Source organism: Solea senegalensis, linkage group LG15 (genome assembly GCF_019176455.1).
Source record: "Solea senegalensis isolate Sse05_10M linkage group LG15, IFAPA_SoseM_1, whole genome shotgun sequence".
NCBI classification, from domain to species: domain Eukaryota; kingdom Metazoa; phylum Chordata; class Actinopteri; order Pleuronectiformes; family Soleidae; genus Solea; species Solea senegalensis.
In genome coordinates this window covers 17,444,241-17,505,188 of record NC_058035.1, presented here as the reverse complement: position 1 = coordinate 17,505,188, position 60,948 = coordinate 17,444,241, and the positions used below count along the sequence as shown (strand labels likewise).

Below are 60,948 nucleotides of genomic sequence, written 5' to 3'. Positions count from 1 at the left end.
TATCTCATTACAACAGATGCTGTGCGCTGAACTGCAAGTTGAGGGGCAGACACTTTCAGTATGAATCAAATGAAAAGGAGAAAATGCTATTGTGAAAGACTGTCAGAGATGGGGGTTTTGGTTATTAAGATGATCTAAATCTTTCTTAGTTTTCATGCTGATATAAATGCTGATACCGATTGTGCTGTTGTGTTGTTGTGCTGTTGTTCTTCATTGTCTCAGAATGAGCCTTTTATTTTTATATCAGGACTCCAATCAGCCTTACAGAGGTCATAGGCTCTCTAACACATTTAAAAGGGGAGGGTGAGGTGAGAGATATTCTGCTGCAACATCAAACCAATAAATACTGCTAAAGAAAAAAGAAAAGAGTTTCATTTCTTTGCAGTTGCTTTAGGTTTTGTTCCTCATAAAGTGAACTCTCTCTCTCTCTCTCTCTCTCTCTCTCACACACACACACACACACACTCTCATGGTGTAATTTTTTTTTTAGAGTTTTCAGAAATGAAAAGTCAGGAAATGACTCATCTTTTACCCCGCCCGACCCCTGCAGGTGTGACGTTGGCTCTCACTGCAACATGGTTTAACATTCATTGTTATCACATGTTGTCACAATAAGCATTTTATTTTGTAAACAAAGGGTTTCTGCTGCCATTGCACACATACTCTCTCTCTCTGACACACACACACACCATGTATGTATATATTAGCTGAGTATTTAGCTAACTTTGGCATTTGTAATCAATAATTTACCAGTTTTGACCCTCATGTCAAGCCATTGTGAGATAAACAAGATACTGTAGGTATGTTGTACTTTATCCCAGTGAAGCTGCTTCTATGTTTTGCCAATAAATAAAACCTTTGTACTTCTGTAATAGGGAGAAGAGTATAGTGCTTTAATAATAGTGTGTTGTGTGTGTGCTTTTAAGGACAGTTGAAATGTGTGTGTGTGTGTGTGTGTACCTGGTATTCCACATGTTGTGGGGACCTAAATCTGTTTACACAGTGACATAATGGGGACTTGTCTTCCTTATAGGGACAAAAATCAAGTACCCATAACATAAATTATTACATTTTAAGGTGAAGACATGTTTTAAAGTTAGGCCATGGTCAGGCCTAGGATTAGGCCAGCAGTATGAGTTTGAGTCAATGCAATGTCCTCTGAAGTCATGGCAACCAGTTTGTGTGTGTGTGTGTATTGACATATTGACTGTGGTAACGCACTGGTTTTTGCTTCAGTCTCCCTGGAGGCTGGCAGCTGGGATCATTCATCTCTTCTCAGACGCAGCATTACACTCATGAAATATATAGATGAACAGATGTAACATTTACAGTCTGCTATCACCAGCATTTCCTTGTGAACACCCTATCATGACTTCATTCATGTTTAAGTGTGTGGTTGTGGGTGGTGCCATTTGACATTTGCATAGAGCTTCTAAGTCAAATAGCCTAATTGTGTTTGATAAAGCTGTGTCATTTGGAACTGTTTTTGTTTGGGTGATCTGGGAGGGAACATGTGGCTTTAATATCCTTGTGGCTACTAAAGTAAATTCCATTTCTTACTCACCATGTCATCTATCGCCCTCACAGAGTTATTCCCGTGGTGTAGCTCCTGTGAGCAAAGCCTTTCTGTCAGTTGCTGCTGTGAGCACACCCTGAACACACAAATGAAAGTTGAACTTATCAAAACTGTGAAACCAGTTGTTGTGTATAGAAACACATTGAGTCCTTCACTTTCATGCCCTGTGCCTCATTAGCAGTAGCATGTATTGGTCATAGTTTGATTAAACTGGATGCATGAGCACCTGGGTGGCAACAGTGACTACAAGTGCCAACATGTGCTCCTCAGACACCCTTGGGTGATCACATACTCAGCAGACAATGCCCTGGTGACCACCTGAGACTCAGGGAGATGCATAAAAGCGACATCTGAGTCCTGGCTCTCCTCCATGGTCATCCAATCCTTTCTTGCTAACGTAGTTAGCCAGCAAATGCAGCCTGCCCTCTACTTCAACAACACAGTGATTGGCGGACGGCCTTGAAGTACATGAAGCAATTAACCCAAAGCCACAGCAGAGTGCGGGCCACGTGCATCCTCCATGTGATGTGACAGTAACGTGAGATAATTATAGTCAGGAAAAGTATGAGCTGATGTCAGCAGCTGGAATAATTTTCCATAGAAGAGAATGTCATTTGATTCCACAGCAAAACATCACATGAATCCTTAAAATATTCATACGATTCAGTCAACAGAGATACAGCAGCCATGTGGATTAAAGGCATGACCCTGCTTTTGTTGCCTAACATTTTATTTATGCACTCTGTCTGTATGTGGAAATACATAATGCACATTTGACTAATGTGTAAGTAATGAAAATACATACCTTAATTGACTGTAGAGCTAATTATACATGTCTGTGAATTCAAACAGCGCAGCATCCTGCCAACATGACATTGTTTCGGTCAAGTGTTGCATGACAGGATTGCGTGACGTCATTTACAGCTCTAGAGAATGAAGAGGCTGAGGTGGAAGGTTGGTCTGGGAGACAGCAATGTAAATCTGGTGGAGGCCCAAGCCACTTGTATATTCATATTAGCAGTTATACGTAAGATTTTAAGAAATAAAGGTGATTACCGCTATTCTCTTTATCAGTGGTTGTTCTGCCCTATGGTGTTTGGTGAAAGAAAACCACAAAAACAAACCAATGGAGCTCAATTATGAGTCATTGCTATTTTCTATCTTACATTTCAGCTCATCTTTCAAACTCAGTAGAGAGCACTTTAGTGATAATAAATTACAATAAAATTAAGTATGATGAAATAAATAATACTGAGCAGCGTTTCAAGGTGTAGAAAGTTAAATTAATGACTATCTGCTATGCTAACAACCAGAAGATTAATGTGCAAAGAGACAAAGAGAAAATAAGTGGGTTCACCCGGGTCTTGCATTCCCACTAATGCTCCAAAAAACTGTTTAAACCTGGGATTAAACATGTGTATTACTGAGGATAATGGTGCATCAGAGTTTTGTTCAACATGAACTGATTATCTGCAGGCAACCGTGGAGGCAGAGCGGGAGGTTGTCAGTTCAAACCATGGCTCCTTCAGTCTGTGCATGATGTGTGATATAAAATAGCACTGCAAAATGTACTTTGCAAGAAAGGAACGTTGTACAAACATAACATTTACAATGAGATGTGGAAGAGGCAAGCAAAACTAAATTGGAAGGGAAGAGTTGAATGGCGGCAAGGACAGAGGGAAAGGATGAAGGGGTGAGGGTCAGGGTTGGTGGGTCTAGATATCTGAAATCTAAAAACAGTGTGCTTGGTGTTCGGCCTTGCTCTTAGTGTAATAGTGATTATCTCCTGCAAGACAGTGTGTGGAAATGACTCAAAACAGTGGCTTCATTCAGGTTAATCAAGGAACATGTTCATCTGTTTCGTTGGCCTCCTGAAGGTCTGTGTCCGTGCAGGTGGGTCCAAGCCTGCAGCTGCAGATCAGGTGCTGTATGGTTTGGGGGTCCTCTCCACAACTGCAGGCTGCGCTGGTGGTCCTGGCCACCTTGGCCCTCACCGGGTCAGGGTGGCCCAGTGCCTTCTGATCATGTCGGCCCCTGGGGCCAGAGACTTGTTGGGGGGTGGGAGTGCCCTGTTGTTGTTTGGTTCACTCCCCTCCCACAGCTCAACCTTGAGAGCCTTTGGTGTCCTCCCCTCGAGGCCATGAAGCTGCGACAGGGTCTTAATCGCCAGGGGGCCTCCTGATGTCCGTGTAGTGGGTGAACATGTTCATGTCTGTGAATGTTCAAGGTCATGCACTATTTTATTGTATCAGACTGTTGCTATCCAGACAGTACCCTGGTCAGTGAATTGTTGGTCTAATCTGTGTCCTTTTCATAGAACGTGTTTACAACAAGACAACAAGAGAAATGCTGAATATTACCAAGCAAATCATCTAAGCACTTTGATCATTTCAGCTATTTCATTTGAGCAAATGGCTTTTGCACTGGAATTATAGCTGGAGGAGGATTTGCCTGAAGGAGCTTGTGATGGGATGGGAACAGACAGCACTTTCTGTCTTTGCCCACTGGCACAAGTTCAGTTCCAGAATAAAAACACTTAACTTTTTTCCCTGGAACTGTTACGGGAATATTATCAGCCTCACCCCGCCCTTCCTCTCTCTTTCTTAAAAGCCATCAGCAAACAGACCAGATGTGTCAGTGAGTAAATACAGAATGGAGTTCATCAAAACAGGTTTGATCTTAACTGTGTGAGAAAAGCAAACAAAGTGGATGGGCTCAGAGAGAGGAAAAACAATATAATGTCAAAGAGATAACAGCAAAGACAACGCTGAGTCAGGCTTGTGACGACCAGCATGATCATATGCAAGTGCCGGCTGGTGTCCATTGTCTCCATGGGGTCTCCAGCCCTCCTCACAGCAGACAGCCTTTGTCCTGGCCCACTCATTAGGGTTATACAGAGTATAGACACGGCCCCTCCCTCTATTTGGAGACACCTCATCCTCTCACACACTCACACACTCACACAGACATCTAAATGCCATGTGGGTGCCTCCTGTCTGGTCATGTCAGCAATGTTCACTATCAGTGATAAGAACAAGTGAAACGGTCAGTAAGGGACACAGAGGTGATATTATATCAAAAGCTAAATGAAACCTCACTGCCATTGAAAACACTAGCCCTTGAAACTTAGGGAAATACATAAAACCAAAACAATGCATCATAACAATTAGAAAAATACATTTGTGAGCATTTTATCAGAATGAAATCAACCAGCCTGAATTCAGTATTTCCCTAACACCTATAAATCACTTGGCGTTCGCCTTCTTACAGCTTCTCTTTTCTAATAGCAATGGTGATGGTGCTACTTGCAGCAGATTGTGTGTCAATCCGTACATTTATAAGACGTCATTATTGCGTTATTGACTAAGACTGGACTTTTAAGATACGTGACTCAAGGTCAGACTAAGACACCAAGATAATGCAGTTGGGAGTGCATTTGCTACTGCATGTATACATTGAACTGAACTGAAAACATATTTAGATAGATAAATTAGGCGCTCATGTTTGCACATGTTTCACAATTTCCACTCATTTGGGCTTTGACCTAGAAATAATGTAAGAAAGTGGAACATAGAGGAAGACGTGTGGAAAACATGGCAAAATCCATGCTGGGAGGAGCTCTTTATACTATGCTATAAGCTATAAGCTGTAGGCTATAAACATATCTTGAATTAACTTTGTATGGAAATGTACCAAGTCACTCATCAGTTATCTTTGCGGGACTCAGTACTGAAAAGAACTGCCATTCATTTCCTTTTGTTGGATTCACTTGTCCTGCGCCTCTCCCAAACAGGAGTTATGGAAACTTACCAGCATATTCAAATGACTTAGCAAACTTTTTGTTTCTGCAGAGCAGGAAAATGCTGTGTTATGTCTTTCCAGTTACTCTTCACTTCACACGTGTTTTTTCAACATGCAACTACATACCTATAACTATAACTAAAACTATAACTGTGACCCTGTCCCTGATAGTTTGTCAAGCTTTGCCCGTCTAATCACAAAAAGAAAAAAGAATTTGACTGTTTTGTTAGTCAAATTTTGTTTTTTGTGGAAATTAACAACATTAATTAATAACATTAATAACATTCTGCAGGTATGTCTTTTACATGACAGTCTTTTACATCACAGTAGATGCATTTGTCGCATTTCCAGCGGCTCTACTCGCCTCACCTCGCCTCGCCACGCCACGGTTTAAGTAGCGTTTCCACTAGCATATATTTAGTACCTGCTCCGGCGAGGTTCCACGCGTGTTGTAGTAGGTACTATGCGATGATTGGTCAGACTGCCGGCCGCTGACTGGCCGAACTAACCTAATGGTGCTTTGCCGAGGTGAGGCGAGGTGAGTAGAGCCGGTGGAAATGCGCCATTAGTGTGACCAGTAAGGCACACAGCCTAAAGGCCTGCTATTTGTTTTGTTCCTGTTGACTGCAGTTACTAACCTAATGTTATTTTTTTGTTGGAATTACAATAAAATGTCACAGAATGAGAGACAGAAATGATTGGTAGATTGGTACATGGATGGGAAAGCTATGTCCTAAGAAGAAGTCAGACACACTTTTTGGAGCTATATAGTAGCAGTGGTGGTCCAGGGCTACAACACGTTAACAGGTTTCAACATAATTGTTTGTGCACACAATTTGCATGACAGTAATTGAATGTGTCAACATTTACCCCAAACCCCAACAGCTACTTAGTGTAACAGTATTTGTACAAAGTACAAAATTCACAGTTACAGTTAAAATTCACGCATCTGTACTTTACTTTGTTATATATATTTCTAGCAACTTTTACTTTTACTCCACTACATTTCCTCAAAATTTCTTTGGTACTTGTTACTACCATATCAAATCAGAAGAAGAGTTAGTAATGATCTGTATTTATATAGAGCTTTTCTGGTCTTGATGAGCTGCTTTACTTTACTACAGTTTTGCCATTCATCCATTCACACATCTTTCGTACCCATTCACACTCTTCAACATGAGGTTAAGTGTCTTGCTCAAGGACACACGGAGCCAGGAATTGAACCCACACTCTTCCAGTTGAAAGACAACTCACCCTACCACTGATAATATTTATTATTACCATGGCTCAATCCTTACTCTGCACTTTGTTTTACTTCAAAAACTTAAGTACATTTTATATGAGAAAATCACTTTTGATAATTAAATACAATATATGTCATATACCTTAAGACTTTTACTTAAGTAATATTATAAAAAGTGACTAACCAACTTTTACTCAAGTATCCCTTGTAGGAAGTGCTGTATAAAGTGTATAAAATCTTCATAATCCCAACCTCCTAAAGTGTCAATGTTTATAGCATCAGAGATACGAGCTTATCTGGTGGTGGAAAACCCTTGATTTAAGCATTTACTGGTTATTGTTACATTCATATTGTTAATAAGTTATTTTAACAACATTACAATTGGGCCTTAGTGAGGTACATTGCAAACAAATGATGCACATGAAATCGAAATACGACTTCCACACGTGTGTATGTGTGTGTGTGTGTGTGTGTGGTGGAGTTGCTCCGCCCATAACACACGAGTCCTCCCCTTTGCACGGTGAGTTTCAGTGCGTGTCTCGTTACCTAAACTGGTGTGTCCTCAACCGTCAACGCTGGAGAAACGGAGGCGAACAGGCGACGTTTAACTACCGGAAGTAGGTCGCATGGATTTATTTCGTTTCCCGGTCCACACTGGGACTCTGGGGTAAAGAGTGGAAAAAACCTGAAAGTGAGCTTAGTGTGAGCTGCCCGGAGCTCGAAGGACGTTTTGTGTTAGGAGCAACAGCGTCCATATCAGGAGCGACCATCTAACCGCTGACTGAAGTAACCTTGTGAGTAGCCTCCATTTCTCCATCGCGTGCCAGTTCCCGTCTCAACAGAATGGCTTTAAATTAAGTGTGTGGTTGTTGTACATTTCTTTGTTTACCCTTAGGAAGATTAACAAGAGTTGAAGGGTAAAAGCAGCCCTAAGTTCCGCTACAGCATCTGTCTTGGGGGGGAAAAACGAGTGTAACGAGTGTTTTCTGGGATATGTATCAATCATTTCCTTCCCCAAAAAAACTACAAACGCTCAGATTTTCTCTTCGTTTATTGAAACGTCAAATGTCTACAATAATGAATTGATTAAAAATGGGCAGTTTATGCAAATTGGTAATCTATGAAGTGATTGAGTGTTGGGTTCTCTGAGAATTGCTGTAATTTCAGCCTCTCAGATAAATGCAGTGACATTACACTGAATTTGTAGCTAAACACATTTTTGTACGACTTTATATGGACTAAACATTAACTTAACTGTTTACAATCGTCTCAATGACACTTGTACTTGTTTAGAAAAGCAGTCGATTTCTCTATGTATAGCTGGATTAATATTAGTTGGTGTCCCCGAGGTGAAACAAAATCCTGTTTAAGAAGCCATACAAGACTCAGTCACACAAATAAAACGCCTGATTTCAATCCAGTGTGTGAGGGAGACACATGAGAGTAATTTATTCTCCTACTGCTCTACCTACTTCTCCCTCTCTCCGATGTCATGTTTGCTCTGCATCACCACGATAAAAGTTTTATCCTCATGAGCAACATTTTCCAAGGCTGCAGTTCAGGGGGGTGTGCGTGTGAGTGTCAGCTCAGTGGCTCTGCTATGTTTACACATTAAAGGATGAGTAGCCTCCATCCCCAGAGTTTGCTATATCCAGTCTTGGTGGTTACTATGACTACAACACTTTTCAAACACATGACAACATGAGGAATTACAACTTTCAGATGTATTTCTTTTTTATCAACATGACCATATTTCCCTGCGATGGACTGGCGAACTGTCCAGGGTGTACCCCGCCTATCGCCCGATGTAGCTGAGATTGGCACAGCACCCCCCCGCGACCCTCTGGTGGAGGATAAAGCGGTTAGATGATGACTGACTGACTGACCATATGTCCTTGTTTGGCGCTCTGCTCTTGTATCACACACACCACAGATCGTATCTTTAATTCAAGTACTTGTAATGTTTTTCTGAGTGTCTCATTTTATCGCAGACAATGTCGTTTCTGGTACTTGCGGTCTCTCAATCAAAACAGCAACAGAAGACCTTGTTTGATGACATCGCAAAGAAACGTGGGATACTGTGGGAATATTGGTGTCGGGGGAAGAAGCACAGCAGACGGCAATGAGTACACATGACCCATTAGTCACAAATACACAGTCAAATGTGTAAATAAAAAACACACTTGCTTATTGGTAGTATGGAATGTTTCCTTACTGTGATTTCCCCCCTGATTTTATAGCTGTTGTATACGGTACTGCACAAATGTAGTGGTGCATTTGCTATGGGCTTTACAGTAGACATGTAGGTAACTAGAAGTCATGCAGCGAGAACTGTGAAATACACAGGAGAGAGTCAGAGCAGGCAGGCGAGGTGAGTGTGTGTGTGTGTGTGTGTGTGTATGCTTTACACGTTGCTTGTTCTGGCACTGATTCAATTCAGTAAAAGTTGTGTAAATCATCCATGGTCATTTCACAATAATAGGTGAAGGGAATGATGCAACTACAAAATATAAATACAATAAAAAACTTGTCATTTCCTGTTGTGTGTGTGTGTGTGTGTGTATTCATATATATATTAAGAATCAAGATAAGAATCAAGCTGCTATGGTAGAGATATTGGATATTGATTTAATTAATTCCCATAAGGTCAAAGTACTAACAATGGCAGCAATTAAACTTTATTATTTCTCTTCCAATCTCAGTACATCAACAAACAAACATTACGTAATTAGTAAATTCAGCTCAACAACAGTTGGTGAGCAATAACCTGGTCCACTTCTCTACTAAGATCACATAACCATCAGGCTGTTGACACTTGTTGATTAAATCTAATTGGTGAACTTTTTTCAGAAGCGGGGCCATTTCTTTACCACCTCCTGTAAGAGTGAACGGTGATTATGGTGTGTAGTTTTTTTGTTATTTCATTTTTATGGATGTGTGTGTGTGACTTTGCAGAATGTATATTTTTTCAGCAAATAAATGTACTCCTTTCTAGTGCACTGCACTGCAGAGAAACATAATTATCTTAAGAGCATCCAAGCCGTTACTTGCAAAATAAATTTGGTTTTCTAAAATGTTGAAAGAAAAAACGTGGGTTAATCTCCAACAACTACCAGGGATATCTCTGGGAGGAGCACCATTGTTCGCGAGCGGCATCACAAACCTGCCGCTGTAGTCTGTGGAGTAGGAGACAGTACTCTGGAGACCTGTGAACAGAAATCACAGAACAGTGGCGAATTGTAAATAAGTTAAAACTTCTTAACAATCTTAAAAACGTGGTTCGATCTCCAACAACTACAGAAGTCTGGTGTAAAATCACTAGTCACTCGAAGTCACTGCAGTTTCACGCAGCAATGCATCGATGACTCCGCCCACGTTGAGTAGGTACTCTTTATTGTAGTGGAGATGCAACCTAACCGTGCCAAGGTGAATAGAGCCAGTGGAAATATGCCTTTAGTCTAGTCATGTTGAAGTGCACAGTAGAAGGTGTGGAAATCCTTTGCCAAAATCCTCTTCAGCTCTTGCATGTTTGAACTTCAGCCTTTTGATTGTTTTTGGCTGGATGTGTGGAGCGGGGTGCTCACTCTCTTCATCTTCCTGAAAAATGGGGGAGGGGAGGGTTCCGTTGTCTGAGTGGAGAATCTTGTACTCCTCCGCGCCATCCACGTTGTGAATAGAAAGATAGATGATAGATTGAGGGAAGTGTAATTTTTGTTATGTTGGAGATTATGTTTAGAGATAAGATTCTGTCACACATACTACAAGGTTATATTTGCAGGACATTGTGATCATCTTTATGTTTGATGTTCCAAATGTGTGATCTTATCAGTACATTGAGGAATTGCTAAATGTAATGGCTTTAGGGAATCATTCATGTTTTGTTTTGTTTTGTTTTGATACATTTTAAATCCTCTTACTCGCTATGTGGTATCTGAAAATTAGAATCAATAGCTGTGTGAGAATGTACAGTTATGTGTATGACAATACCTAATTGCTCTGAGGCCATGCACTGTAGGATCTCCAGCAGTTTGTCTGAGAGAAAGAAGGTGTGGTCCACTTGCCTCATGTGGGATGGTCTGGTGTTGGAGCAACCCCTCCAGATCACTGCAGCATATTCCACCGGCTCACTGATGTCTCTGTTCCCCGGGCTTCTCTCTGTTACACTGTGCACAGAATTACACTCCATTTGTGCGTAACCTTCCTTTCTCCAGATATTTCTGTGTCGCTGGCTTCTGCTTTTGGATAGCAAACCTGAAGAGGGCATTGCTTAAGAGCAGGCTTTTGTTTCTGGCTGCCACATCCATCGCTCTCCTGTGATGTTCTCCTCATAATGTGGTGGTGCTTCAAGATAATGTACAATACGTGAAGCAAACTCTTTGGCAAAAAGACCATCTTCACCCTCATGCCACGGGTAATTGGTCACGTCATGCGATTTCATGTCAAAGATGGTAAAGTTATGAACACAGAGCTTGGTTCTGTAGGAGAGGGTGGAGGCTTCAATAGACACTACTGTTTAATCCCCAATGTTGACGGGATCATTCTGCCATCCGCTAATAGAAGGTGACAACAAATGAATGCTGACCTCCTGGACTCACCTGTGTCTGTCCACCGCCACTTCACATCACTAACTTCCACTGAAGACTTTTCCTCTCTTTCCAGTCTAATTTTCTCCCGAAGATCTCCTCAGACTGCAGACTTGCATGGCATCCCTATTTCCTTGCCTCCTTCAACATGTGTTGGGACAACCAAAACCAGTTAATCCTGACATTCCTAGTGTAGAAAGACTGGTTACACCTTGGGCCGGTACAGTTTTCAGCCCGACTATGTTTACTTGGCTGTTTGCCTGAGCTCTTTATTGCCTATGACTGGAAGCAAGCTCACTTAAGAAATGTGCAAACAAAACAAGCACTTTCTGCTCATTGAAAATACAGAAGAGCAGTTAAAAAAAGGTGCATTTCAAAGTGACAAACTTGGCTGCATAACAAACACTTGACATATGTAGCATTTAGTAGTAACAATAGTTAGTCAAACTACAATACACATACACATAAACTTTTTCTCCAGCTTTGTCCCTGTGTTTCCACTGGTTTCAGCTAGAGGAGAAAGTTAATTAAATTCACCTTAATTTAGCTCAGTTTCAGTTTACATCAGTGGGAAATCGCAGAAGAAATCCTGCAATTTTGTTTCGGCCATTCGCTGCTGTCACCACCACTTATCAGCCAGCTAACATATGGACAATTGGCACCTATCCCTGTTTGTTTCTCTTTGGCTTAGCTAACCTCACTCACATTTCAGGTTATTTTATTGGTGTTGTGTCCAGATTTATCTACATTAAAAGATTGATAACAATAGAATTTCCTAATTCAGTGGTGTGATAATGTAACGTATGGTACCAACTGGAATCAGGTAAAAGAAATCATCTGTCAAAACTGCCCTACTTATGCATTGCTTTCACTAGCTGGGAAATCAGTATCTTGTTTTTTAGTTGTTTCCTGTGTGAACTGCTCTACCAAGTGTGTGTTTACACCAAGCACAGCTGCCATTGGTCAAGAAATAATTCCACTGCGTACTAAATGGTACACCATGATACATGTGCAACATTTTATTTATGATGGCTATTTGAGTCACATGAATTCAGCTCAGTTTTCCTCTCTTCAAGTGTTTTTGTGCTGAGCTAGGCTAAACACATCTCCCAGGCACAGAATGCATTAGTAGAAGTACTCTGTATTAACAATCTCATCTGAATACAAACAAGTCAACAAACAAATGCATGTTTCTAAATAACAGTGACTATGTTGGACACAAATAAACTGACTGACTGACCTTATACTGAAGAGCCTCGGTGTCGGACACGGTAAACAACGAGCCGCTGATGTGTTTTAAGTCAAGTTGGAGCCGAAATGTGCGGCTAACCGCTATGTGGCTAACAGCTGATGACGTAATGCCTGTTTGTTGTCGCTAGTTTTTAGCGTCACCAGCTGTTAGCCACTCAGCGGTTAGCCGCACATTTCGGCTCCAAATGGACTTAAAACTTTAAAGCTCAACTTTTATTTTATATGAACAAGCAAGATGGTTAAGAAATAATTATTTTTCTAAGCCACCGTGTCCGCCACATTTTCGCTCAAATGTCTGTTGTGATGCGTAGCATGGGTGGGAGAACAAGGGGCACGTTTGAGCAACTGAGCTAGGCTTGTAGGCTCAGAGAGAAGGGGTCGGCTTTATTAAATAGTGTTCGCAAGGCAACATAAAAATAATATATAGTATGGTGATATTGTCTCAACTCCATATCTCTTTCAAAAATATACCGGCATAACTCTTACTACCGGTATATCGCCCAGCCCTACCCTATGGAGGATAGGAGGAAGTGTTGGACAACAAATTATTTGAAACTTTTAGTTTAACCCCCATACACAGAGCAAGACAATTTGATAACAGCAGTGTTCTAAAAACCCATGATCAAAATACAATATGTGATTTGCCAGAAACAGATGCAGCTGCTGTTATGTAAGTGCTTTGCTACAGTTTTCCAAGATCCATTAAAAACAGCTTACAGGGATATACTGCTGCCTATACACGGCTAATCCATATTGTTACAGCCATTTTACCGACATCAGTATCTCCTGACTCTGATAAATACATCAGTGGGTTTAATACCTTTAATGGCCAAGGGGAAAAATGAACTGACACCAGTGTTGCCTCTGATAGGCAACACACACAAACAGAGCTTTTATTGTATGTAATACCTTGCATGTATGCAGCACTTAGAGCAAATTCTCATGTAAGTACATTTAGACAATACAGGACAGTGTGTGCTTAGTGGCCGTGCTGCTTCTGAAATTAAAGTTGCGCATTGTCAGATGTGACACCAGCAGTAAACTGATGTGTTTAGCCATCCCAAATGGTTGATGTTGATATTGTGCCAGGCCTGTACTGCGGCCATCTGCGGCACCTTTTTCTTTTCAGTCTGGTCTTTGACGAATGACACATACACGTGGTCAGTGCAACTGAGGTCAAATGAGCATTCAAGTGTTGGGGCTTTAAAAATAGACCACTACTTGTCTTGCATTTGTATCAACTTTACTATGTACAATTTAGTAGGCCTTTCACGTTTTACAAAAGTCAAGTTCATACAATTAATATTTGGATGATTTAAGAAGTTAACCCCAGTTTTGCACTTCACCCTCGTGATATTTACTTAAGATGGTTTGATGCACTTCTAGACTGTATATTTTGAACATGAATGGGTTTTTATGGTCTGTGATTTATCATTTACTGCAAGATGTCTCTGTGTTTTTTTAGTTAGTTTCTGAATATTGGTCTAATTAAAAGAAGTGAATACTTCACTGGAACTATTGGAATAATGTAATAGGTATTTTGTTGTAAAAGTGACACAATGTAGGATTTCAAATAATGTCTCCAAGATTATTGTTATGTTACATTAACTTACACTACAACAGGATGAATGGTGATGCAGCCCGAGCAGGTCTATCTAACCTCTGGTTTCGGGTCCATGGCACAAAAAGAGAACTACGATGGCATATGTGAAGCTACCTGAAAATTCGGATAATAATTGCAGCCATAGATGCTTTAATTGAAGATCATTGTTGTGCATTGTCATGAAATTTGAGCACTGTGTATGAACGCATCTATAGATCCATATAACATTTATTCAATTTAAATGCTGGCAATTATTGTAAAATTAAAAACACTTTCACTGTAAGTATAATGTTCAAAAGGAGATTCAACAACAACAAAACCATGTCACTGCTAAATAGATTTTAGTTGTTGCATCATACATTTTAGATGAAGTGGATCATGTATAATTCATCAAAGTTGTATATTAACACCAAAAAGAATCATGTCATTAGTGTGATTCAATGTTGTGCAGTTGTTTTCCAGGAAAGGAAGTGTACTTGGGCATTAGAGTGGCTGGAGGAGGAGGAATTTAATGAGGGGAAATGAGCTAGAGTGGTACATGACCATTAAAACAAGCTATCACTCAGAGCAAACTGGGAGATGATAATGGCTACATCCAAGCATAACTGAGACCGATCTCACAATATTTGCCTGCCAACACTTATCTTCTGCGAGGCCAACAGATTTTCTGCCTTTTCTAATGGTAGGACTTGACATGTGGTCATTGGCACGGACTCTGATTTTGTTTCCATGGTTTTCCAACCACTTGAGTGTGACACGTTCCTGAGATTACATTTCAACAGTGTTTGGGAGGGAGTTCTAAATCCAGTGCCTGTGTACCCTCAGGGTGAGAAGAGTATGATACACTCTTTCTTTTGTAATCATTGCAATTAATACTGCACTTTATGTACTGGCACTGCAAGGGCATGTATTTTAATGTGCAAGCAGCTTTGTGATGTGTGTTTTATTACAACTTCATACGTTTGTAAGTGTGAACTACTGGCTTTAGTGCGACTAGCTTAACTGCATTCCTCAGTAATGTTCAGGAAGTTGTGGTATTTTAGAAATAATCTCGATTCTCATTTAGGTTGCAGTTTTGTGCCATTGATATCATCTCTATTTTACATCAGGAAAAATGAAGAATAACCCCTCAGCTCTAGATCATAACTTTAATATCCCAGAGGGATAGACCAATACACAGCTCTAATTTATATAAAAAAATATTAATAACCAAACAACTTTCCTTTAAAAAGGGTAGCTATGATGCATCTTTGGCTGAAGATTTTTTTTTTTGTCCGTGATGATAAAAACAGCATGAACATGGGAAATAATCATGACAATGTTTGCATTTCTCCTTTCTGTTAACTGTTCGGCAGTGATGACTCATGGGTTTCAGCAGCAGGATGTGAACTTTTGGGGACATGGACGTCACAGTTCCTTTTATGGCAAATATGTTTATGCACAGAAATTAGGTTTTATATTTGACAGAAGTTTGGACACAGTTGACTCTCTGTTAGCAGATTGAAACCTGGTGCACTCTTCCTCCACACCGTCTTCCTGCTGTCACATCCTGAGGATGTGTAACATACTTATTTATCCATTTGTAGTTCATAAGAGGTAATCAGAGGTGATGCCGGATATACCAGTTCCCAACACAGGAAAGAACCACATGACTTCTTCCTTCATAGTCATTTGACAGCGAGTGAGAAAATCCTCAAGACAAAAAAGCTTTGCATCACAGTGGCGTTTGACTGTCGTTTAAGGTGTGTTTTGCTCGGAGGACAGGGTTGAATGCCACCAGAGGCACATATGGAAGGAAAAGGAAGAAACAGAAACACTCGGTCATCAAGGTTAATGTACCCTAAGGAGTGTTCTTGGATTGAGTTTAGATGAAGACACTTCACCTCCTGTAGTCCAGTTAGGGAGGTTGGTCTCTTCAGATAGATATCAAAGGGCAAAAAAAAGTCTAAGGATTATCATATTGCTTTATCTCATTACTCCGCAGTTAATCTGAAAACTTTGTCGAAACTGTACAAAGTATTCTCGTGATTAGAGTTGACTGAACATGGTGTCCACGATCAGTAAGTCACACTGGGAGTCATGGGTTAGGATTACACATGGCATGTGTCATGCATTAATCAAATAGAGCTGCAGCTAACGATTATTTTCATAATCGATTAATCTGTCGAATATTTTCTCGATTAATCGTTTGATCCATAAAATATCAGAAAAACCTTAAAAAATGTTGATCGATGTTTTTCAAACCTGGAAATGATGATGTTCTCAAACGTCTTCTTTTGTCCACAAACCAAAATGATTGACTTTGAATGATTTCTTTGTTCTCTAGAGCAAAGAAATTAAGAAAATATTCATATTTAAGAAGTTTAAACAATTGAAAATCTTGCTTTAATCATGAATAAAGCTTCAAACCGATTCATCGATTATCAAAATAGTCGATTAATTTAGTAATCGATTAATCGTTTCAGCTCTATAATCAAACATTGACTTAGAGAGGGACAACGCTTATCAGTACACATACTGTATACACACTCACTTAAAGCTTAGATTATGTTCTCTGTGAGTGATGTGGATCATGTGCTGTCAGAGTGGAATGTGATGATAAAGGGGAATTCCATTCTAAGTGTGTCTGTGTGTGTGTGTGTGCCTCCAATGGGGTCAAACTTTCAAAATGATGAAACCAACAAGATAATCAGGGATGATGCTTAATGGTTCTTTGAATGTTATGTAACAAATCAAGACCTTAATTGTGTCAAACTGAAATACAACCAAACATCACCAAACTGTTCTTTTTAATTGAACAAGAAAACCGCTGCAAGGACCAACTTAAAAAAACAGGGAAATCATCAGTCAAGCCGATGTGTCTGTGACTATCTCCACCACCTCCAGTGGGACCTTTAGGCCTTTGTGAATACCAGTGATGACTGTTGATATTTGGTGGGCAGGCTCCAGTTCAGGAAACACCTTCCTCCGTTGCTGCCCTTGGGCTATTTATGGTGCGCTTCTTTTCACACCATGTCGCCACTAGGCCCGTATTCCCTCGTGCCGAAACATCCTCTTATACACTGCTGCCCTTGGTCGAGTTGTGTTCGGACATGGCTGTTTGGTTGCTTTTACATGCTGCAGTGCAACCTATTTGCATCGTACAGTTTATACAGACAGACTGTTGATGGTGCGTTGCGTAACGCATGAACGACATTCAAGTTGAAATGGAAATGGGTGTAACATGTTGCAACGCAATGGGCAGCTACACCGGGAAAATGGATTGTCAATTGTGAGACGTTTGTGTAGCCAAAGATGTTTTACTGATGGCACATCTCTGGGAAATGCATATGCTAAGTCTGTGACAATATTCCAAGCAGAGGCAGTTTTAGCTGGAGCGCATGGCAAGAGGCTCCTGTGCTGAATATTTCTCTCTGTGGACCCAAAACTGAACCAGCCTGTGGATTTTGAGATGTGGAGCAAGAGAGAAGCATGTCAAATTAAGTAGGGCTGCCTGACCTAAATGCTGATGATTAAACTATAATTGCTTGTTTTCAATCAAGAAACCCTCGAAGCTAATCATATTAATGAATTCATTATTAATTTGTTTTTGTGACACCGATGTTCATAAGAGAACAACAACATTGGCTAAATGTATTGTGTATATACGTGATGAAATAGCATTTATTTTCTGTATTCATTATTTAGTTGACAAAAGGTTATTGGAAAATGCTCTTGGATTCAAGGAGATGGCGCTAAATGTCTAGTGTTTGAGATATTTGCCTGGAATTTTCTTGATCTCAACTGTCAGTTCATCTTTACTTTTACTGCACACCCCAGTAAAGCCTCACCTGCTGTAGTTCACTGTGACTCACTCTCTCGGCTTTCAGCAGTGTCAGCAAAAACCCGAACCCTCTCCCAATTCTCCCACTGCTTGTTAATACATGTTGCCCGGAGTAAGAGGCCGCAGAGAAATTTAATGCTAAACCCAAATCCAATTTCACTCCATTTCCGTTATGTTCACATTCAAACAGAAGTCGAGTCGAATCGCTGTGTCATCACTCTGTCGCCGTTCTTCCTCCATACTCATTTAAGGACTGAACTTTGTCCAACAGACCTGGCTTCAATGGTCGTCACTTGTCTGCTTTTTGCTTCCTTATCTGCTCTCACATGTGCAAAGCCTGTCGTGTCTGCACTGGTGACCTCTTTCACACTAATGTCTTTGAAAAGGCCTTTATTGCGGCACAGTGTGTGCTAATGTGCTAAACTGATTGCATGATTTATCTTTATTCTAAATAACTTTGAGATTAAATTGTTCAAAGAAATTATCATTATGCAGTTTGAATACTACGAAGGAGGATTAAGGCCACATTGAGGAAAAAAACATTTTCACAGATTTCACAGTTTTAATTTACGAGATTAAAGTCGTGAATTTACGAGAATAAAGTCGTAATATTCTAACCTGTTGTTTTAGAAGAGGAGAGTTGCGGACTTGGAGGAAATCGCTGCTTTTGTGGAGGGGGAAATGGCTGGAACTGGTCGACTGCCGGGTTTTCGGTGGCTGCATCAGTGGGCCATTCAGAGGGGTTTTGTGGTTTCTCTAGTTTATCATATGAATCCATATGCCATAAGGCGTTGGGGCCTCTTTAGGTGCAGGTCTTCTAAAACGACAGGTTGGAATATTACAACTTTATTCTCGTACATTTATGAGAATAAAGACTAAAGTCGTAGAGTTACGACTTTATTCTCGTTCAGAATTCAGATTCTGTTCTCAGAGTTTTTTCTCAATGTGGCCCTAATACTCCGTTGTAGAATACAAACTAGCACTACAGTACTAAACTACTACTTTTTCATAATGATGCACTAATTGTGAGTGCTGGGTTTACACTTAGATGGCACTATTGCAATGACCTTGAACCTGAATATTCACTTCAGTGGCTCTGGGGATTTTAGCCACATGCATTTGTTAAGTAGGTCGGGAATAGGCACACCAAAATGTCTGTGCAAGCCACAAGTGTGATCATTTCAATGATAAACATTTTACAGTTGCAGAAAGCTTTACTTACTGCTATTAAGGCTTATTGCTTCATTTATATTGTCTTATGTCCTGTCCTCTCCTTCAAAAACACAGCTGACCGTTGACTACCATCCACTCGTCTGTTTTTCCTGAGCTGGTTCTTTTGATCGAATCCCTGCAAACATGGTGGAATTCAGGCCATCTTTGGATCCGAATAGGTCCAGTATGCAAGGTGGCAATATGCTGCACTTTCAGCTTGTTTGGCATTGGGTGGTTTCTGGTTTTCTGGTAGCTAATGGCTAGCATGTCGAGTGCCATTCTGAGTCTACCTTTCCATTCATAAACTAAAAATATTCCATGCTTTTAGCTGACAGAGCATCAATTTGGTCTCCCCAGCAGTTCAAAAGTGTAGTGGTCTGGATTGTGTGTGTGTGTGTATTTCTCGTTTTCTTCTGTCTTTTCTTTCTAGGTCAAAACGCAAGGGCAGGAACTGTGGCACATGCACAGAGCACTTAGTCCAGTTTGAGTCCTATTTAACATGCAATTGTAGTTGTACCATCTTGGACTACATGTATTTTAAAAGTCCTGTTTTTGTATCCACAGAACGTCATAGACACAACACTGGCAACTGACTGTTGTGACCATACTTCCTCTGCTCAACAGTTTTGGGTAAATGGTTGTTTTTAAGTGAGTGTTTCAGAGTCTTAGTTCCCCTCAGTGAAAGGTGATATGCCTCATTATCTGCTCACCCATCATATCTAGCCCGGTGGTTTAATGATTAATGAAACTCAATCATGTGTATAAAAGCAAGTTTCCACACAGGGTCTCTATTAAGATCCTTTTCGTTTTTGGGTTGTTTTTTTTGTTCACCAGTAAATGGTGGTGGTTTACTGATCCACCGAAGACAAATAAGGTGCTTGTCTGGTGTTTACTTCACATTGCAAACCCAGTGGTCCTAAAACTGAGAAGAAATAATTACCAAGACACCTGTGGGTGATGGTTATCAGCCAAAGAATTATAATGACAGTTGGTTGACAGTCAGAAAAGTACAGTAGAGCGTTTGGCTGCCTCTAAACGATCTGTACCAAGTAGTGCAGGTATAATGAATTAACACAAAGGCCAGCACATGCCTCTATCTGAAAAATTAAGTTTCTGGTTACCCTTAGCGATAACACTTTGCCCCATGTTTTCCTCACTCAGAGCTCATTTAGAGAAGCTCTAACTTATGAGTCCCAAATCTGAAAATATTGCGTTAGAATTTAATATTAATTTTTGCACATACACCAATTGTGATAGTGAATTTGAGCAGCAGTAAATGGTTAATGTGAAATTAGAAGTAGTCATAAAAGCTTGGTGGTCACTTCGTGGAGTTAAGAATACGTATTGCACTTGGAATGAATGATTTGAGAGCTATCTGCCAGGATACTCCTCAGTTTTTTCCCTGTGCTTCTTTTCCCTGATACCAGGCACTATTTTTAGTACCTGTTCCGGCGAGGTTCCAAAACGTGCTGAGTATGCAATGATTGGTCAGACTGCCGGCCGCTGACTGGCCAGAGGGCCGTCATAGGAAGAGACGTTCCACACACAAATCAAGCCCAACAGTGCCAAACTTAAACCTACTTAACAACCCTAAAATGTGGGTTAATCTCCAACAACTACCAGGGAAATCTCTATATTTAACAGAGGAGTCTGGTGTATTTAGGGACAGCACCGGTGATCACTCAGCCGTGCAGTGATGACCCCGCCCATGTTAAGTAGGTAGGTTTTTTTGTAGTGGAGATTCAACTTAACCGTGACGTGCTGAGGCGAGTGGAGCCGGTGGGAATACGCCACTAATTAGTGGTGCAACGGATCATCAGCGATCTGTTCGGATCAATATCTTCGGTTCAGCACACCCGTGATCCGCGGATTGATTTATAAAAAAAAAAAGTTGTGCGCATGTTCAGTCTACACACAGCGTGGTCATGGTGAGCTTGAACGCCCCGCATCATTTAAATCCCCTGCATGGGAGCATTTTGGCTTCCCTGTCAAATATAATGACGAAGGAAAGAGGTTAGGTCTGAATGGGGCCTAGATTACCCTGGACTGCGTTAACCTGGACTCCTCTTCATTCACCTGCTCATTCACCAAATTTTGTTCCCATTTGTTAGATTTCTAGAGGAAAAGGAAGGAGTTTTGCAGTTCTTATTACAAAGTTCCCCATAGTTGTTGACACGCTGGTTTTTTCATCTGTTTTCAGGTTCAACACACCTCCACTCCTTCACATTTCAAGCTGGCTCCTCTTCCCTAGAGGGCAGAGTTAAGTATGGGGTAAGAGTGAACAGGAGACGCAAAGACAAGTCAAGTTGAGGAGGCCCACTCCCCTGCACAGGTAAGATTACAGTTTGAACTTGCACCTTCACATACAGTCGACCCATCATCAAATATTGCAGTGTACTAAAAGAAACCTGCTGCTATTGTTTTCTGCAGTCTCTCACCCATCACCCACCAACCTCAACTAACTGTACATTTTATCAACGACCGGCTCTAAGATCTAATCATTTTGGTACACCTCTGCTGTCTGTGCTGATTAGTGACTCTGCAAAGAGTCCAAAGATCAAACGGCCTAGAAGATCTACATTTGCATTATATTCTACCAGCCATAAAGCTAAATGAGTTAATATAGGCCAGTTATCCAGCTGGCCCACTAGGGTGGGTAGGTAGAATGTTCCTTATGTTGTCTGTTGATGTCTGCTGTCTTTGTCATCTATGTGGTGTCCTGTAAAAAAAGTGCCCCACAGGGATAATAATGTTATCTACTACTATTACTAAGCTCCAAGATCCACCCTTCTTTCACCTAGGACAATGTGCTTATGTTTTGTAACTATTTATTCAACAAATTTAATGCCATGAAGTCTAATGTGAAATCCTGTTTGGCTTGAGTAGTTTGACAGCTAATTGCAGGCTGTTTACACATCACTGCCTATGTAAACATGGTAAACCACACCGATGGCTAAGCTGATGACTCATTCAGAAGTGGTATTAGCATTCGTCCCGAGTGATCCAATCATGTGCACATCACGCAAAAGTCCAAATCTAAAACGTTCCTCTTTCACCCTGAACGCATCCTCGGACCCAATAGCGTAAAACCAAATTTGGACGTGGTCTGATATTTTCGATGGCTTCTAGACGTCGGTGGACATGAGCAAAATAGGGTGTCTTCTCTTCAGAGGTCCAATTATGTTGCTGCCTTTCATCATTCTGTGTCACCGTCGCAATTCAAGGGAGAGGACAAAACGGCAAGGAAATGGATGAAGAACAGACCGTAAAAGTAGGAGAGGGGAAATGGTGTAAACAAAGGACAGAGAACAAACAGGAGTGCAGCAGTTGCTAGGAGGCTGAGAAAGCAACATGATACAGAGGCAACGATACAGCCAATGGTTGAGAGGAAATAAAAGCAACTAAGTCATTGTATATCAAATTTAACTTGGTCAACTTGACTTTGCGTACATTTTACACCGTTTACACTGTCTTCTTTTCAATCTATATCCTTTTCTCTCCGTGTCTCCAGTTTCAAATGCATAAAACTTTATTCATCCCCGTAGGCAATGCTGGGGATGCAGTAGTTCTGTGTCTTTATAAAAATCTGTCCAATAGCGATCACTCAGCTGGGCCTTAACTGCAACAGTTGGTTGATTAATCAAGTCGATGTTAGAAGGTGAAGTTCATTAATAACATAATAAAAACTCTAGATGTTGTACGGTTCGTGTGGCTGCATCTCTCTCAGAAGGATGTAATGAGATGCCCAGAGGCTGATGGAGGAAAACATTTTTTTTTGTAATCAATGAAAGGTGAGACGCGGGGAAGAGAAGGTTATCAACAACGAGTATGTGTGAGTGTGCCAAAGCAGCAACCTGAGGTTGACTCAAACCTTCTGAAAGACTGTATTGTCTGTTCAAATCTACTCCTCACCGGGATTAAGGTTCTCCATTGCTGTGACAGATTTCTGTCCGCTGCATTCCAACGCGGCCACATACGAGAGTCGTGAAGATGTGAAGGAGAAAAGGCAAAGGGAATCAAACCTTGAGATGTAGAACGTAGGCTATATAGAAAGGCGAACGCTGCCATGTTGGCAAATATTCATATATGCCATGACCATCTTCTCTCTGCTAATTTCACAGCGACTACCCCCATGTAGAAAGTGCATGATGATTATGTCATGATAGCTTGATAGCTTACTGCCATCTTGTTAGTCTGTCATAGGTCATTCCTAGGGGGTTGCAAAAAAAACGTAAAGTTGTGAACTGTACATTACACCTGCGCATCAGTCCTCACTCCACCAACATCCTTACTTTATACTGTAAGTAATACTGTATATTAAATATAGAGACACCTGGACAATGTGTAAATGCACCGCAGTGTTATTAAGTTAGCACCGCTCCGTCATCGGTTTACAGGACACAGCAGTATACCTCAGCTGTAGAGCCAAGAGAGTATCAAAGAGCCTTTTGTTTTTTTCATCTTGCATGACCTCAGGTGATACATTCTGGTTTTATTGTTTTATTGTATCATGTTCGAACGTTAGTGTGTGTGCTGCTTTTAATGATTGCCTCTTCAAGGCACACGTGCCGTCTCATTTCCCATTGGGTCACTTGAACGGTACCTTAAAACACAGAATAGTATAATATATACATATACTGTACATATACATATATATGTACAGTATGTGTATATACATGTATATACGTGTGTGTGTGTGTATATATATATGTGTATATATATATATATATATATATATATATATATATATATATGTATATATATGTATATGTATATATGTATATATTGTGTTTTCTCTCTTGCCTTTCTGACTTGTGTGCATTTGTGTGCTATCTTTCAGTGTCCACCAGTGTTTTGTGTGTGTGTGTTGTATTCCTCTGTGTAAAGCTTTACTAACATGTTTAAAACATCAAGATGGCTTTTTTTGTAAAAGCCAAACAGTCTTTGAATTTAAATATACTTTTTGTGTTGGTTCTACAATCAATCCATGATTTTATATAAATAAGTATCTGTTATAAGCTTCAGGTTTATTTACCTGCCGAGTCTCTGAGTTCAGCTTTAGATTCTCTACAGAAATTAGTAACTGGACTACAGATTTCTGTGCAAGCAGGACAATTTCTTTTTAGTATCCTGTCATTTGGCCATTTCCATTTGCGTCCACGGAAGTTACTTCACTGATAAGTGGTTCTGCATGAAGTCTCTCCGTCTAATTCGACTAATTCCACTTTCAAATTGCAATTAATATTCATTCCAAAGGCCATTGCTTGTTAGATGTTGGTACTATGTTATTGAATTGAAACTGTTGAACCTAAGTGTTTCCTCTTGATAGCGTCTTCATGGTCTTTTTTGTGTGTGTCTACTCAGGTGGTTACGGGTGCAGGGCGTTGTCATGGCGATGGCGCGGAAGAGGATGAAGCTTGCGGTGACAGTGGTGATGGTCAACCTCTTTGTTTTCATCCTCATTTTTCGACACAGCAGTCAAAAGAAAAACGGACGTCACAAGGTGCTAATCCCCACCGCCCCCTTCTGGACCAAATTGGCTCCCGTCGCAGCCTACTGGAACCGCCAGCAGCAGATTGTGGACTTTCACAACAATCCAGTCTTGGCTTTCAACTACAGCACCTCGGACCTGCCCGAGTGGCTGTCTGAGACCGGCTTGTCCAACCCCTGCGAGCCGAATGTCAGGGTTACCACTCAGGTGAAAGACTACAATTCCCTCCCAGACCGCTTCAAGGACTTTCTACTCTACATGCACTGTCGTTCCTATCCAATCGTGCTGGACCAGCCTGATATCTGTAAGGAGCCACCGTTCCTACTCTTAGCTATCAAATCACAGGTTTCGCACTTTGACCGCCGCCAGGCTATCCGTCAGTCGTGGGGCCAGGCCGGTGTTATAGCCAATCAGACGGTAGTTACGGTCTTCCTTCTAGGCAGTGCCACAACCTGGGATTACCACCCAGATCTGTCCGAGAGTCTGCACGATGAGAGCGCCCGCCACCGAGACCTCATCCAGTGGGATTACCGGGATTCGTTCTTCAACTTGACTGTAAAAGAGGTTCTCTTCCTGGATTGGATCCAGAGTCGCTGCCCGGATGCCCACTTCATCTTCAAAGGCGACGACGACGTGTTTGTCAACACCTACCACATCCTGGATTTCCTCAAGGGCCTCTCGGAGCCCAAAGCACGGGACCTGTTTGTCGGTGACGTGATCACGGACGCAGGGCCGCACAGAGACAAGAAGGTCAAGTACTTTATCCCAGAGAGCTTGTACGTCGGGAAGTACCCCCCATACGCAGGAGGCGGAGGGTACCTTTACTCTGGTAACCTGGCAGCTCGTCTGCAGGGTGTGTCACACCGTGTTCCGCTCTACCCAATAGACGATGTATACACAGGTATGTGTCTGAAGAAGCTAGGACTGGGCCCAGAGAAACACAAAGGCTTCAGAACATTTGACATAGAGGAGAAGTACAGGTCCAACCCCTGCGCCTATAAGAGCTTAATTCTTGTGCACTCAAGGAGCCCGCAGCAAATGATCCAGATCTGGTCCTGGCTCAGTAGCGCTGACCTGAACTGCCAGTGACGACTCCACCGCAGCCAGTTTGGCATCAAGTGAAGCGTCCCTTGTTGGGGACATTTAGGGAATGCTCCCAAAATGTCAGTGATGATTTACATAATCTTTCATATGGTGGTTTAAAGGTTGGCAGCTTTAAGTAAAGATATTATTATAAAGGTCACTTGGAGCCGCTGCTTCGTGCACTCGATGCATTATACCTCTAAATATGAGGACCAGTGTAGTGTTGGCTCTGTTTCTTAAAATTGACCACCATAGTATTTTGACTTGATGTCAGACATCCATTCGCGAGCTCATCCTGCTTTTCTGTGTCAAACGAGCTTTACCCAAAGTGACCACGACTTTCTCTGTGTGCACATATTTATATCCCAACTATTTATGGCCTTTATAATGCTTTAACACTGTGTCAGCTCCGGGATGGAGTGTCTAAATGCTGTATTATACGTCTATGAACTGGGATGTGTCCATCTGCGATTCTGCTGTCTGTGTAAGGGAAGAGACACGGTTTCCGCCACCAACTGTCTACAAACATGGAAAAGTGGATATTTGTTCAACGACTGGTTCCCACATACAGCAGATTAGCACGTCTAGCTTCAGGCCAGCTTCCCGGTGAACACATCTTGGTAATAGCTGCTGGAGGCTCTGTTTGTGCTGCTTCCCCCGCCCCCTCCCGTATTCCCAAAAGTATTCATTTGTGACTCAATCCAACTCGGTCTCAAGACTTTTCTCCCTCACAGCTTAAGGAAACGTAACTTTTTAATTCATTTTTTTTATGGTTTGCAGTTTAGTAACTCTCTTAAACAGGTTCATTTTGTTTCTAAAAAAAAAATATATACCAATGCTAGCTTATCTGATTCCTGGTAACTGGTGCTGTCTGAGGTTTTTTCATACTTTAAAGAGTTGGACTAATTTCATGTTTAAACGGGGGAGTTTTGGTGGAGTAAATACACACTTTGTTTTTAGGAAGTACATGGAGTAGGAATCTGTCTCTGAACAGCTCAGCAGGTCTGGGCTTGGCTTGGCGTTTGTGTGGAGAAATCTAAATGCTGTCTTATTCTGCTTCAGGTTATCGGCTTACATACAAACAAGCTCTTTTGAACCCAAAGTGCATTTCTGACACACACACACACACACACACACTCACTTTGAGCTGCCACAGTAGAGTTTCAGTGCAAAGTGTTCACTATAACTTGAACTTGTTGTGATGTGTCTTTACTGTGACGCCAGAGACTCGGGACTTGAGCATGCTTTAAAATGCAGGTGTCTAAACATGTTTAGTGCACTCACTGTTTGACAAAGTGGCTCTGTAATGTTGCCTTATGTAGCCTCGAGGAGGCTTCATTTCATTTGTTCAAGATCACGTTTGCAGGGAAAGAGCTGTCGGCATCTTTAGTCCCTGTGGAATCAACGGCAGATTGTATCCATGTTCATTTCAGGTCTTTTACTAATTCATATCCCGTGTGTTTTAGCTTCCTGACAGGGTTTGCGTTTGTTGGTGAGAGGTTCTAATTGGTCAGGAACTGATTTTGGGATTGATGTCCTCATTTTTTATTTATTTGAAGAAGCTTGGCTTTAGTTCACATGCTGTCTTTACCTGCTGTATGAGAGAAGTGCTGCACATACTGACTTTTCCTCCTGTCTTAATGTTCTTAAACAGCTGTGAGACATCTTTTATGACAATTCCTGTCTCGCAGTAGGAGATGCTCTTTGTTTCTCTCTTGACCCCGGTGCAGGGTCGGCCCATCTCTGATTTATTTCACTTCATGTCAATACAGAAAGTGGATTTCCTTCAGTATTTCTACACAGTGTAACTGGCCTCAGTCCTATCCAGAAAGATATAAAAAGACTCTGTTGACTTCACAAGTCCAAATGAGGGAACATGACTCAGGGAAAAGCAGCTGATGTCACAGGACTGTGTGGAGACTCACAGCCCTTCCTTACAGTGGAGTGTATTGGTTTAAAAAGAGGAGCCTGACCTCTGGTGGTGAAGTCAGAAATCACAGCTCTGTGTTCAGGAATCCCCAGCGCTAAATTCTAGAAAAGTATCAATAACGACTGGGTATCTATCGCAACTTTTAACATTTGTCATCCATAGGTTTTGGACAAGCATCTATTACACCGTCCTTCACTCCTTCACTAGGTGACAGCCAGTTGATACTATAGTGATAGCAGGAAATGTTAGTGTCTGAATGAATGTGTCAGCATGGGTTAAAATGAGCGGAATAAATGTTGGTTTAAGTCGTTTTAAGTTGACGCTTTTCGACGTGAGTGAAGATGCCTCGGTTAGAGCTCCTCCTGCGGGTGAGATGGTGAAGTTCCGCTTGTTTGACTTCCGTTTTCTCGACCCTTGATGTTTCAGACACCTTCAGTTTGAAACACAACAGCTTTACTGTTCGTTAATTATCTATAGCGTCTTCTTATTCGTATCGGAGATATCTGGCCATTAAAAGACAATCACAGGGATTCTAAAAGGTCGTTATTTATTGATTTTTTTTGATTTTTTTAAAAATATGTTTTCATGCGATAACTAAATTACTAGACTTTTTTTTTTTTTTAAATGTCATATATTAGAATCCCGGTCTCTGGAGCTAATTTATTTATTTATTACTATTTTTTCTGTAAGTCAAGTCTCTCTCACCCGTTCACTTCCTCTCTCTCTGGGTCGTGTGTCGCCTTCTCTTGTCGCTCTGCGGTTAACTTCAGTTACATTCATTTGTTTGCTGCATATCATTTGTGGCTACTTGAAAGGTTTACTGTTTATTCAAAGCCATTTAATTGGTACTTTTAGTCTGGTGGTTGTCTGTGGAGGTGTTTATTTTTTCCCCCCCCTCCATTTGTCCAGGCTGATGTGTAACTTTGTTCATTTGTAATCGTCACACGCCGTGTTCTGACGCTCAGTGTTCTCTGGTCTTTATGTGTAGCAGCACCGTTGTTTGTGTAGGAAAACTTCAGGATACTAATACAACACTTAAAGCTGATTAGGAAAAGAGAAGAAGGCAGTCCTGTGATGAAACTGCTGCTGTAAGACACCAAGAACAAACCGTGTGCTGTAAAATCTTTGACCGTTTACTGCATGTATTCAATCACACCACCTTCTGTGACACAAAGAGATTCATTCGCTCTCCGTCGTCCATTCAGTCGAGGTTGAAACTACATGGCTTCATCACTCTCCTACATTCCCCGGACACCAGACAGAGATGGACAAATAGACAAATAAACAAGAATCTGTGCCTGATGTTTACGTACTGTATGTATAAGATTGTCCTTCAGCCATAGTAAGTGTGATTGTGATATTTTATTACCTAGGATGACTTGATTGTTTGAATAAAGTTATGTTTTTCTGTTTTTGTATATACTGTTCTATGCACTCTCACTGTTGTACAAATAAATTGTGTGGCCTAAGCATCGCCGTTCATTTGTTTTGCTTCTCGAGTAGTTTGATTTTAAAGCTGTAGATGAATCTCTGTCGACTCTAAACCACGCATCACGCTGATGAATCCCATCAGCTCTAGAGAAAAAGATGTATTACATCTGTATTTTGACTGAAATTGTGATTGAATGATTCACAATGTCATTTTTACATATTTAAAATGGTTGCTGTGTGATATTTGTGCAGATCTGTGAGAAACAAAGATGTTTTCTTCACTCCGTAGAATAATAATTGTGTTCAGCCCTATCAGCTCTGTGGCTTTTCCTTTTTTTTTTAATATACATGGACGTATTTCACTCACGACTGAGCAGGTGAAGTGCAAGAAACACACCGTGTGAGTAAAGTGTGAGCACTTTGTCCACCGGCGCTATAACACGAAGAACTGCTCATGAGAAGTTTCAAAAGTGCATTTTGCAGCAAACAATAAACTCGAACATTCACTAAGGAGTTCTTAATTGTATTTTAATCCTGATATTCACTTCTCCCAAATCGAATAATCACTTTAAGTGTTGTTGTTTTTATATATATGTAGTTAAAACAAACTTTCTGATTTTTCAGCTGCTAAATCGTGAATATTTTCTAGTTTTTTTTGCAAAGAAATCATTAAAACTGAATAATATTGTTTGTGGATAAAACAAGATATTAGAGAACGTCATTGTTTGGAGTTCGGGGAAACCCTGATCAACATTTTATGGGGGAAAAAAATATTAATTTAGGAAAATCAGGGATATAAAATTTTTACCTACACCTTTTACCTGCTTTATGAAACATATTTACTTTGCTTTTCCAACTTAATGTGCTTAAGTTGTACCTACTCTTTCTTTCTTTCCTCAGCCAGACAGTCTCCAATTTATTTTATTGATTTAATACAGAAAATAGATTTTTCTTCACTATTTATACTTAGTGTAACTGGGCTCAGTCACATGAAAGCAACACTTTCATGAGATAAATGTTCATTTAAGTCAAATGTCAGAGCTCCCCCTGCTGTTGAGGTGGTGATAAGACTCGATGACCCAAAACTGCAGTAAAATAATTAAAATCCATAATTATTGGATAATTATTTCGACTTTAAACTGACTGTTATATTGTTTGTAACAGATATATAACATGTCGTCATTAAAGGGACTTGTGTGTATGACCAGCAGAGGGCAGCAGTGTGTAAAGTCCCTGTTCATTCTGCTCCACTGCTCCATTTCTGTTCAGTCAGTTCAGCTGTGCTTGCAGCCTGAAGGCCTTTTTGTAATGGAAATATAAAAACTGTATCTGTGCGGCTGCAGAACGAGTGAAACTAACCCATCATCTTCTTTGTTCAATGTAGGATTTCTGGGATTATTCGAAGGGCAAAATATCTCGCTCATAGAGAAATGAGTGTAATGTGTTGTTTTCCAATCGGAGCATATTTGTCGCGTTTGAAAATACCACTGGGGATTAAATAATCTGAAACGCTGCCTCTAAAAATACGGCAACGGCGTGCGACTAATTAGGGTCAGACAAACAGATATCAGGAGACAGCAGCTGAACGGTGTGTGGTGTTTTTTTGTTTTTTTTTTCTCACACACAAACTCACTGTCCCTCCATCTCAAGGGTGTTTACTCTCCACACAAGGGTAAGGGATGCATGGGACATGGTTGCCATGGTGACCATATTCCCAAGGTGGAGGCTATCATCCTCTGGGGCAGGATGTAGGTGCACAAATAATAAAAATAAAAAGTGTGCATGAGGGATATGCAGCAGCACCAGTGTGTGTGTGTGTGTGTGGGGACATAAGACTTAAGAAAAGGCCAATAATGCAAAGGCTAATTTAAGATTAAGAGTTTAGGGTTAAGGAAGTTTGCAGGTTAATGAGGATTAGTGAGTGCTTGTGTAATCTCTTTAGATATTAAATATTAAAGCAATGTTTGTTTTACATCCCACAAATCTATCATTAAAACTACAAATGTGTGTTAGGGGGCGGAGCTTTGACGGGAGTGGGTGGGATGTTTTGTAAGTGTAGCTTTCCCCACATGTCCTAGATAAGTAACCAACCAAAAAAACACCTCAGCTGATTGTTTACCATCACACATCAAGGCCTGAATCTTCTTCCTCGGTTCAGTTCAGACTTCAGTGGCGTCCACCTTTGAAAGTGGTTTCCTTTTCCTGTCAGACTTGACAGTTGTTTCCTGTCGACGTTAGATGACCTTGACACTTGACACTGAATAGTTTGTCTCACATCCTGCAATGACATCAACTCAGAAATGGATTCATTTACAGTAACCGAGGCGTTTATGTCACGTATCAGGGCTCACACTGAGTCATCGGCGTCGTCGTGGCAGATGATGACACATGTATATAAGATCTGATTAATCTGATTATGGCCATTTAGGGAGCATCCAAAGGATTATATTTAATACTTTGATATTCAATAAACTAATCCTATTAAAGGGATCTATGTTTGTTTTTTCCGTGACCTAAATATGAACGGTTCAAATGAGCTCATAATATGAAGATTCAGGTCGTGCTCAGTAAACACTGTGAAGACAAAAGTGGAAAAAGAATTCATATTGTGATGAAATATAAATGTAGTGCAGATACTTTCAGGGCTGCTGACGTTCATGCGGTGACGATGTGCTCAGTTTCTCTCCTCTGAAGAAACTGCAGGATGGTCCAGATGAGAAAAGAGCTGGAAAATGAAGCTGATTTTCTGATCCAGGTTTAGACGAGTCTGAATCAGAGAGCGAGCGAAAGCTGAGTCATTCTTGCCACTGAGCACTTTTCCACTCTCTTTCCAAGCACTCTCTTTCACCGCGTTTAACATGCGACTTAATGAAAACAGTTAAAAGGTCAAATTAAATCTGATTATGTCTGATTGGTTGCTGCAAAGTGCATTTTCATTTTGGACCGTCTGAAAACAGAAAGCTCATCTTGGCCCAGACTGAAATCACAACTGAGTGAACTCAAATTTCTCATTTCCCCACTTTCTATTTAATTGAATGTGATTGTTTAAAAACCTTCTGTTACAACAGCACAGGGTGACGATCAAGTGTGAACGGAGGAGCGATGACTACATCCTGACATAATCAGCGTGCTGCCAGGAAGCCGGGATGATAAACTGGATCCTCAGTTCCCAGAAATGAATGGAAGCAGCGATTTTCTGCTTATCATGTGCTCTAAAGAGCTGACGTGTTTCTCCAGGTGTCCCAGCGGGTTTTACTGTCTTCACCTGTCATTCCAATGAATGCACACTTTCACTTGCATACAAATAAGAGTATTGTGCACTGTTGTGTGTTCCTGGTGCTGTGAGGTCAGATTTGAAATGTTTGACATTGGAACATTTTTAGTCTCGTTGCAAAGACCTGTGGAAAGTTCCTTCTTTTTTCCAAACGGATGCCAGCAGCAGCAGCAGCAGCAGAGCAGAGGAAACAGTTGGTCACAGTGAGTGTGGAGCTCTGCTGGGTGAAGGATGTGACACGGAGGGAGTGACTCATCACCCCCCCCCCTCCATCCAAATCTCCCCGCGCTGCAGCTAAAGGAGCGACATGCAGGAAATGGCCTGTTTGCTCGATGTTGAAATGGCATGGCGCACGACGCTCGACAGGTACGGGCTCGTCCGAGGGGGAGCCTGTGTTTAAGGAACACCAGTTCCAATGAATGGATGAAATTAGAGTAGCCTGTCTCTCTGTAAGCAGTGCGTGTTTGTTCATGCCACAGAAACCTTTGCTTTCTTATCAAAGGGGCTTTGGGCCCCCCCCCCCGGGCAAAATGGACCCGTGGGGGCCCCTACAGAACATGACATCGGGACCCCGCTGTATTTAGTGTTTACACACAACTTATTAGGATACAAGCGAAACACTATTGTTTTGCTGTTTCAGAGTGTGTGAACATGCGCAGGATCAAAATAAATATGCATGCAAATACTGACCATGATTCTGGGACACAAGAGCTTGTCCAGTTGGAAAATGTGCTTATTTAAACAATTATTTTAGGTTTCAGTGAGCTGAATAATAGATAATAATGACAAACTCTGCTGTCGCAGGTTTAATGTTCAAACTTGGTGTTTCTAGAATAAATCAAAGGGGTTTTGGTGCTTTTCTCTGCCCACGACTGCTGAGCACCGGTCTTTTCCACAGGACCACAGTGACCGACCAGGGAACACACTGATTACAGTCATAAAAATAACGAACCTGCTTTAACAGGAACCCCTGAGAGGTAGTGTTTACCCAAAAGAGTCGGTACCTGGCACTGAACATCAGCACTCTCTGCACAAAGGAGGAGGAGGAGGAGGAGGAGGAGGAGGCAATGCAGCAGAAAGAGTTACAAGACGAGATGGAGGAACGATGGAGCCTTGGCATGAGACAAAAGAGAAGCAGCGGAGAAAACAAGAGTGAAATAATCTGAATGGAGCCTCTGGAGAATTGGAGCAGATGAAATCATTCAGTGAAAGGAAATATAAAAAATGCAACGCCATGTATGATGTATGCAGGTTTTTTTAATTATGGTGTACGCCCCAGAAACAATATAGAGGTGAAACATTAAAAAAGCACGTGGCCTTTAATGGACCATAAATGTTAAGTATGATGAATTGCCAGGATCCGTCACATCCAAACTTCAGCTCCCTTAAACTGATTTGCATTTGTTCCTTTAAGATACTGATATCTATCTATCTATCTATCTATCTATCTATCTATCTATCTATCCATCCATCCATCCATCCATCTATCCATCTATCTATCTATCTCTATCACAGAGGCAGGTTTGTGTCACAGAGTCGTTAAATCTGTTGAACTGTTAAATTAACTTACAGCGCAGCCGTGTGTTTGTTAAAGTAATGAATTGAATTATTCAGATTGAGTTACTCAGGAGGCTCCTGTTGTTTGATGGACATAATTGAGCCGTTGGGTTGTTTGCACAACATCAAGCACTCCATTCCCGAAGGAGCGCGACCTGAGTTAGAGAAGTCAGCAGCTCGCTGACGGGATTTTTTCATTTTTGTCACGTTGTATATCTCAGGAAGACGCGGATTTTTTCCTTTTCATTTTTCAGTGCAGATACCAGGAAAAACATCAGTGTCTGTAAATGTTATTTTATTTGCAAATATATATAGAATTAAAGGTGAATATCAGCTAATGCTGTAAAGCTAATTAATAAGTGCATCTTTTTTATCAGCAGTGCATATTATTAATATAATGTTATGTCTCGTCAAATATGTTAATCATGTTTCTTTATGTTTAGTTAAAGTCACTCATGTCCAGTCTCGTCGTGCACTTCCTGTTTTATTTTGCACTCATCTTTTCCCTCGCACTTCCTCCCTGTGTGTGGTTTTTCCCTCCAGTGAGATCGCTAACCCCGCCCCTTATTGGTTTCACCTGTGTTCCCCTACCTCAGGTATAAATTGTCCTCGTCGTCCAAGAACCACGTCGTCAAGTGTAAGTACAGGAGTGCATTTATAAAATACAACCTGTTGTCTTCTCATGTGCAGGTTGATGAAAATCCTCACGTGGTCAAAGCACTTCTATGGTAGGAATTCATTAACTCTGGGAACCACATGTGCAATGTGTGCCCACAGTGACCCAAAGTTAAGCACCATCTGGTTTCAATTTCCTTTAGTTCATTTTACAAAAGTTAAGTCATTTATGTTCTTATCTGATTTTAATCCCGTTGTAATTCCCTTTGAATATAACTATGAAGAGCAGAAATGACTATAGAGTATAGAGTTTGAGAGTTAGCTCTTACCATCGTCACATGGAGGAAGTGTTAATTATTACTGGACACGTTCAGCGACAAACAGGGATCCAAATAGACAAGCGCGTGCGTCGCTGAAGTGTTTCAAACTCTTAAATCTGACCTGTGATCTGAGATGAAGGAGGGAATTTCCCCCCACAGACATCAATCAACAAAGAATTTCTAACCAAAGAAAAAAGTCAGTATGAAAACATGAGCTGAGGCTGTGTGTGTGTGTGTGTGTGTGATATCCGTGTCCTTACAACAGCAGAGAGATGGCAACATGAGACACTTTTACTGGCTGACCTGCGTGGACTGCCTCACATTTACAGTGAGCTGCTGTTTTCCAGAGGAGAGGGAAGGGAAGGGTGCAGAAGAATGCACTCACACAGCGCTGCAGCAGCACTCCATGTTATTACACCTGCAAGCAATAAGTGGGCCAACAAGAGGCCTCAACATTAGCCTCCCGCTGCTACAGCTTCACTCTCTTTCTTCTTTCTTTTGCGCGCTGCTCATTTTTAATTTTTCCCCCTTTTTTAATGTTAAACCTCATCAAAGGAAGTTAACGGAGCATGAATTCACAGTTCCTGAATGTGTTATCGCAGGAGTTTGACAATAAAGAAGCCTCCACTTCCAGCATTCCCCACTCCACTTTTTCAACTTTTATTTCCGTACGTATTTTAAGATATTCTCCCCCTTTTTTTTTTTTCTTTGTTATATTTCTTCTTTTTAATCTCTTCCCTTTCATGGATTCCTTTAGTTTTAGCCCATGTGGAAACACTGCGAATGCAATTAAGTCTTATTGGCTTGAATATGTTTGGACAGCCAGGCAGAGAGAGACAAAGTCCTAATAATAAACTCCAGACCAGATCCATTATCCGTGCTTTCACGAGGAGATCAGCAACTTTGAGGTTTTCACACAGCAGAGATGCTGTTTCACACATGAACTGTGTTCACAGAGTTCAGCCACCACTTATTAAACTACAGAAAGCACTCTGAGAGGGCCGACCTCCGCCAGCGCTGCTCAGTTTCATGTCAACACGCTCCACTATCTCGCAAGGTCAACTGTTTTGTTTATTTATTTTTTTAAATCCTGAAACTGGATCTGGATCCAGAGCTCCACTAAAATATAATAATGTGTTCTCTTGGCCAGGACTTCTATTTACATAGAATTTGATCCAAATCCGTTCTTTTTCTCTTGACTGTTTGTGTTGCGCTGCTCACTTTCAGACACATTGTGCAGCAGTGTGTGCACCGAGTATAACAGCACTTATTACTGTTGATTATTACCATCCCATAAGTGGAATTCAACCTTTGCTTATACATTAGAGCCTAAATGTAAATTGTCTCTAAGTATTTTAGTGATCAAACTGGATTCATTAGTAACTATATACAGTATGTGTAATTAATGATAAATGTTCTGCTCTTGAATTGCTGTTGGGTTAGCATGGTGTTGCAGTGATTAGTACTGGTGCCTCACAGCAAGAAGGATCCTGGTTTGAATCCCAGTTTGACAGTGGCTTTACTGTGCAAACTTTGCCACGTTCTCTCCTCATAAGGACAAAGTAACTATATGTTGATATTAGTATCACATACTGAATATAAAACAATCATAGTAAATGTCATTTTCTCCTGTACTTTGGCTTCCTCCCACAGTCCAAAGACTTGCATATTGCAGTGAAGTTAAATGGTATAAATGTGACTGCAAATTGTTGTCTCTGTATGCCAGCCCATAGAATAGAATAGAATAGAATAGAATAGAATAAAATAGAATAGAATAGAATAGAATCCTGCCTCTCTCAGTCAGTCAAAAGACACTGGCATCCCTGAAAAACCTTGTTTTGCCAGACCCACATCTTCACATCTGGATGCAGTTACAGATTAACCCATAATAGCTGATAATGAGGTCAGACATTTGTCCAAATGTCAGTTTGTTCCACCCCAAAATGCTGCCCTGTGCAGGAGGAGAGAATCTGGCCTGTTGCAGATTAACAAACACACTGTCTCACAGACAATAACATCAATATAGGAAAAGAATGAGGGTGGAAAATCCCAGACACAGACGATGTTTAGCAATCTGACTGTTAATCTTGTTTTGAATTAGACATTTTTGAGATTATGGCGTAGCTAAAGGAATGTGACATCCATTTCTCACGGGTTACAGAGAAATCCACTGAGTGGACAAAATAATCTAAGATGTAATGTCTACATAATGTGACCAAAAAGTCTTAATCTCGCTTATTTCAAGTGAGTCCAGAATATCAGGTCTCATCTCCTCACATGAGTGGATGCACACCCTTTCACCACCCAATGCAAATCAGTACATTCAAACCATGGCAGTAATATTTCGGTCTAATCCAGAATTTAGGAGGGTGGAACGAAACAAAATCGCTTTGTCACCGAAGTATTAAATCACCATCCTCAAAATGGTGCTGGTGTGTGCACAACATAATAATCTGTCCAATCACGAGTGAGTCATTTCACCACCAATGTCTGACTCGTGATGATAGAACGACAGTCAGCGTTAGTGTTCATCCTCTGGGGACCTTAAATCACATAGATATTAGAAGTGTTTCCCTCTGGACGACGTGTGTAGAACAACAGAATGACTAACTCTGCTGTAACCTGGTTTAAAACGCCATCACAGAGTAAACAGCAGATCTGCTTCTGTGGACAACATTTAAGGAGCACCAAAGAGAAACAAAGGCTATATTGATTTTTAGCGTATTCAACAAGCCCCTGCAGTGTTGATTAATTACATCCTGCAGTGAACCCTTTAATGACTCTGTCTATGCGGCCACCCTGCAGCGAGTTAACACGCTATTTAGAGAGGAAGGCAGTGGCAAATTTAGACCGGCGGAGGTAGAGCTCACAAAGGAGTCATTCTGCGCTCAGTCTCGGTCTCAGTGAGCTCCCAAAAGCCCCCGAGAAACACTTCCAAGCACTCGTTCAGCCTTTGTTCAGGTCGTGTGAGTGGAAGTGGAGTCTGTCTCTCTGGAAGAGTGACCAGTGAGCTGATAGTGGCTGACGCGTGTTCACTAATGATCTCGCAGCAGTGTGCTGATTCCATCTCTCTGGGTTGTTCCCTTTCTGTCTCGCTCTGAATGAGGCTTTTTGCTGCTGCAGCAAGCACACAATTCTATTTCCCTGACACTCTGTTTCACATCCATGGTTCTTACAGGAAATTATAATTTGTAACTATTTAGTCTGGCTAAAGCTTCTGCTATGTTTGCTGTGTTTCAGCTTCACGTAATAAATAATCCATGTGCCTTCTAACACACCTGTAGACTTGTTCTTGACAGGAGGCACAAACTAAGTTGAAAAAATAAATGCAGGGATTTTAGGGATTAGACTGATGATGAGGTGAAAGTGGAATTTTATGTTACGTATCATATTGGTCTCTGTTTAAACTCATTCAGAATAAAATGCTGCAAAATGGGAGTTTTCATATGAAAATGGAACCTGCAGCGTTTTTAAACTTCTCAAATGTTGAGGAAGGTGTTCAGAGTTCATGCATCATTAAATTAAAATGTTCTAGTTGTCAATATTGTTGTAAAATTTCAAATCTATACCATTTATCTTACAGGGTCACGGGTCACAGTGGGGAACTGAAGCCAATCCCAGGACAGACCACTGGTCCAGGACAAGGCCAACATACAGATAACCAACAACCATTCACACTCACATGAACATCCATGCTCCTCCTACCACTTATCCTGTTCATGGTCAGGGAAGGAGCTGGATCCAATGCCAGCTGACTCAGAGTGAGAGGTGGGATTTGTTCTGGACAGGTTGTCAGCACATCAGGACATTTGCATCCACATCCACAATCTACAGTTGATTAAGGCTACATCCAAATCCTGCTGCCAGCCACATTTTTAGAACCCCAGAACTGAGGACTCCAAGCGCCATCTTGGTTATTTCAGCAGAAATACTTGTACTCGTACTTTCCGATGTTTTTCCTAAGCAGCACTTTCTGAGACAAAGTATTGCAATACAGGGGAGAAAAATAGCTTCCTGTTTACACCGGCACGCCCAGATTATGATATTGGGCTTAAATGCTCGCCATTCTGCAAATGCCATTTTCAAACATAGTAGTATGTACAGTACATATGTTGAGTCTCCAATAAACCTTACCAATAAACCCAGAGGAAACTAGAGCGAACATTAATTATTATATTAATAATTATTACTAATTCAAACTTGCCTATGCATCAATGTGCCTCTAGTGTGGTAAAGATCTTGATTAATGTACATGAGAACACTCACATATTCTTCTTTCAGCAGAGTCATTACAGAAAACTGTGTTGCACCTTCATGGATTTCATCAGTATCATCATCATTCATCTTCCTGATCCACTGAATTCAAACCATGACAGCTCGAGGAGACAATTATTTTGTAACCGCCCCTGCAGATGTGTGTTGCCCTGACCTTGTACTCAGCATCATATGGGAATGTGATGTATTGGCGTTTGCTATCAGCAGCTATAGCAGGCTATAATGTATGTCATCGGCCCCGTGTTTCTCAACAGGCAGGAAAGTGATTCCTCAAACCAAAGGACCCTTGTGCAGTCGGAGCACAATCCGAACTCTCTCGGGTTGAATGTGGGTTTCATTTCACACAGACAGAGATCTGATGACCCGACAGATGAGTGTCTTCCACTGAGTCCCGATTCTTTGGTAGTTGCAAATCAGTTTCATTTCATTCTAATTTCAGCGCATACAGCAGAGCAAGCTGCCGTGACAAAGACTTGTGTAAGAACACTGTGTCTGTTGTAGACGCACCGGCTTCACACTTTAATAGACATTCTGGACATGAAACCACTGGTATCCACTGCTAAGACTGTTGATCTGGGTTTTGTAGCTTGCTGTTTCTCCTGTTTCTCTGCTGGCTCAGTATGGCCACTGGTCCAGTCTTCTTCCAAATACACCTGACCGTCTTACTCGCCATGCTGCTGAGATTAGGGACCAGATTAAACACTACTGCTCTGGCAGAATGTCATATTACAGAGTTGCATTTCAGCTAACCTCTGCAATTCCTCTTGTTTCTGCACACTTTTAATTTCCACTCACACTCAATCATCTCCCAGACCATAGTACCTCCTAATGCCAAGGTCAGATTACGCATTTTAAGCACGATTTGGGCTTGATCCGGGACCCATTGGCCGTTATAATCGATCATGTTATCTGGGAGCCGCCTCGCGACCTCCTGATAGAAAGTCTGGGATGTTGACAGATGGGAACACAGAGCGCTCTGCACATGCAAAAGTAACAAGTGTACACAAGGGAGTGATGCAGTTATTTCAAGTTCTCTTTGAAGGATTAACAGTCCAAACTGTTGCTCGTCATCTTTCCAGGTGTCATTTAGCCCCTCTTCCTGTTAAGGTCATCACATCAGGTGTGTTGATTGGATTGTCATGTAAAACCATATAATCTGCGATCTCTTACAGTGACCGTCGTCCGAGCTCGGCATCAGTTGTTTCAGTTTGAGAGAAGATTGACTCAGTCGAGCATCTCTGGCACATTCAGGTGAGAGGCTGGTGTCTGGCTTATAGGAAGAGGACACTCGACCAATCACTCACTATGGATTATCCGTAGTTTCACCTGCTGCAGTCTCACATGAGCTCATTCTGAAGATTAAAGATCGGGGATTAGATTGTCGATTAGAATGTTGAAAGTGACTTCTATAGTGACATTTGCGTTCTTAGAACCTCTGCTCTTAATTGCTTTGTCTTAAACCAGCTCTGGTGTACCCTGCTTTTCGCCTTATGTCAGATGAAACTGGCTCAGCAGCCTCCACGACCCTCATGTGGAGGATAAAGCAGTGGAAGATGAGTGAGTGAATGATTCTGGGAACTCCTCAGACCATTGCTGACACTTCCCCAGTCCTTGTCCCTGTGATTCCCCTTTCTTTCCCCTTCCAGTTATGTACAACTTGTTATTTTCAGCTTCTTTGTGTGAACAAACACAAACACTGAAACCTGCCCTCAGCGGTAACTCCAGTGCTCTGCAAATTGATTCAAGAGCTTCACCATGTTTCCCACCTTGTCCACTTCAACGCTCTCATCACTAAACAATCTCTTATTCATTCCAGGAGAATCTTATTGATGATTACATTGCTTTGTTCTCACTTTCCCTCCAGCTGACTCATCTGAGAGAAATCAAACCAGCTTCCCATGACTGATTTTGGCAGTTGCCACGATGCAGGTGAGAACTTGTTGCTTTTTGGCCGGTATTTTTATTTTTATGACTGCACCTGTATCGCACACACTTGTGGCTGCGTTGCATTTTGCTCTGTTGTTGAAGGAGAAACCGTTCTATCTGGTTTGCCTTGATGGATTTATCAGGCGCGGATCAGTCAGTGCAAAAATGGAATCTATAGGAAGAACTTATATTTGTCTTTTATATTGTCATATATTTTCCTTACCCTTTAATTAGTGGTCTCCAACAAAAGAAAAAATTTGTTTTTTTCCTTATTAATCGTTATAAATCACAACAGGGAGAACAAGAAAATAATCCAGGACTAACACAAGGAAGCATTTTCCTACATTCAATAACTTGAATCCACCAAATAGGTGCTTTTTTTTTAAGTTTTCTGTTGATCAGCAACTTGTTGCAGGTTTAGCTGGAACAATCTTGGAACATAATCAAATTACTGACCTACATGACCACCTACTTTAACAGTGAAACAAAAACAGACATGGGTGGGCCGCAGATAATTTAAACATTTCTTGAAAACAGATAATGGAATAGAGATTAAATGGCCTGAATTAAATTTGCCTTATCAGCCTGGAGCCAAATCAAATACTGTATAAATCAAATCCACATTTAACCCAGTTGTAGCTCGGATGGCAGCGATCCAAGATGTGATCGCACTCCTCATCCATCTGAAGATCTACTCATCCTCCCAGAAACACTCAGGCTTCCTGTAAGTGAGCGGCGGATACCATCAGAATCTCTGCCATGACTCAGGGTTGCAGTTAAAGCAAAAGATGCTTATCTGAAGCAGCTTCACAAACTGAAGGGGAAGATACGGTGACCCAAGCTGCCTCTGTGAAGATACAATCAGTTAGTTTTGTGTTTGTGTTTTGGGTTTGCCCTGTTTATAGATGGGAGCCACATACGCTGTATTTCTGACACTGTAGCAGTTTACAGCACAGGCCCAGGACTGTGACGCCGTGAGATTACAGCATAATCCCTTGTGTTTTGGTCTCTTCGTTGGATGCATTAACGATCACATGAACGTAGACGATCGCCAGACACTGCAGTAATTTGACAGTAAACAATGGGCCTGGTCAAGAAGCTTTTTCACTTGAATACGTGGAGAGTTGACTTGACTCAAATAGTTGATAGCTATCAGAGACGTTTTTATATGGGCTCTTAAGAGGAACTCAATTAAACTTGGGAACCGTAATGTTGTAAGCCAAAAGAAGCACAGTGAAAATCATGGATGACATTGCTACTTCACTGAAGGAATAATAAAAAAAATGCCCCAGTGTTTTTCTGATCTTCCCACAACACAGGCGGTAGTGAAACATTTGGCTATCTTTGCTGCACTGAAGTGGTTCAGACTCACTTGGCTTATATCTAAAGGACTGTCTTTGTTAACAGGTCTTTTCAAGTGGTTGAACACCAAACACCAGAGACCCTGTGCTTGACATACTGCAGGATGTGTTTTCACTGCAGGAAAAAATAGGTGAGGGAGATTTTAGGTGTGAAACGAGTGTCAGCTATACTAATTCCGTCCATGTCACAGGCTTCAGAGGCAAAGCTGCAATGTGCTTCATGCAGGCAGATCTCGAAAGGTCGCGATACAACTCGTGGAACAGGATAAAACTCAAGTGAAACGAAACACACAAATCTTGAGTTGAATGTTCAGCAGGGACGACATGGCCCGATTTTAAATCAGGTACTCATTAGTGATCACAGTGTTCTTTGGGCAGCACATGTTTGAAACTCATCTATCTTTGTTTTTTTTCTTCTGGCTGGAAAAATGTCACTATTTATAAACAGAGCACATTGTGGACACATTCAGCTTTGTTGCAGTGTTGCTATGGGAGTGCAGTTGCACATAAATCCAGTCCCTTTTGTAGTATTAAAGTTGTTCTGGTGAGTAAAGGATGAATTGGCTTTTGATAAAGAATATCACGTTTTCCCCTCAGTCTTTAAGTCATTACACAGCAGAAATGGGATACAGAACTCGTCGTTGGGCAACGGGGGGTGCAAATTACCATTTGTTTTTGTTGCCCTTGCCCTGCCGAAATGTGACTACACCCTATAGCTCTTTATTGCAAGGAGCGATATTGACCAAATTCACTGTACATGCACCTGGTTTCCTCTACTGCTCATGCTGAAAAGATAGAGAATGTAAGCCCTACCAATCTAGAGTTATAGGATGCAGTCGCTTTTTGGCAGGTCCTGCCGAAAAGCGACTGCACCCTATAACTCTTTATTGCAAGGAGCAATATTGACCAAATTCACTGTACATGCACCTGGTTTCCTCTACTGCTAATGCTGAATAGAGATAGAATGTAAGCCCTATCAATCCAGACTTATAGGGTGCAGTCACTTTTCGGCAGGCCCTGCGGAAATGTGACTGCACCGTATAACTCTTTATTGCAAGGAGCGATATTGACCAAATTCACTGTACATGCACCTGGTTTCCTCTACTGCTCATGCTGAAAAGACAGAGAATGTAAGCCCTACCAATCTAGAGTTATAGGGTGCAGTCACTTTTCGGCAGGCCCTGCCGAAATGTGGCAGGACCTGAATAGGCTTTTGATAAAGAATATCACGTTTTCCCCTCAGTCTTTAAGCCATTACACAGCAGAAATGGGAAACAGAACTCGTCGTTGGGCAACAGGGGGTGCAAATTACTATTTCTTTTTGTTTTCATGCACCACACATGTAAAAAGGAAGGAGGTTGGAGGCTCTACAGGACTTTACTTGACCTTTGCCACTCTCTCTCACTGTCCTTCTATAATACACCCCTTTCATTCACACAGACACACACAGGCAGACCCATCCCCCCCCCACCCTGTGTTATGCATGAAATAAGGCCCTCGCTGACATGTGGGCAGACACACAAAGCGTCATTTAGCATAGGGTCATTTGTCACATCAAAGCATTCCTTGACGCATGGAGGGAGACTCTCTGTATTCTGTCAGGGTAAAAATGTAAACAGGCACATGAGCGGCAGGATCAGCAGGCGCCCTTATGCAAAATCAGCTCTGACCCTAAACCCCAAATTGTTCTCCATTACTGCACATATCTGCGCGAGAGCTGAAGTGAAATACAGCTTCCAGTCATGGTGGTAACGGAGTCATGAGGGTGTTGTATCATAATTCACACAATCATAAATCCTCATCCGCATGTTTCCAGATTTCTAACAGGAAATATGTATTTATTTATTGTTCAGTAATACAAACCACTCCATATCCAGACACACTTTGGGACAGATTTTAAGAGTGGGTTCACTCTTGGGTGGAGTAATTATTGTATTTTCTGTTGTATCACTCTGATAATTTGACTTCAACTTTTAAAGTATCTCAACCCCAGCAATCCAACCCTTTCCCACAAAAGAGAATAATCAATCCACAATTTTTCAACTGATAGTCTTCAGTGACATATAGTGGAATCATATCATTTTTATTTTATTTCTGAAATTGAATTAGTCCACATCCCTCTTTCTCTCTGTTCTCCTCTGTCTGCCCTTTTGCCTTCACAAGTCTGTGGTTATGACAAGGAAGTGTGAAAGTCTGTCTGTCTGTCTATGCATGTGTGTGTGTGTGTTAAGGAGTAACTGATTTCTGATGCATGTTAGGTGTTTTATTTCCCCTTGACATGTGAAAAAGACCCCCACCATGCACAAGTACTAGGTTAACACTCACTTATTAAAGTGACAGGACCAGGAAATGGAAGTGTTGTCCTCATTAGCACACACCTGAGACATGGTACAAAGTGTCCTGAGTGAAATAAATGTTTTAACTCTTTGAAGAGGTTTTTTTCTAGTTAGATTTAAGTGATTTGATGCACACCAAAACAAATTTGCACACTGCTATTTAGCCTTAGACACTATTCTTTAAAAAAGTTATTTCATTTTGAATGTATTATTTTTGGGGACTTTTGAAAAAGTTAGAGCATGTTAGGGTAAACTACATATGTACATATATAATTAAACATCTTTAAAGTAACAGACACAATAACCATAATATATTACATTTGATACTATATTATAATATTAACTAACCTAATATGACATAAAAAACAAGTTTGAACATGCCTCTCTTTTCTTCAATTTACAACATTATGGTTTTAAAACATTGCAAAATATGCAAGCAGTCCAAACTGTTCAACACAACTGTACAACATGAGCTATTATTATCAATATTATACTACAACAGTTGGCTGGTGTATGTGGGGTCTTCGGGGTAGCAGCGACCTTTAGAACACTCCAACGATTAAATGCCCATGACGGATTCGACCGGTGTCATAATTACACAATAACCCAGTAGTGTCTCATGAATCAGTAAACAATCTGAAAATGGCCCAAAAATTCCACCAATGGCTGATGCCCAGGGGCGTTTCTCTTCTCCAGCCTCTCACTTATCCAGGCGGTGGTGAAACGATGGAGAGGCGAAGCTGCGACAAGCTCACATTAATTCCCAGAACAAAACCGGAACACCAAAGGTTAGCCTTCAAAATAAGATAACAGCTCTCTCGCCGTCACAACGGGATTGAGTGCTTTTATGTTGAACTAGTCGTTGTGATAAAAGAGAAGGTTCAACTATAATATAATGTATATAAATGTTAAGACAGTACATAGTTGGACTGGTTTAGTCCAACTTGTACCCATTAGCTATGGATAAAAGTATTGGTTTAATTTAAATACCATTAACGGAAGTTGTTGAGCACATCGGTTAACTTCACATAATTCAGTGAGGCAGAGCGGTCAAACTCTCGGTAACTACCACCGTACTTTGCAGTGGGAATCCCTGCCTGGTGGCTGGGATACTTTTGTTCAACTTAATTTTGGGACAAGCTCAAAGAAATAACGTATGTGATACGGCGCTGATCCTGGAGCTTCACGCATTACCTCTGGACACACTGTAAACTGGCAACCCACGGTATCTACTCGTACGCGCTGTGTTGTGATGGCTAGCCGTCGTCGCTATCAGGCTAGCTAGCTGAATGGCTGGTGGTGGTACTGCCGTGGAGAAGGCGATAATTAGATAGCGGTTGCTGGGCTGTTCTGTATACTTCTGCGTCTCCTGACATTCCACATAAGGCCACATAACGGATAATGCTTTGCGTGTCATGGTGAGGTAAGTGTCATGCATGCTGCACCGTTAACCTAGTTTCACATGTTAGCATCCTAGCAGCTGAATCACTCCGGTTAGCGGAGCAGACTGGGTCAGGCTATTCCCTGGATTTAGAGGCATTCCATCAGATAGTAAATCATTTTTTTGGAGTCTTAAGGTTTGTTGGTGGTGTCTCTCAACGCTCGTCTTCCTCCCACTGTCTCGTTTAAGCGGCTGTTTTTTCTCTAATGTCATAGCTTCTATGTCACTGTTTCAGCCCATTTTATTTTATTTATTTTCAAACGCCTCAATATAGCTTGTATGCACACTAGTGTAGCCTTAACCGGTATGCCGTGTTGGCAGCACGAGTAGAGAACCGTAGTCTTCATCACTTTCTTACACACCAACATCGTGTTTCTGATAGCGATGCAGATAAAGTGTGTTGTTGCAACACATGTAGCGCGACAGCCAAAGGAAACAAAGCATCTCTGAGTTACTTGATGTTCAGTGTTGAAAATGCGATGATCCTTCAGGAATGCAGGAGTCTTACAGTCTGTTTATCTTCTGACTGTAGCCTTTTCTCTTTATTTTACAGGAAGCCTCTCCGATGGACGGGTGATGTTTAGACCCAGAGGATAACTCACCATGCGTGTCAAAGTAATGGAGCACTTTTCTGCATAAAATCATGCATCCTGTCAAAACTGCTCTTGCTTGCTGCTGCTGCAGAGATTGCCGCTCCTTACATGTGGACAAATCGGCCAGTTTGTAAACACCAGCAGCTACAACTGGATGTGCACTCTTATCTTTTATATTTTTTTTAGTAGTGCTTCCAGTTAAATATCGATTGTGTGTCTATGTGGCTTGGATATGCTTGGATACATTTAAACATAAGCGTGAACTTGTGCAAGGGAAGCCGAAAGAAGGAAGTCCAGGACGGGATAGGCAGAAAGAAAATTCCTGCTCCCGCAGAAACATGGCCTCTGTTTGGAAGAGACTGCAGCGTGTGGGGAAGCATGCCTCCAAATTCCAGTTTGTTGCTTCCTATCAGGAACTGATGGTGGAATGTACTAAGAAATGGTAAGTTTTTTGGTATATAACCTGTGACCACAGTGTTGTCGTTTGACCCCCATGAAAACTGTGCATCTCTGTCTGTGCTGGAATGCTGTGCTTGCTCCCGATGGTTATAATTCACACACAGACACACTCACTCACACACACAGTCTCCTGGTGTGTAGGCACGTCTGCATGTTGGGAGGGGCCCGGCTGCCTTGTAAAATTACAGTTTTTTTCCTCTCTTGTGCACCAAGCTTGGATTTGTTTGGTTTGAGACTTCAGTTATGAGGTTGGCAAGCAGAGGGGTTTCCCTTCAACCTGATGGGCTGAAATGTCCACGTGAAAATGACTTAGTCCCTAGAAGCCCTATAGATGTGTTAAGAATCAGCTTTTGACCTCTGACCCCACTAGAAGAAGAGAAACTGAGAATTTTGTATGTTGTGTTCTTTCATATTAGGATTACACCAGCAAACTGATAATGTGTTAAAGTTTTAATATTGAAGTCCCTTATTTGGACATTCTTTTACATAACAGATACTGAAAGTATGAGCTGCTGACTGGGAAGTTTCTTTTTGCACTTTTTTCTCTGCATCTCGACCATGTCATTTGCTTTTTGGAAAAATCACATTCTCGGGAGTTTAAAGAAAACAGCTTGTGCAAATAGTAATATTGTTGACGTTAATATAATGACTCTGATTTATGAAAGTTCAAATATTGTTGAAAACAAATGCCATGAACCCATTCCTTCCTGCTTTTCTCACAAGGAAAGAGTGGCGCTTTAGAAATGACAGCAGATTTCCACACGGACATCAGAATCAGAATCAGAGAATCAGAAGAGCTTTATTGCCAAGTACGATTTGCACATACAAGGAATTTGTTCTGGTGTCATTGGCGCATAACAAGCATACAAAAATTTTTAATGCTCTACATGCTCTACATTTTGGAATCCAACATACTGTATTTATAAACATGCACATCTGTGTGTAGTCAACAATTATGTTTAACAACATGTTTCAATCCTCCTCTTTACTCAACTAAATATCAGGACTCTTCAGTATGAAGCTGCCCGTCTTTTGGTCATGCAATATCTCACAAAAAGCCTTGCGACATTGTGATATGAGACGTTGAACTTTGATGAAAGATGAAATGCGAGTGGTTTGCAATTAAAACAGACAGGAGCTCTAATACCAGACAAAGAGTGAGGTGTGGCGGCTGTTACAATGTGACCCGAAAATTAAGCAAGATGGAGATGTTGTGGTTACGCATCCAATTTTTTTATTGTGAACTATATATCGTAGAGAAACATTTTACTTACTTGACCGGCCCCCTCCTGACCAGACTAGATGCTCAGTGGCCCCCAGGTCATTTGAGTTTGAGATCCCTGCTGTAAACGCTGGAAAAGCTGCACCAGTTAAAATACAACTGTCTGTCAAGACATGTCAGTTATCCATGATTTATGGTAATAGGTGCAGGTCTGGATAGTATAATGTCTGCTTCCAGATGCGGGCGGTGGTTCACCAGTTGGTGTCATGGGCTCTACAATAATAACATGCACTTTATGTTTTGTTATTTATTCATTTATTTATTTATTTATTTATTAATTTTTATTTAGTTTTGTAGTATTTCCTTCTAGCTTCAACGTTCATCCACATTTCTTTACTGACAAATGAATGAATGGTATTCAGCAGGAGGACTTGAAAGAGCTGCGAGCTGTGTTATCAGAGGTGAGGACAGAGCACAGAGATGGCTGTATATACAGTACCTTACACTTCATCCTGCTGGTATGTGTCCTTTAATGAGTGATAAGAGGGCTCTTGTAAAGCAAAGATGTAGCCTGCAGTCATTGGATTCTCAAGCACATTGCTGTAGGCGTAACTAATACAGCCCCACAGAGCCTCAACCTGGGACAGATGTTAACGTGTTGGAGAATGGAATGAGAAAAATGTACATCTCCTCTCAGAGCAAAGGGTGGGTGGGTGGGTGGGCTCAGCACACAGTCAGTAATATGCTTTGTTTTGAGATCTGACTAGGGCTTATTTTTTTTTTTTTCAATAAAACCAATATGTGTGTATGTAGGCTTTTCTTCTCACACATGTAATTCTCTTCTATAGTAGTTTGAGATGACAGTGACTTATTATGATATAAAAACCCAAATTCACCCAAACTATTTAGTTTTCCAATTTTTGTACATCATCTTTTTATGTTGCCATTAGTGTTAAATAGTATTTAAATTACTTGTGATGTAAGATGTGTCTGCTTTAACATCACATGTGTTGCATCTAGGTCTGTTTGTGTGTTTTTGTGCATGGTTTGCTGAATGTGTGTGAGAACGCTTTGGCAGAGTTTCTGATTTCCTCGGACTTCATCGGTACGGTATGTTATTGTTGCAGTGGAAACTTTCCTTCAGCACAGATCTGAAATAGTCCTCAGAGCTCAGATGGACCTCAAATCCTAAGCCTCCAGATTTAGAAAAAATAAAAAATATACTGTATATGTATGCCCATAGGTGTGCAGGTGCTTTCAGTCTACATTGTGTAAAATGTAGAAACGTATATAACACACTTGGCTCAGTATAATAATTTAAGAGAACACTTCAAGATGTTCAGGTGTCTAGGAAGCAACAGGTGCCTTGTGTTTGGTTCTCAGTCAGTATGTTTCCATGTGCAGTTAAACCTAGCTACAGTTGTAACTTTACCATTTAATTGGACTTCTTTCCTTGTCCCAGTATATGAACACTAGTAGAGAAGCAATTTTATTGAATTAAGGGTGTGCAACTCCGCTGTGCAACGTGGAAATCCGCCCCTGTTCATCTTCTTAGTATCAGGTGTTTTCCAGTTGACCCATTACATCACAGCTGTAGCTGGTGGCTAGCTGGTAGCATTTCAAGTGTCATTGTGTGTCTACCATCCATTAACTTCAAAACTATTTCATTCTCTAAGCTGACTGACCATAAATAATTTTCCTCATCTGTCCAAATAAATGCACTACTTATACTGCCAAGCCCGTTGGTGGGAACTGTGCAGCTTAGGTCCAACTAAATGAAAACATGTGATAATAAATTGATTCCCAACTTCAGGACCTGGGTGTGTTAGACTTTGAGCTATTTGATTCAGTAGAATTTTAGTCAGGCTAAAAAAGTCTGGTTTTAGTCAAAGCACTCTTGACTTTGCAGCAAGTAGACCTGGGTTCACGACCCGGTCGGAACAAGGGCCTTCCTGCATGGAGTTTGCATGTTCTCCCCTTATGTGTAGATTTTCTCTGGGTTCTCTGGTTTTCTCCCACAGTCCAAAAGCATGCAGTTGGGGATTAGGCAATTTGGACACTCTAAATTGACTGTAGATGTGAATGTGAGAGTGAATGGTTGTTTGTCTCTATGTGGTCCTGTGATGGACTGGCCATCTGTCCATGGTGTACCTTGCCTTTCACCCTATGTCAGCTGGGATTGGTGCCGAAGCCCCTCGTGACCCTCATGTTGAAGATAAAGTGGTAGAAGATGGATGGGTTTAGTTAGGCTGACTCAGTAATAGTAAAATGGAAAGTACATTGAGCCTGCATGAGCATTTTCATCAGGCCACACTAAAAGTTTTTGTGCTTCAATCATAAATTCTGTGGCTACCCACTTTTATTTGGTTGTTTTTTTTGATGAAGTGCTGCTGGAGAAACATATTCTTATTCTAAAGCCACGATATAGTTTATTTATTTACGCCTATAAACTCTCCGAGGTGTGACACACTGAACTTTCAATGCAGAATGTACACATGATGCATAATGATGTAAATGACTGTGCAATCCTCCAAAGCATGCTCTTCGTAAACCACTTTGAATCGGAATGCAGTACCATCTGGGAATGTCACCTGCACATCTAAGTTGATGGAAATTTATGGGCCCTGACACACAAGTCGACAGTTGCCCTTTGGAAATCGTTGGCCTGTTGTTAAGTGCCTGTTGCTGAATGTTAATCATAGTTTTTACTACTTGTAGCATTTTCCTGGTAACCATCATCGATTGCTGTTGCGCTGAATAGGCCTGTTGAGTCTGTGATGGAGGCCGTCCATGTTCCTTTTCTGTCATCTAACACAGTGATTGATTTCTACTAGCACCATGATTGATTTCACCACTTTAGAGAGGTCTTGCCTTATTTTCCCCTCTGCATTTTCTCTTACAAGCTTAGAGTCTTTTTCCCTTGAGCAATTTGCTCAACATTATTATTTTCTTTCATGAGACGAGGGGTCAAGGACTTGGGGGAGTTTCCTGTCTTTTCCTTTATTCATAAAGTAGAGTTTTGTTCTTTTTCTCTGGCATAGGTGACTCCTCTGGAGCAGAGAGCCTTAGCATTCCACTCACACGCCCATTTCAGAATCACTTCAGACTAACCATTTAAACTTTAATGAGTTCCCTGTTTGTGTTTAGCAGTGAAATAAAGCACCATGCATTTTGTCGAAGCACAGCCAATGTGAAAATCAATTTAAATTGCTTTTTCAAATTTATTTGTGGTATGACGGTAGTTTTCTTTGGTTTATCAGACACTCGGCTTCCTGTGGGTCATTTTCACAGATGTGCAAGTTATTCCAGATGCTTAACTTTTCTGACATCTTTATAGCATTGTTGTCACTTGTAACCTTGTCATGTGATCACGTGTCCCTCTTCTGGTGTCACTGCTGGTAACGTTAGATGAGCGCTGTGGCGCAGAAAACTATCACAAAGATTGAATTTCCTTGTGTGAGAATAACTAAGAATCATTAATGTCAATCCATCATGAATCACATTTCTAAAAAAATGGTTGGTAATATTGAAGCCTCACTTCAAATGGTGACCATGTTAATAATCAAGGCTTCAAGGATTTGAGGAATTAGTGTCAGCCCTAATAAAATGGTTGTCAGGTTAGTGTTTTATTGGCTTGCTGGCTTCTTCATTGCATGATGCTTACTAGCTTAGATCTAGTTATTAGTGGTAATATCTGTCATTAAATGAATTGTTGTCAAAGCACATGCATCTACAATCACTCATAGGTTGTACCAGTTTGACCCTCATGGGCGGCGTGACAGGAAAAAGCCTTTCCGGTCCAAAGCAAACATCAGAGCGAGACCACAGTTTCCTAATAAACATGGAGACGGGTACTTGGTCTTTTAGGATGTGTTGGGACAAATACAATTAAAGACTAAAACGTTGGGCCACACAAACAGTAGATGCATCTGATGCTGACCGAAAACAGCATTTCAGGTGAAGAACATGTTGGTGGAATTGTTTTTGTTATTTTCATTTACTTTCCCAGCATAGAAGCCAGTATAGTACTCCTGCTCTTACAAATAATGCTTATTGATTTGGTACTGTTCAGAAGATGCAGGGGTTTGTTGGCAGGTAAAGCTTACAGGATATGAGGAATATGTTCTGGACCTTGGTGCAAAAACAAGCATATAAAAAACAAGCAAAATAAAATAATAAAATGAAATAGTGCGAAGCAGCAATATATAATGTCAGTGATGTAACAGTCTGAGTCTTTATTCTTAATGGATGTGGGATGTCTGCGAGTGATGGTGTTACACTCTGCACTGGTGACAGATTTTGCTGTCACCATAACGGCTGTTGCATATGTACACACACGTTTCGCAACCGCACATAACCCTGGCAAAAAGTCATAAAATAATCACATCTGATATTCATATGTGGTTGATTTTCAGGTGCTAATCATCAATGACATCATCATGTCACCATGTGGGTCAGAGCCAGAGGGTTTCATTCTTAATCATTAGTGAGGAGGAGGGCGCGCTGCAGCAAAATCTGATCATGAAGAAACAGTCGTGGGATAAATGAGACAACAGTGAAATTCTGCCAGAACCACATGGGCTCATTAGGGGGCTCATCTCCTCAGTTGTATTTTGCCTCCTCTGTTTTAGCTTCATGCATCTCCAGCAAAAATGTATTGGCTGAGACACACACGCACTGTATGGGCTGATGCTGCTGCCCTATTGAAAGGGAGCAGTGGAAATAGTCATATATAGAACCTTTATTAGTCTCATATTATTGCAAGATTGTTGCTCCAGGCAGTTTAGGTTATTTTCCATTACTATAGCAACCACCTTAACGTAGGCGGAGTCATACTGCACAAAAATGCTGTGACGTCATTTCATACACAACATAAACGCACAAACTTGTGACAAGCAAAGCAGTTTGATATTCAGATGGATATTCAGCTGTTACATGCAACTTCACAAATAAATTATGCTAAATTTTACACACTGTATCTTTTAATTACATCTTTTTTGCTGCTGTTACACATAAAGCTACCAAACAATGTATTTCACCCCCTCTTTTTTGCATTATTTAGAATGGTGTCCAATGACTGTGCTTGTTTATTTGCAGGCCTTCACTTGTTTATACATTCATCAGTAGCTTGTACCTGCAGAAACACTGCCTATGCCGGCTAGTAGTTATTCTGCATCATTTTGCAAAATCATGTTTACTGTATTTTACACTTTGCTATATCTTTAACTCAGAGTTGCCTGTGCAAAACTTTAGTACAGAGCAATACGCGGGTAAAATATAGTTGAAAAACATCTTCAAAAGTCTTGGAGTGTCATTGCTGTTGACAGACGTGTTGACTCTTGTGGCAAGGATATAAGTTATACGGTGGGAGCACAGAGGCGCTATTGATAACATGGTAATTCTATCTGTCCACATCCTAGTGTGGCTAATCAAGACTGCTTCCCTCTCTGCCACATGGATCAAGATGTCATTCAAAGACTGTACTGAAATCCTCATAGCACGCTGTCACACACTAAACACCAGTCATTTTTCTTGGGATTTAGAAAACACACACATTCACTGTCATCTGACAAATGCACAGATTTAAAGGACCAGTGTGTAGGAATTTGTGGCATACCAGCTGTATGCTTTATGCTTCATTCTTCCAGTTTAAGTCTATATGAAAAACTATGGTGGCTCCCAAAATCATGAAAAGCCCTCTCTGTTGCCACTGTTAAATGTGTACATTTTGTGCTCCTGTGCAACTGTTCTTCATTCTCAGGTGAATTTAAGTATTTCAGTATTTAGTACATTTCTTTTAGATTCCCGTTGAATTCTTCTCACCGGTCGGGTGAGTTAAAGCAGATGCATACTTCTTTTTTACAGCATGGGAGCCAATTATCCAAGCACCGTGCCAACACTTGACAGATGTGTCTTACATAATTGGCCCAAGTTGCTTGTCCATGATCCACATGTATACACTTATTCAATTTGTGAGGGAGATTCAATGAGAATTTTGCCTTTGGACTCAGTCTCTGTAGTGCATTAAATGTCTTGCTATTGAAATGAAGGTGATGTCTGAGCTGTGCTCATATAGTATATCAGATATTCTATGAATGGACGGGAAGAGACGATGTGATGCTCACCTCCGAATCAGCTGTGTTTCTGACTGCTGTAAGAAATGATAGCTGGCCAGTGACTTCGCTAACAGTGACGTGATATGACGGTTGTTTTACTATGAAGACACTGCTGGGCTCTGTCTTCACAGCTGCTATGTGTAGTTTGCTACATGTACTGCTAACTGTGCTGAGTATTGTAAACAATGGAGCCAGGGTACACTCAGCTTGACAAACGATGTGATGTCACAGTTTCTAAACAACAATATTGTTGTGTATTTATTTCTGCTGGAGCAGACTAACAATGTTGGTTCTCCATGTTTTTATCATGAAAGACAATAAAGTGAACCTTGAAGTTTTCATGTTGGTGCACATGCAGATACTGAGATATCTACTGAATTAGTCAGGCCGTCAGTTGACTGGTGGCGCACTGTGTCAGTGAATGTGACCAGCATGTGTCAGGCTGTGACATGTTTTCTTCTGCGCAGCATGTGTGCGTTATGGCGAGCATTCATCGTGTCTCTGCCAGAGAAACATCTTCCTGCCAATTTGTCTGACGTGGCTCTCCATTCTATTCAAATCCGAAGTTCCTGACACGTTCCTGAGTATAAGTTTTGGCACCAGAGTATGGTTTCACTGCCAGGTGATCGTATGGACCCCTCATACCTGTTGTGCAGAAATTCTTTATCACCTAATTGGGATTATCATTACAGCACAGCTTTGGAGAGTAAATGTCATGTGTTTCACTGAGTTGAAAGGTTCAGTCACAGAACTGACTTCCTAATATTCTTTCATGTGTTTTGGTGCAGTGGAAAGCTTGTGTGTTTAATTATCATTTGTTTAGTTTTGTGTTCATTTAACTCGGATTATTGGTTTGTCATCTTGGTAGAGTTAGCAAATGTTTGTCGTCACATTTTGCGATTCTATATAATTATTTTCATGCGCCACCCACCCATGCTTTCATACTTTCATTTCCTCTTTCATTTTCTTACATCTGTCTCTGGACTCCTCTCCTCGCTTTTTCCCTTTTGTTTCTTCTTCGTCATCTTTTGAATGCCCCACCTCTTTTCACTCTACCTCCCCTCACTTCATTCTCCTGTTCCGATAATGTCCCTTTAACTGCTTAGTAGTGGAATCCACCCAAGTGTAATGGTCTGTGCTGCAGTTACGGACACAAACAGGCTTTTAAACACAGCCCCCCCACACATACACACACACACACACACACAGCACCCAGAGATTAAAACATTGAAGGGCTATGAAGCAGTCAATGGGGTGTTAAATGTGATGAAATCTTGGCCGGGTCTGTCTCCCCGCTGTCAGGCCTTGGAGACTGCTCATCATTTATCAACCTGCAGCCCTAAAAAAAACATGACGGTCTTAAATGGCAAAATGGAAAAACAGCAATTCATACTATCCAGGTTATTGTACAGTCATAAAAAATGTATGGCATCATTTTATCTTCAATATCAGCCAGAAAATACTTTCACTTCCATTTTAGATGTTTAAAAGATGTGGTGCAATTGGAATTAAGGATGGGCAATGTGCTGTAGCTGCAGTCTGATTTTATACATAACTATGTTCAGTGACCCTACTGCACCAGGAGGATATAGACTTTTGATAAATTACTGAGCTCCTCGTCCATCACTGTGTTGTGGTAATAAATCACTGGTGTGGTGCTCCTCTTACCTGAGAGGGTGTCCATCAGGTAAGAGGAGCACAAACCCTTCTGATCAGATCAGCTGCCGGCTTGATGATAAGATAAAACAAAACAAAAACAGGAAATGAAATCATGCAAAACACAATTAGATTTCTCAGCAAGTATGACTGAATAGATGTTGACCAGGACTCCTTGTTTTTCTGCTTGCTGTCAGTGCTCTCAGTCACATGATTGTGGTTCTTACCGTGTCAGTCTCTCCCTTGGGTTGTTAGCAAGCAGGTAAATGAAGCGTTGCTAAGTGAGGGGAGATTTAAAAAAAAAAAATGAAAAAGTCATGGAGATGCTTCTAAACGCATGATTTAATTTTTTCTAGGGTTGATCAATATGGCAGAGCATTTTATCATGATCTGTGTTCCCATATTGATCAATATATATACTGAGGAGCTAAAACTTTGATCTACCGGTCGATCTTTGTTCCTATCCTCACCTGAGAGATGGATCACCAGAAGGGGGGCTGAAGTCTTGCTTAGAGATGATGGACGATGTGGCCGGGGAAAAGCAAGTCTGACACTCTCTGCTAGACAGTGGATGGATGGTTCATGTGCAACCGTCTACGGACTTACGTGATAATTTAGTTTTGAAAGGTAGAATCACATGCATGTATCGAAACACAGCTTGTCTGAGCTACCGTTTGTGTTTTTGGAATTGAATGAAACATCGCACATTACTGCACATTTCATTTCAGCGATTTTGAGACAAAAATATGTTTATCTTCATGAGACCGTGAGCCAATCACCGGGTCAAACACATGTGATGCCTAATGTTTTTGTCTATTCTAGGAAATTGAATTTGGTTTCACAAAATTGTGGACTCAGTGAAAGTAGTCATTCCAAAGAATTTGCAGCAGATACAAACAAATGTAGATATATGAATTGAGATATGAAAATTGAGTCAAGCAAGCAGATTACTGAAAATGCATTAGCTTTCAGTCCAGACACTACTTCTGATTATTTCCAGCAGGCTGTACACTGAGATGTAGCTGCTTTCCACAGTTCCAAGTTCATAAATGCAGTTTCTCAGCACAGTACTTCAACACAGTATCCCAGTTCTAAGTTTTTAACACTGTTCTTCTCATCTCCTCAGTGTCATCCTATTCTCATGCTCTCCTACTTTGTCCTCTTCTCTGGCAGTTAGTTGGTAGTTGGTTTTCATGTTCTTCTAATGGCTCTTTTACATTATACAGGTCTAGCACTACTCGACTCGACTCGTTTTGTTTTGCTTTTCCATTTCGGATCCGATACTGAAATGTGACATGAACAGACTGCCAGCCAGTGATTGGTCCAAGTGGTCAGTGTGTGTCAGTTAAGACCAGGCAAACACAAAATACTTTATTTGTCTCATCATCCTCCACTTTTTTTACACTCAGTATAGTCCAAGTTTTAATGATAATTTTGGAGCTTCATTGAGAGATGTATGACATGTTGTGTCAACGCCTAATATTTTATAGTGTAAAATGTCACTGACAAAACAAAAGATGTAAAACCAGAAGCTGTGCCCTGATGGAAAAAGATATATGGACATATACTATGATTAAAAAATAATAATTTACCAGTTACTTACTAGTGAAAAGAAGAATTTCTGATGCAGGGAACAAAATAGTAACAAATTTTCATACATATTTTCTCGATCACACATAACACTACTTTATACAGTTTTGTGTAAGTTTAAAATGCCACTCATGATTTAGATGATAAGGCAGTCTGATTCATGACAGCAAAGGCCACAATCTGAGTGATCGCGCAGCAAAGTGGGATCAATCTTGCCTCTCTATTTATTTCTCCATCTTTCTTCTTCTGCTTCTAAAGTTCGTTCATCTACAGATAGTCTGAGTTTGTAAGTGCCATACACATTTGAGTGTTTTCAGTGTTTTCTTTGATTCTCTTCTTACATTCCCAGCAGGCTTTCTGCACTGCAGATGTGTGTAAACGCAGCCTTAGATGAATTTTGAAGTTCCGTTTCTTCAGTGGCATCCCTCTCAGATAGATGGATGGAAGCCGTATTAAGCGCTTCAATATTACACCAAGAGTTAGACCTAACTCCCAGTTGCTGGCCTTGTCAGCAGCGTGGGCGGATGGCAAAACGAGTGTAAAGCGCTTAAGTGGTCGTCAAGAGTAGAAAACCTATATATAAATACAGACCATTCACCATGTTTGATTACCTTCTGTGGTGCATCCTGAGCATGTGAGGAAATTATTTCGGTCACTAAATGCCAGTTACTCTAGATGGTAGCGGCAGCTTATGACACCTTTAATGTAATAAAAGGGTGTGCATGTGTTTTGTGTCAGCCTTTAATTTCATCTTGGTCCCTGCCGCGACACATTTATAGCTTTCTGCCCCTTCATCCTACTCACATTCTTCTCATGGAAACTTTTTGTTCTTTTCAAATGCCTGATATTTTGCTTGCTTGCTAAATTTCAGCACACATCCACACACTCATGCATTGCCCATAGTTTAATCCTTTGTTTTAATTTCATCTCTCTCTCTCTCTCAAACACACACATTTAAAAATACGAGGCACAAAAAAGGTATAATTTCAAAGAAAATGACTTTCATTTCCTCCAGTCCTATTATCAGACTTACAAATGGTTATCCAAACTAAACATCAAACCCACCATGAAATCCCTAATTATTAAAATAGTTGAGCGTGAGAGGGTTGATAAACACACACTTAAGATGCCGTTTCGTCTGTGGTGGCATTCCTCTCAGATGGCTCATCGCTCATTCTCAGAAAGAACATGCAGCAGTGGATTAAAGACTGAAAACAAGAGACACCCAAAAGTGAGCACAAGTCATGTAGCCTGCAGACAAATGGTTTACATTTTTCTCATAGCACAGCAAGTACTGTACAAAGGGGAACCGTGGTGTGTGTGTGTGTGCATGCTCTCTGATATGGCCTGCATTGTTGGACAATAGCTTCTCTATGTGTGGCCTTGTCTCCAGACTGAAGTTGTTGTCTGTCATTCTCCTCCTCTCCTCTCTTCTCCTCTCACTTCACTGTTCCTTGTGTCTTCTTTCTCTGTGTCAAACAGTCAGGCTTTATTTTCTGCTGTTCCTCCTTAAGTATCTTTTAACCTAAGGGCCAACATACTCAGTGGCCAAATGTTAAACTTTCCACTGTTAAACAACAGCATCAGAATCTGCTTCATTGGCGTTTGCAGTGTTTGCAGACATACAAGGAACCTGACGCCAGTTTGATATGGCTCTTAATGTACTTGCGTGTGTTGACATAAAGGTAGGCATGAGGAAAACCGAAATGAATGAGTTGAAAGAAAAACAAACTTATTATACAGTATATTATGGAAGTAGTGCAGTGAAACAGAGAATAGATATTGAGAAGTAAAAACATAAATAGAACAGAGGTTGCCATCCATGTCACCATTGTGAAAAATGTACTTGTCTGAGCTTCCTGGTGTAAAATTAAAGCTGCTGAAAATAGAATAAAGTGTTTTTAACCGATCCTTGTTGCACATTTTGGTTTGTCTTGTCTGTTTACTAAGCTCAGAGGTAAGCAATGAACTGGAGAGCTGAAAAAGGCAGCATGTGGTCTTTACTTGCTAACAAAGGCCGCTACATGGACTCTTCTGTTGACAGTTTTGTTGTCTGGCATCTGCTTAATGTGCCAATTTGTTTATTATATCACTGTTTTATTTTCTCTCTCACTATCTCTGCTCTATTGCAGTTTTGTAGACGTGTGTAGCTCAGCCAATATTCTTGTTGGTCCTGGTATGTTTCTGTTGATGCATAAAGCTTTAAGAGAGTTGAAAGTTAACATGTACTCTACACGACTGTGTTTTTAAGTATAGAGGTGTTTAGATCTTGGGTTACCCGTTGACATACCCGTATTTTTTTTAATATCAAAACAAAGGGAACTACATTAAAGTGAGACAGCTGCAAACGGGAAGGTGTCTGAAAACGTTCAGAATTCACTTTTACCACTGAGACAATTTACAAGAAGAAAACTGTTGTTTATAATTTAATTTAATTTTAATTTTAATAAACACTTCTTACTCCTGTGCCATTGGTGTACAGTATGCTCAAATGTGTCCTCAGTCAGGTCTGAGAGTATTGCTTAGTTGACACAGCCTTTTTTCAGATGGACTTACAATACAAAGGTACATCGTTTCTATTCCAAAAAACCAAACGGAGGCAGAAAATAACATCAGCAGCAACAGAAATCACCAAAACACTCTGCAGCTGAAAAGAAAAAGCAATAGAATTCTTTTGCATCTAGTCTTGTTTTGTATTCTATATCTGTCCACCTCACTGCTACATAAGACATGGAGCCGTTGTGGCTGTTTTAACTAAAATGCAATGAAATATTGACTGCGTTACATTTGCCTCCTGACTCTTAAGCGACAGCACCAGCAGAGCAGTTGTGTCAACCTCCACCACTCAGACATGTTTTACACGATACTCGCATACGGAGAGACGAACAAGCAGGTCCAGACTTGTCAAGTTGCCAGATAGGTTACTGCTCAGGTCTTTGTTTTGAATGATTTCTCGTACCAACTCAGCAAGTCCTGTGTCCCTTACAATATTTAACAGTCTCACAGTACTTGTGAGACTATTCCTCCAACATTGTATCCCTCTTTCATAGTAAATTTAAACCTAATCAATAAGCCACAAGTTGTTCCATTACAGTTATTTTCCTTTACCTGTCCCTTTCCATTTAATTTAAAATATTTTTGTGTGCTGGTGGTGCAGTATGACTGAACTAGGTTAAGTTG

The 60,948-nt window shown here is 40.9% G+C and overlaps 2 protein-coding genes across 7 annotated transcripts in view; both read left to right on the top strand.

Moving 5' to 3' along the window:
* Nucleotides 1-7,146: 7,146 nt before the first annotated feature.
* Nucleotides 7,147-25,716, top strand: b3gnt2b (UDP-GlcNAc:betaGal beta-1,3-N-acetylglucosaminyltransferase 2b). Of its 2 annotated transcripts, XM_044045991.1 has the most exons (4): nt 7,147-7,414; nt 19,657-19,722; nt 21,293-21,424; nt 24,457-25,716. In XM_044045991.1, the coding sequence occupies exon 4, from the start codon at nt 24,482-24,484 to the stop codon at nt 25,670-25,672; it is 1,191 nt and encodes a 396-aa protein (XP_043901926.1). In that variant the 5' UTR covers nt 7,147-7,414; nt 19,657-19,722; nt 21,293-21,424; nt 24,457-24,481; the 3' UTR covers nt 25,673-25,716. The 2 variants fall into 2 exon arrangements, with proteins under 2 accessions (XP_043901926.1, XP_043901925.1); XM_044045990.1 differs by lacking the exon at nt 19,657-19,722.
* A 20,003-nt stretch (nt 25,717-45,719) lies between these two features.
* Nucleotides 45,720-60,948, top strand: part of ehbp1 (EH domain binding protein 1) — a 131,802-nt gene continuing 116,573 nt past the window's right edge. For all 5 annotated transcript variants that reach the window (XM_044046442.1, XM_044046445.1, XM_044046444.1 and 2 more), the window contains exons 1-2: nt 45,720-46,114; nt 46,686-47,167. In XM_044046442.1, coding sequence (XP_043902377.1) covers nt 47,064-47,167 — 104 coding nt within the window. In that variant the 5' untranslated portion in view covers nt 45,720-46,114; nt 46,686-47,063. The remainder of the gene's footprint in view (nt 46,115-46,685; nt 47,168-60,948) is intronic.

Bases quoted from the DNA above. Each gene is read 5' to 3' on its own strand.
- b3gnt2b (XM_044045990.1), top strand. From the start codon at position 24,482: ATGGCGATGGCGCGGAAGAGGATGAAGCTTGCGGTGACAGTGGTGATG.